The sequence below is a fragment of the Rosa rugosa genome, chromosome 6, assembly GCF_958449725.1.
Source record: "Rosa rugosa chromosome 6, drRosRugo1.1, whole genome shotgun sequence".
NCBI lineage: Eukaryota > Viridiplantae > Streptophyta > Magnoliopsida > Rosales > Rosaceae > Rosa > Rosa rugosa.
The window spans coordinates 8,913,755-8,985,165 of record NC_084825.1 but is presented as its reverse complement, the minus strand read 5'-3'; the positions used below and the strand labels follow the sequence as shown (position 1 = coordinate 8,985,165).

The following is a 71,411-nucleotide window of genomic DNA, read 5'->3' as shown; positions in this document are numbered from 1 at the left end:
GTAATTATTTTATACAGTAAACGACACCCAAAAATCACCAAATTTTGTGTACTGGACCGTCTGTGTGTTTAGTATATTTCTGTATATTATCATATTTTTATGAATAGTGTAGGTTAGTTTTTTAGTTAGATTTTCAACTGCTGTTCGCTAGGAACAGTGGTCACTTTTGTGACATTGTTTTTAGTAGTTAGAACTATAGTCTTCTGCGGGAAAGACCCTTGTTTACCCTCGCTACAATTGACCATCTTAAGTGTGAATAAGGAAAATCAATAGCTTATAAATTTAGCTATCATGTGTGTGTGTATACGTGAAATATATTTATTGGTACAGTTTTGTGTAATGAGGTAGAATTAGTATGTTTTGTGATTTCGATCATGCTATTGTTGTGATTTCATTTTTTTAAGAAAATGAATGAGTCTTGAATGGAAATAATTTTATTATTGACTTTTCTTATTTGAGAGTTGTATGTGTCATTTTGCGCTAGGTATTAAGGTGTGAAAACAATATTATGAAATTGATTTCTATATTGTTTTTGAGATTGGATTTGAGTTATGAAAACAATATTTTGTTGCAATCAATTATATTGTTTTGATTTGGTTTTAAATTGAGAGACTGATTATTATTGTAAAGAGTACTTTGAATTGTGGGGCAACATACACGTTTTTAAAAGAGAGTTTCGAGTGTGTATTCTTTCTGTTATTGTCCAAAAGGGACATGGGTTTTGTATTTAAAAAGTGTGTGTTCACTAGAGTTGAAAGGGTGATTTCTTGGCTTTAGCGTGAGTTGTTTGGTTGTCTTCTTTGATTCTTGTTTTATTGAATTGTTTGATTTTAATGTAATGTCCTGAACTGAACTATACGCAGGGATTATTGTGATTTTTATTTATTGATTTTAATGTAGTCTCTTGAACTAAACTAAACTATATGCAGGGATTATTGTGATTTATATTTAATGATTTTAATGTAGTTTCCTGAACTAAACTATATGCAGGGATTACTATGATTTTGGATTGTGTGTTTTTTGGTGATCTCCTAGACTAATTTTCTATGCAGGGATTATTGGTTTTATTTAGTTTAAATTGTGGGTTCAATTGTGGTTGAGACTTGTAGTGAGTTGAGAAATGTTTTATCATGTTATTGTAGTGATAAATGCTTCCTGTAGAAAGGGAAAAAAAAAGTGATTTCTTGGATTTGTTGTTTGTTAGGTGCTGACTTGTATTTTCCTTAAAAAGAAAAAGATTTTGATTTGGGAAATAATCATTGTGTTGATTTGTGAGTCGAAAAGGTCATTTTGTGGTTGTTTGAGTTTACTCACACGAGCTTGCAAAAGCTTACCGGATTTGTTATTTCAACCCGGTGCACTATTATAGGAGTTATTGTGCAGGTCTGTGTAACCGTCGTCGAAGCCGAGGCTTTGTTGCTGTTGTAGCTTGGACATAGAAGTGTACTTATGGTTTTAGTCTTCCGCTGTGTAGTGAGTTTGGTGGGTGTGTTTACTTATTGAATTGTTGATCAGTTTAATTTGTAAACTCATTGTAATTTAATATGTGACTCTAAAGAATGAGTCTATATTGACATTTGGGGTTCAGGGCATCTTGCATACTTGTTTTAAAAAGAAAAATGTTCACCGGTATTTAGTGTTGATGTCTGAACCATCACACCTAGTGTATTTGTGTTTTGCTAATTGTTTATTAGTGTACTTGAAAATCGGGGCGTGACACACTCTCTCTCCAATCTTAAAATTTGGTTCAATTCTATTTCGACTGCGGCCTCGTCCGCCTTACAAACCATGGTTGTCCAAGGGGTTTTGTGTTGTAATTTCATTTTCTCTTAAAAATAAAAAAATTACATGCCTGCACCAAGTTTGTTTTCTTTTGCTGAAATTGCTTCATCATGAATTCTCCTCGCCCAGATTCATCTTTAGGAAATTTTTAGGGGTGGGCGTCCGGACCCGAAAGACTGAAGACCCGACCCGGACCGAGTAAAAAAGCCTGATTCGGTTCGGTTTTAGTATGGAAAATCTCGGTTCGGTGCAAAGCCCGACCTGAATGTGTATTTTCAGTTCGGTCTCGGGCTTCAAATATTCAGAGACCGAAAGCCCGACCCGACCCGATTTCTCCTCCATCTCAGTGAAACCATCTCCTCCCAAGCTAGCTCCTCCTCCTCCTAAACCTTTCCCCTCCATCTCAGCCTCTCGAAACCATCTCAACCTCTCAAAACTCTCCTCCCAAGCCAACTCCGATCCTCCTCCTCCTCCATACTCAAATTTGCAGTGGCTCCTAAAGCAACCAAAGCAATACCGGAGTCCCTAGTCTCCACATATGAAGAAGCAGAATTTCAGTAAACACCCATAAACCAAGTGAAACAAAGAAATCAAATTTGGGCTTTTGTTGGAAAGCAGAATTTCAGAAGAAACCCATAATTTTTTTTGCCAGAAGGAATTCCAGATCCAACACAGACCTCATGCTTCCCAGACGCAAGATGTTGATTTGATGAATATATGGTAATTGCCTACTAATTGGTAAACAGAGAACTGCATAATGGGGATTGGGAAGGAAGAAAAAAGGAAAAAAAAAAGAAAAAAAAGATATGAAGTAGAATTGCAGAAGAAGAAGAAGAAGAACTGAAGAAGAAGTGTTGAACTGTCGAAGAAAACAACTAGAAAAGAAAGAGAGTATAGAAAGTAAAAGAGGGTTCTAGGTTCTATTTTGTTTTACTTCTACAGCCTAGGATGAAATAAATATAAGCTTTGTACATAATATATTGAGAGCGTCTCGTGCTCTAGTGGTTGGGAGCAAGGGTTTCGTGTCAAAGGTCGGGGGTTCAAACCTCGCCTCTTACCGAATTTTATGTATTTTGCATATTGGGCCCAAAAAGCCCGAAGCCCGAACCGGCCCGTTTGGGATCGGTTTCTGTCGGTTTCCATTTTCGAAAAAGCCCGAACCGATTGTTTCGGGCTCAGTCTCGGTTTTACCAAATTCCGGGCCCGGCCCGACCCGAGCCCAAGCCTAGAAATTTTCACCTAAATTTCACTCCTTACTCGGATTTCTCTAGAAGGGAATACTCCTCACCCATGACGTAGGACGCCCGAAAAATCTAAAACCAAATCTTCTTGAATATTCCAGCGGCTAGTAACCTCATTACGTGTGAGTCACCTATTTTCCAGTCACTCTTCTTGATTCTCCGCCACTTCTTTACTTTTATGGTTTTCCAGCTAAACCGGGCCCATTCTCGTCCTACATCAACCCAGATTCTCTTTGAGAAGATTTCTCCCCACCGATATATATTCGACTTGAGGAGATCTCTTCTCACATATATTTGAATTTAGAGAATTACTTCTCACCCAGAATCACCTTGAGGGTATTTCTCTTCACCCATATTGGCCTTAAGGGAATTTCTCCTCAGCTAGATTCGCAATGAGGAGATCTCTACTCACACAGATTTGCATTTAATGAATTACTTCTCACCTAGAATAGCCTTGAAGGGATTTTTTTTTTTTAAAGGGGTTTGGAACCCAGCCTAGCTGGGAGGCTCACCCAACCCAGGCTTGAAGGGATTTTTCCTCACTCAGATTCACCTTGAAAGAATTTCGCTACACCCAAATCTGCCTTCAAAGGTTTCACTTTGAGATATTTTTCCCAAACATGTTAATTTTCCTCATTATTAGGCCATATCCTAACTAGAAATCGTTGTTAAAATTTTACACTCTGACATAACCTCCATATTCATAATATATGTTTCTGTTTGAATAATTGAGTTTCTTTTCTATTTTTTTTTCCATCAGATTTTACATGTATTTTATTTTATTTTATTCGGAATATATCCCAAATAGAAATTTCGAGAATATTTGATGATATCAGAGAAATTTCATAAAAACAATGGGAAAATTCTACAAAATGTTAACGTATGACATGCATACAATTGCCTTAAAAGTGGTAATTTGAGTCCTCAAAATAGTAATATTAGTCCTCAAAGTGGTAACATGAGTCCTTAAAGTGATAAATTTTCTTAGTTACCACATGAGTCCTCAAAATAGTAATATTAGTCCTCAAAGTGATAACATGAGTCCTTAAATTGGTAAATTTTCTTAGTTTACCATATGAGTCCTCAAAATAGTAATATTAGTCCTTAAAGTGGTAACATGAGTCCTTAAAGTGGTAAAAATAGTTGATGTATGAGAAATGTTAACATACTATAGCTTTACCCAAAACAATGAAAGATAAAAAAAAAATTTCCTACAATATATCGGTCTCCAAAAATAATAGATATTTGAGAATATGTCAAAAATATCACAGATATTACAATCTTTAGATTGCATAACTAGGTAGCAGATACTTATCCAATAAATTAGTCACCGATTGTTTTTTTTTTTTTTTTTGGCAAGGGAAACAACTTCATTAAACAACCAACAAGATTACAGAGAGAGGGCAGCAGATGACAGGACCTGCCCCGAATTTCACCCTGAAATCCGAGGTGACCCTGTGGGGCCCACCTTAGGAATAACTCTACCAAAAATTTGGCATAGTCACCCCTAAAATGGACTACCCAAAACCTGTAGAATTACAATCACACTTCTAACAAATCATCCATAATCTTCTGGAGCCACCCTGCTCCCCAAAATCCAACAACTTCACAATAAGTAACTAAAATCCGAAAATAACATATTCTTAATTACATCAAAGTAACTTCCAACCTTTACATTATTTATCCCTCACAGGTTATCAGAGCAATCTATAAGAGGAAGAAGAAAATAACAATACAGGTAGGTCCAACAGTTAACCTACAATGAAACAACAGCAGCAGATGCTATGCCCCGAATCGTACTATGCCGAACCAGCTACTCTGCAGACTGGGCATTTGAAAACGAAGGGCCCAGGGGAAAAGTATATAAAAACGTTAGCGTGAGTGGACAAAAATAAGCAATTGCAAAATAAAGAGTTTATACTTTCCCGCATTTAATCACTTAAAACCCGATGCATGCAACGATTAGAAAACACATTTAGCTTTAAATCTAAGAATCTCAAAACGGTAAACCGACTAGCCTCACTAGCCACAAGATTCGAAAAACAAATATATTGTAAAATCGAAATATCATTTCTCAAGAAGGTAAGACCAGCCCCGCTGGCTATAATGAAAATCAGACTAGCTCCGCTAGTCAAGCAACGATAAAATATGGGGAAGAAATTTCACCATACGAAAGAATGGAGCCTCCCAGGCTCGGGTCGGAGTGTCCCACACTCTGGAGCATCCCATGCTCTGCTCTTACTCACCCACAAACACATAGTAAGCAGGGAGGAGTACTAATAGGCTAGCTAGCAATAAATATGACGACCCAGGTATGGCGGGTAAAAACCATACGAAAAATCGAAAATCAGTAAGGCTTCCCCATAAGTCCCGCGAATAAAGAAAACACGGGTACGATTCCCAATCGTACCCCGAAATTCTCGTAAAAGTCGTATAAAGCAACAGCGTGTCCCACACGCTAAAAGAATAACTAGATTAACAATAAGGCATTCCCAATGCCAAAATCAAAAGTCAATAAATAACAAGAAATATAATTCCATCGAAATCCCATTTCGAAAAATATTCCAGAAATCTCAATATCGACGAATAAAATATATTAATAGATTCCGGAAATCACCTCGGAAAAATAATTCGTCGAAAATCACTTAAATCACAAGTTCAAATCCGAGCGAATAAAACTCACATTCCAAAAATCATGATGGAAAATCCAAGCAATATTCCAAAACCGAAATCATATCCGAAACTAAAATAATATGATAATTAATAAAACATTAATTCGAAAAATAAATGCATGCATCAATATTCAAAAACAAACGTTCACTCACAGTATACGGCTAGCGTGGTATCCAAGCGTAAGGATCCTCGTCGAGCGATGAGTCAGTATCTCGTCCTGTACACAATTGTATTCTGTAAACAACAATTCAATAAAACAATACGATTCTATATTGAATCCCGAAAACCCCACGTAAACTAGCAACTCCAACTCCTTTCGAATTCAAGCCAAACTTCACCATTTATATCAATCCGTCGATTAAGGTATTCCATGACGGAATAAGGGAAATCCGAAGGTCGGATTCCCACAAATTAACAACCGAAACTCCACACTTTGAAAATTCACAAACAATTCCAAATTCCTCCAAAAATTACCAAACTTCATAAACAAGCTCTACTCAAATTATAGGATTTAATGGGCTAAAAAATTGGAATTAAATGTCAGCCCTACGCGCCACCCACAGTGGCGGCGAGTGGGGCCCACGCGCCGGCGGCCACCACCTCCGATGGCCACCAAATTTGGACAGTAGCTTCTACTCAACAAACCCAACCATTCATTCAACCACAACAAGTTCCAATTTTACCTTTAAGAGCTCGAATTAAGCCGATGAAGAAAACCCAGAAATCAAGCTTCGGACCCAAGGATGTTCTTCGTCGATTCGGCCTCCACGATGCAAATCGGAGCAAGAGGCCTTAGGGGAAACGTTCGCCGGCTCAAGGCGCTCCTTCAATCCAAGTTTGGTGGTCGGAGACGGCCGGAAACGGCGGAATCGCCGGAAAAACCAAAATTGCACCCGGAGGAGAATTTGCTTCGAATCGAGGTTTTTCGGCCAAATTGTCGAAAGCCCAGGGTACCAGCGTGTAGGGAAGGAAGAGGCGGTCCCAGAATGACCAGTGGCATGCCGTCAGGTGGCCGGAATCGGAAATTAGGCCGGAAATTCAAAAATCCCCCGAACCGGAGGAGAAGGGATCGGGGGAGAAGAGAGAGAGAGAGCCCGGTAAGTTTCCAAAATTGGAAACTTACCACAGTGATTTTCCCTTTATATAGAAACTTACCTTGAACAGTAACTTTCTTTTTTTCGCCTATAACTTTCGCATAAGAGCTCCGATTTTTACGAACCACATATGCACGCGCTCGGTTTAACATCCTCTACAACTTTTGTGAAGAAACTTTTCTCAAATTCTGACCCGAACTAAAAGTCAACTTTTAGGGCCACTAAAAGTGCTGAAACGACAGTAAAAGTGAAAGTAAATGTCATTTACCGTCCTAATGACCAGTAAACGGATGAATTTGGGTTCGGGACGTAACAGCAGAGGCCCGTCCGAACTAAACCAAATAAAACTGAGAAAAACGAACACAAACAACACAGGAGCTCCAATACAATAGCATACCCAGATCCAACATCCACAATGCGGAAAAGGCATTGAACAAGGACACAAACAAACCCAAGAAACCAGCAACCAAAACATGCCATAGAGACCCAAAGCTCCCGCCGAGCTGTACCAAAAGCATCCCTCCAATTGTCACCGAATAGCCGGAGATAAGGGTGTGCAAAACACGGAACAAACCGGCCAAACCGATCAAAACCGACCGGTAAATATGGTTTGGTTAAGGTTTTTAACTTTAAAAATTGAAAGTCGGTTCAATACCGAACCAAACCATTTATGAATTGGGTTGGTTTGGTTTCTCTTTTGCTTAAACCGCGGAACCTGAACCGATCAGTATGTTTGAAATGTAATAAGAAAAAGTTTTAAATTTATATATATATATATTCATTTGTCCAGTTATTCTCAGTAAGTTCTAAATATCCAATTATAACTTTATTCTCAAATGATATACTACCATATCGAATCCAATGCCCAAAGGCCTAGAAGTCTCATATATAATCGCTACGATTAATTTGATCCTCTCATATCACATATCTCAATCTCTCATTCTCCAACCTTTAATACTACCATATTAACTTATTAAGCTAGTATTTATAGCTCAGCCATCAAAGAGTGACTTATGAATCTATTCTAGATTTTGGTTTTTGAATATTGGTTTTGGATTTGATTATTGTATTTTAAATTTAGATTACGCTTATTTAATATAATTTTTATTATTTAGATTGAATTTTACTAGAATTTTTTTCATAAATAGTATGTTAATATAATATAGGTTAAAACCGCCTAACCGACCAAACCAGACCATCTTTAACTGGATTGGATTGGATCGGGTTAAACTTTTTTTTTTAATGACCGGTTGTCCAAAATGCTTAAACCGCTTACTTTAGTATAGAAACGGTTTAGAGTCAAAACCGATCCAACCCAATCCGTGTGCAGCCCTAGCCGGAGATAAGCAACCACCGAGAAAGTACCAAGGAACCATGGGATGATGAGATCCGCAAATACCATAAGTAATTGCGCGGTGAACTCCTTCGTGTATCGAAGGTAAACGCTCCGAAGAGCAAGGGAAACGCTCCGAAGAGCCGGGATAGTGGCTGTAGATGAGAAAGGTAAATCGACAGAGGCAACAGGACAAAAAGACATATTTGGATGATGTTCAAGGAACAACAACAACACAGAGAGGGTGAAGAGATGAGAAAAGAAACGAAAGAGGGCAAGGAGGGAGAGGAAAGAGCATGGTGGGAGTGGAGATGGGAGGCTGGATGGAGCAGATTTGAAAGGGAAAGTGTGTTTGTCCACAACCCACTGCATCATTTTTTACTTGATTAATTTTTCTTTTGGTCAGGCAATGTCAGCATTGCTTAATTATATTATTTTAATCATCTACCTAGTACTGTAACCGTAAACAAAGTCGGCTTGACATTTCTGTATAATTGTCATTAGAAAATTGTCAATCATTCTAGCAGCTTGCCTGGTCAATGTGGCAGAACGGAAACCTTAAATAATGATTGCCAGTCAGCTCGAGTGTCTGCATCCATCGAAAAAGACAATTTTGACTATTTGTAAATATAATATAGATTGCGTTTGAAAAAGGTTATAAGCAGTTTAAATTAAAAGCAATACAGAGTAAATATAATATAAAACTTGCATGAAGCCATGCCATGAAGAATGATTATGATCGAACCCAGTTGTTGTTCCTACAATCCTACCAAAGGACTTCTAATTCGCCTTTTTACTCATCAATCGTCACCGTTATGATTGATCTATCACGAGAGATTATTCAGAGCACCGCCGTGCACTTGCACCAACATAAATGAATGGTTAGATTGCATGCATAGAATAATTTCCAATCTATCACGAGAGATTATTCAGAGCACCGCCGTGCACTTGCACCAACATAAATGAATGGTTAGATTGCATTAAATACACTTTTTGTTTATTAAAAATAAAGTTGATAATAAATATCAAGGGTTGAGATTATTTTATAAGGGTTGGGTCATTTACACCGTCGGTACATAGAATAATTTCCAATCTATCACAGACCAAAAGAGTACGAATTATACCTGTTACCCTCGCTATTGTAGTAATTAATTTTGTTTCATTACATTAATTATAGTAATTACTAGCTAGGTTAGTGCAGTCTTCAGTTTATTGGAGTTGTTGAGCCAGGACTGTTAGCTCCCCTAGTTACCCGATCTCTTCTATATGTGTAAACGTGTGTGGCAGACTGAACACGTATCTGTAATTTGTATTCAGTTTCACAGTTTGTTTGGTTTGGTTGACCGCACTAATTATAAGCACTAAGATTATATATTGTGAGTATATAATATGTGCAGTGTGTTAAGTGTGATTAATTAAGTATTGGAGTGGCCAAATTTCATGTGGGATCAGTACTTGATAATTATTATAGTCAACTCAGACCAGCTAGCTAGGGAGTACTAGATAGAGGGAGCTAGCTATAGTCTATAAGATTAGATCTGTAAATGGATCGGATTTGGAATTGATTGATTTAAATATGAATTTGTTTAATAATAAAAAATTTCAACCTGACTTGATCTATTAACCTAATGGATTGTTGATAGTTCATTAAAATCCATTGATTAACAGATACTCAATCCGCTAATCTGATTCATTTATAATAACGAATATTTTTAGATTTTAAATAATAATATTAAATTGTTATTATGATACTTTAACAAATATTAATAAAATATTAAAACAAAATGAAGAGTATCACCAAAAATTAAATTATATAACCAAAATATTCCTTAAATGATAAACTAAAGTAACCAAAATACTAAATTTTCAAAGCAATACTTCATTGATAAGAGAAGAAAAAAAAAAAAAAAACATAGGCTTTAAGCTTCAACTTCATATTCCCATATTCTCAATATTGACAATATATATCCTTAATTATCCTATATTCCCATATTGGAAACTTAATTAAGAATACTACGTCCTTTAGGTTTTCGCAAAAATTTTGCCATAAATATGTATATTTATTTTTTATATAAAACTAATAAGTATTCATAATATTTTATATATAGTATTTTGAAAAATAATATTTTATTGATATAAAAATAATATTTAATTATTACAAAAGGGATCGGATTATTAACAAATCAGACCTAAATCCATATTTGATCCGTTAAATAAACGGATAAACGGATTTGTTCCATTAACAGATCAACGAGTTTAGATTGAATCTGGATCCGATCCGGATTGGATATGGATCAAAATCCGGTTCATTACAAGTCTATATATATATATAAGATAATATGAAACCTGAATGAATCAGCTTGCATGCTTGCCTTGACCTGAACAAGTCCTCTATCCTACTCGATTAGATCTATAGGCCATGGAAACTACTACGTTCTTCATTTCCCTGCTAGTTCTCTTTTTTGCTTCTCTCTACTATATCTTCTGTAAAATTATTCCAAGCCCTAGGCAACAAGTAACAGTTTATCAACTGCCACCAGGAAGCACAGGTTGGCCCATCATTGGCGAAACCTTCGAGTATCTACGCACAGCCAGAAACGGTGTCCCTGAAAAGTTTGTAGCAGACCGAAGGAAAAAGTACTCCAATGTCTCATTATCATCAGCTGCAGCAACAGCAGGCTCGTGCAAGGTGTTCAAGACATCGTTGCTTGGCGAAACTATGGCCATGCTGTGCACCGCTGCTGGAAACAAATTCCTGTTTTCAAATGAGAACAATCTGGTCAAGTCCTGGTGGCCTGCTAACTTCAAAAAGATGTTTCCAAACACCGACAAAGCAGACTTCTCCAAAGAGACCATCCGAATGCGCGCAGGTCTACATTTCTCAAGCCTGACGCTGTCCGAAAGCATATAGGCATCATGGATCAGGTCACCAAACACCATTTCGATAAGCATTGGTCCTCGCTGGATCAAAAACAAGTGATCATGTTTCACGCACTAGCAAAGAAGTATACCTTAGCATTATCTTGTAGACTCTTCTTAAACATCGAGGATCCACAAGTGATTGCCAAGCTAGAGAAACCCATTCGGCATATAAATGCGGGGCTCGTTTCATTGCCAGTGGATCTGCCGGGCACCGACTTCAACAGAGCCATCAGAGCATCTAAGAAAATGAAGGAGGAAATTGAGAGTATGGTTGTGCAGAGGAAGATAGATCTCATGAATCTGACTTTGATTGATCGTGAACAATTAGCGAATGCACCACAAGATCTAATGGCTAGCTGGCTCATGGAGACATATAGCGATGGACAAGAGATGACGGAAGCGGACATTGCCGAAAAGTTGTGGGGTATAATACTTGCCGGTTATGACTCTATAATTAACACACTCTGTTCCACTGTCATCTTTCTGTCACAGCTTCCTCCAGTGAAAATACAAGGACAGAATACGTTTTCTGGAAAATGGGGATTGCAGTATACGAATCAATCCCTACTGGGCAGAAATCAGAGATCACGAACCAAACTCCAGATTTTTGGTTACGCAGTGAAAATCTCAAATATTAGATTAAAAACACTGCGGGGCTCTTACTCTTGAGAACCCAAAATAAGAACAATTGAATTATGATGAAGGATATGTTCTTTACAACTTCAAATAGCACTAGCGCGGCTACAATGAATAGACAAAACTAATATGCAGTTTGTCTTCAATCTCGAACTCCTTCTTCACTTGATTGTTCTTCGATTTTTCTTTTTCTTGCTTCACAACAACTCTTCATATCACAAGTAACTCCATACGCATGAGCACTTGACCTATAACACTTAACCAAGGAACAAGTGTTTAGGATTTTTATCACTACACAATATCAAGCAAGACTCTCAATTATTCTTGCATTCCTTGATCGGCTGCCAGTGTAGTCTGCATCCTATATATCTGTCAAAAAGCAACGCCAACCCTAATAGACTTCTATTAGGAAAGAATCATGGTGATTAAATAAAATAACAAACCCTAGAAGACTTAGGATTACATTACACCACGTTACAAGCCATGGGAATACCTTTCCTAAACAAATAAGCATTGAGTCCAAAAGATATTTTCCCTTAACAGCATTTTTTAAAACAACATATCAGTTTGTATAGGAATGCCAATATGACAAAAAAACTTGTACCAACAATCTCCCCCTTTGGCATTCCTATACAAAACAACTTTACCGTATGTAAACTCCCCCTCAACAAGTACTTGAGAAACATCACAACTCTTCATTCATTCATTCCTGAAACTTTATCACACATTAGTTAAAATGCATAAGATTGAATATCGTTATCACAGTTATGAATCTGCTTTCTCCCCCTTTTTGAATAGGAATGACAAAGGTAACTTATGTAGCGGAAGCCATGTAGAAGGAGGATCACACATAGATGAGGCACAGTAGACACTAGCCCAAGTCGAATCAATCAGAGGAAGATAGGCAAAGTATTAATACTCCCCCTAAGTGTGATCATGTTATGAAAGATGCAAGAATGAAATGCAAACACACAATGAGTGGGTTTGTATCCAAATGCTAAGAACAGATTTAATTCGCATAGCTTTTCCAACAAGAGCAATACCACTTAACCATAAACAAGAGTGCAACAAAATAAGTTCACACGAGTGAATTTATTCCGACAATCACAAAGTAAGATAGAGGATGATCGAGTATTCTATATCTCTTGTTGTGAAGAGTGAACATATCTCAAGATGGGGTATGTAATATTTGTGGAAACCTGAAAAGCAAGGCTCACATACGAAACACATTTAAGCACATAAACTTTATTCCCCCTTATAACACCGTGTGGGCAAGATTTTGAATTTTTCTTTTGGCCTTTCACACAAAGTAACATTTTTGCTCAAGAAGACTACGACCCTTGTAACGAGTATTATGCTAGCAGCTCCCAAGTCAGATGACTTTAGGGTACTAGATGTAACAAGGACATCCCAAAGAGCACATCTACTCGAGTCAATAGTTTCACAATCCACCGGGGTGACCAAACCATTCCCGTTTCTTCCCAATCCTCATATCGTTCGTCACGACCGAGGCCTGTTTACTTTGGGAATAACCTGGCCATGCTCCATTAACCAACTACATTTTTTTTTTGCTTTTATATCAAGGAGCAACCAACAAGAGTAATTTCGTACATGAGCAATGAGAACAAGCCAACAATCAAATAAGACTTACCACCACTTAGAGTATGTGTGCATGTGAGGTTTTAAGATTGTAGAGAATATGTTACAGAGTGAGTGACGTAAGTACAAGTTCACAACGTGCTAGGCACCTTATTGCACACAGATTTAAAGAAAAGAGTATGGCCCTTGTCAATCTAAGTTCAAAATAATCTGTCAGACACTCGGGGATACAAACCACTATTTTTCAATCCTAAATTTCCAGAAACTGAACCTAACAATGCAGAAACGTAAAGAAAATGCACCTATACTATCATGAAGACATACACCATGAATGCATGCAAAATGGATCAAATGAAGTGAGAGTATCAATACTTAGAGCATCCACCACGGTGCTTCTAAGTGATTCAAATTGAGTTATGTCTAAAGGCCTAGTAAACGAATTAGCCAATTTGTGATCAGTAGGAACAAAAGCATGCTCAACCATATTATCACGATTATCCATATGAGTAGAAAAACGATTATTTGAACATTTTTTAATCCAGATTTGCTTCTGCTTTGTTTTTGTTTCCAGATCCACGGGGATTGAAGCCAGCTTTGCAATCCTGGCGATCAGATTCAGACCCTCTTTCAACTCAGCTTGCAACGAGGCATGTGACTTAATTCTCAACGTTTTCCTCTGATTTTGAGCAGCCCTGCGAAGCATATTGCACCTAGGACGTATGTGTCCTAATTTTCCACAATAATGACAAGTAGGAACAAAGTTTTTGGAGTTGTGAACATACCTGGGCTGACAAAGTTTGTCAGGACTTACCTGAGCAACCTTTTTATAGGTTTGAAGGTCCAATTTACGTTCTGGTCTTTTGGGCAATTTGGGACCAGAATCAATGTCTTCTGAAGCATGTGATTGACCCAACGAATTTTCACCTTCCACACCTTTTACAAAGGTCAAAGGCTTGCACAACTCACCTTCAAACCCTAACCCTTCTTTGTTGCCGTGAGTTTTACCAAATCCTATCATCTTGGAGACCTTTTCAGACCCTATGGAGAACTTGTTGAAGCTTTCCTTGACTTTAAGCAACTCATCCTGCAATTTCTCATTTTCAAGGGTTAGTGAAACATTTAAAGTGGATTGAGCCTTGACTTCAACCTGCAAAACTTTAATTTTATTAATGAGATCACCATGTTCCTTGTTCCCAACTTCAGACTTAACCTCATCCTGCAAAACTTTTATCTTATCAACAAGGTTAGTACGCTCAACATTCCATTCTTTTACAGAAGTTTCAAATTGTAGCTCAATTTTCTCTTTTTCTTCTCTTAAAGAATCAATTTCTTTTTCAAGTGTATAATTTTTCCGAAGAACAATCCTAGAGGCATTATACAATTTCTTGCATTTTTCATTTGTTTCTTCATCAAGGGTATCACCTTCAAAGTCAGAATCATCAGATAAATTAATATCAATAAAGGAAGTAAGAGCAAGATTTACCTCTTCACCATCAGATTGAGAGCCTTCATCACTATCACTCCATGTGGATTTTAAAGCCTTGTTCCCATGTGAGTTATACTTCTTGTTGCCACAATTGGCAGCAAGATGTCCAATTCCACCACACTCAAAGCATTTAGGTTTGTTAGGAAATTTTTTTGAAGAGTTTCCAAAGGAGTTTTTGTTTTTCAGAAAATTTTTGAACTCTTTTGTCAACAACGATAAATCCACATAATCATCATCAACATCATCTTTCTTTTTAACAGAAGAGAAATCAATATTTTTTACCTTTTTCTCGGGCTTGATCCTCATCTCAAAGGTTTTGAGATTACCTATCAGTTCGTCAAGAGAATAGGTGTCCAGGTCTTGAGTTTCCTCTATGGCAATTTGCTTGGCTTGAAATTTTGAAGGAAGAGCCCTGAGAAATTTCTTGACTATTCGATGCTCCTCAAATGGATCATCAAGGCTACGACATTGGTTTGTCACATTGAGAAGTGGAGTGTGAAAATCATCAATTGATTCATCTTCCCCCATGGTCATGTTCTCAAATTCCAATACGAGTCTTTGAAGCTTCTGACCTCTAACCTTCTTGTTTCTCTCATAAGTAACCTGAAGTAGATCCCAAGCTTGTTTGGCTGTGTCACAGTGGCTAATTCTCATTCTCTCCTTCTTGGACAAAGCTGTGAATAGTGAATTCCTTGCCTTAAAGTCACAAGTTCTATCACGAACTTCCTCTTCTGTCCATTCCTTCCTAGGTTTGAGAACCCTTGCAGAGGACCCTTCTACTTTCTTTGATTCTTCTGCCTTGGTTGGGCGTTCCCATCCATTCTCAACTATATTCCACATGTTTTCATCTTGAGAGTAGAGAAAAGCCCTCATCATGATCTTCCATTGTGAGTAATCTTCACCATCAAACAAAGGAGGGCAATTTATCGAACTGGAGGCTCTGTTATATTCACGTTCCATCCTTGACCACGGATCAACTAAAAAGCTTTAGAACCTGCTCTGATGCCAAGTGAAAATACAAGGACAGAATACGTTTTCTGGAAAATGGGGATTGCAGTATACGAATCAATCCCTACTGGGCAGAAATCAGAGATCACGAACCAAACTCCAGATTTTTGGTTACGCAGTGAAAATCTCAAATATTAGATTAAAAACACTGCGGGGCTCTTACTCTTGAGAACCCAAAATAAGAACAATTGAATTATGATGAAGGATATGTTCTTTACAACTTCAAATAGCACTAGCGCGGCTACAATGAATAGACAAAACTAATATGCAGTTTGTCTTCAATCTCGAACTCCTTCTTCACTTGATTGTTCTTCGATTTTTCTTTTTCTTGCTTCACAACAACTCTTCATATCACAAGTAACTCCATACGCATGAGCACCTGACCTATAACACTTAACCAAGGAACAAGTGTTTAGGATTTTTATCACTACACAATATCAAGCAAGACTCTCAATTATTCTTGCATTCCTTGATCGGCTGCCAGTGTAGTCTGCATCCTATATATCTGTCAAAAAGCAACGCCAACCCTAATAGACTTCTATTAGGAAAGAATCATGGTGATTAAATAAAATAACAAACCCTAGAAGACTTAGGATTACATTACACCACGTTACAAGCCATGGGAATACCTTTCCTAAACAAATAAGCATTGAGTCCAAAAGATATTTTCCCTTAACAGCATTTTTTAAAACAACATATCAGTTTGTATAGGAATGCCAATATGACAAAAAAACTTGTACCAACATCCAGTTTATGATGCCGTCCTTAAAGGTACATTATATACATAAGCAAATTCTACCTAGCTAACTAGCTGCATTAACTAGCTACTAATCTACTAATATATGCTCATACCAATGATCATTACTATCAAACAAGAATTGAATTAGGTACATATTTGATTTCAACTATGCTTCCATCTTCTATTAATATTTCATGATTTCTCTGGATCACATCTCTACGCCTCCGTATTTGTAGGCTTAGCATGTTCTCACATATATAGCTAGAGGACATATATATAATCAATATATTAATGCCATATCAAGTGGTCATTCACAGTAAAATGTGCTAAATTTAATAATCTCTATTAAATAATATTTTAGCTGGTTCTGACTTCGGCACAACGTGCTAAATTAATAAATAATTCGCTAAATTTATAGGATAATACATTTTTAAATATTCATATAGACCCATGCATGTAATATATAAATTAATAATTCCTTGATACATAGTGTTTATGATTCAATTATATATGCATAAGGCCTTCATAAAGAATGACTCAATCGTTGTTTGTTTCTTCTTGAAATTGATGTCACCTTTGATCTCAACTCTAACTTTTCTTAACATGGTAAGAAGTTCTGATATGGTTTTCTCATGCTGCAACAAAAAATTATTCTATGTCATCACTGCTTTGAGAGCTTCTTTTCACGAAACGGGCTCCATAGTAGAAGTAGAACTATCATCTTCAACTTCATCATCTTGATCATTTCTCATGACGCTCTCTATTATCTGTTCGTCACTTAACATAGCACATTCAACAGAATACAACAATATTTAAGAAAAGGAAAAAATTCTGTTTACTACCCTGTACTTTCAAGGTTTCGTCAGTTCAGTCCATGTACTTCTAATTTAATCAGAAAAGTCCTCGCACTCTCCAATTTCATCAAATTGATCCATTTCCTCACCATTCCGTCAATTTCCTCTGTTTGGATGCTGACGTGTCCGAACGCCGCCTGATCTGTCAGATTTGTGGGACCTTCTCACATGCAAAATTCCCAAGCTACCCTCCTTTTCATTCCTTCCCTCATTCAATTCTCAACCAACTTCCCAAGATCGATCCGATTCATTCAGCCTAACCATCGCTGATTCCATCATTCACATATTCAAGCTCGATCCGATTTAAGAACCACCTCTCTCTCATCGCCGATTCACATGATCGATGACCCCAGCAACCATCCTCATCCTCCTCAGGCCTCCTCAACTAGATGCCCCACCTCTCCGACCCCAAAGCCATCGTCGCCATGACCCGCGCCGTCTCCGACGTCGCCCTGACCCGCTTCGTCCTCAACGCCCTCGACGACCGTCCTGACCACGAGACCGTCGACACCGCCAAGGCCAAGCTCGCCCACATCGAGTCCACTCTCACTAAGAAGCTCGAGGACCTCGTCCTCGCCTATATTGTTAACGGCGACTCGCATAACAAAACCAATAAGAAGAAGAAGAACAAGAAATCCAAAACCGACACAGCCGCCGTACTTCCCACCGTCACCGTAGCCATCGCCGGTTCAATCATTCACAACGCTCAGTCCCTCGAACTCGCCACTCGGGTACTTCTCTATTCCTCTAATCCCTCCCTACCCAACAAGATTTAGCTTCAATCTTTTTTCTAATTCATTTATTTCTTCTTTTAATCTCAGCTGGCCGTCAGATAACTCGTGCCGTCACGAGTTTCCGAGTTGATGAGGTGGTGGTATTTAACAACAACAGTGAGTCTGGCTCTCCGGAAGCTAATAATTCCGATGTGGTTGGTAATGAGCTTCTGTCGTTCTTATTCCCAGGCGTGGGTCTGGTTGATAGTGGGCTGGGTGGGTGTGGTTGGTAATGAAATTTTGATTTGGGAAGAGATCTGTATCTTTGGTTTTGATTTTCATGTTGGGTTTACATGCATCTTGATTTGAATTTTGTTCAGATTTGGTTTTTCTGCATCTTAGTTGAATCTAGAGGACTCATCTCAACCAAATTGGATTAATTCGTACACCCAAATACTTAAACTTTTTGGGTTTGTTGTGAGCATGATCTTGGCCCCATTAATGATCTCAGACTCCCTCATCTTCTTCCGGCCATGTTGATCGGTGGAGGAAGTGAGGAACCATAACCAAGAGCTGAGAAGAAGAAGAGAAGACGGGGTTCTGGGGAATTAGGCTGCTCGGGTGGGAAAGGGGAGGGAGATATATTAGAGGGGTAGCTTGGGAATTTTGCATGTGAGAAGGTCCCACAAATCTGACAGATCAGACGGCGTTCGGACACATCAGCACCCAAACAGAGGAAATTGACGGAATGGTGAGGAAATGGATCAATTTGATGAAATTGGAGAGTGCGGGGACTTTTCTGATTAAATTAGAAGTACATGGACTGAACTGACGAAACCTTGAAAGTACAGGGTAGTAAACAGAATTTTTTCCTTAAGAAAATATAGAACACTTCGATAAATTAATAGGATTTCCTTGATTCCAAGGCTATTAATTTATAGAGGTTTAACTATATATGTAATATATACGTACAGCAATATTTTGTAGTACCTCCTGGCCAAGTTCTCCTATATATAGAGAAAATTAATGAAAACTGCGGCTGGGGACTTATTAATTAAGTAGCAAGTAGTGAAATGGATCCATGTACAAATATGTCTTGCAGAGCAAATGGAGATTGCAGAATCAAAAGATGAAGGAGAGTTGCTCAACTGGGGGGACATACAAAAGATGAAATATACATGGAACGTGGTATGTGAAGTATTGCGATTGCAGCCCCCAGCTAGTGGAACTTTTAGGGAGGCCATCACCGACTTCGTCTATGAGGGATATCTAATTCCAAAAGGAATGAAGGCACATACATTACATTACATATACGTACTAGCTAATTTTATTTCAATATATCTAGCTTCGTGAAAATCTATATTGTCTTCATTTCTCATTTTCATACCTCCTGCGTGCAGTTACATTGGAATGCGTTTGCCACACATAAGAACCCGGAATACTTTCCAGATCCACACAAGTTTGAGCCGTCAAGGTTTGAAGGACAAGGACCACCTCCTTTCTCGTATGTTCCTTTTGGAGGAGGACCTCGAATGTGTCCCGGAAAAGAAAATGCTCGATTCCAGATATTGGTTTTCATGTATAACCTGGTCACCAGATTCAAGTGGGAGATGGTTTTTCCTGATGAGAAGATGGTCGTGGACCCTGTTCCTTTTCCTACCCAAGGACTTCCTATTCATCTATTTTCTCATAAATCATAAACGTGATAAGTATTGTAATTGTTATTTGTTTTGAATATAGGATCTACTAGGACTTTGTTAGTGTTTATCAAGTCATCAACTTGAGAGTTGTTAGTCAATGGGTAGTTTGTTCCCAATTTTCTGCTTAGTTTGTTTTGTACAGAGCTTGTTTTCAATCAATGAAAATCATTCAGTTCCAATATTTCTCTTGCTTTCATATTATTTAGTTTCTTTGACAAAACGATCGAGAACAACTGCGTCCTTGGACTCAAACCCATAGATTAGAGTTTTGACTCGCTGAATGTTCAAGTGTTCCTTCCATATATTTTGAAGGGTGATTCTATTTGGACTTAACTTATTAAACCTCTAATGCACTTTTTTTAATAGGGATAATTACCAATAAGATAAATTGGCATGGCTTAGTCCAAGTACCATGCGGACTGCCGGACACATTAATGCTGACGCAAGCAAACTTTGACAAAAAAAAAAAAAAAAATTATATAATTGCCACCGCTTAAATCCAATTCATATGCCAGATAATTTGTATCTTTTCTCCATCTTTTGAATATAACTTATTATATTTTTTTTTTTTTAGGGGAATGGAATCAGGTTCCAAATATATTACGACGTCACTGTGTCAAGCTAGAGGGTTCGAAGAAACCACTCATGGTACAAGAATAAGCACAATACAGACTGCACAAAGCAGCCAAAAATCTCCTAACCAAACTGCCGAAAGCAGCCAACTTATTACTAACCAAAAAGAGCGAAAAAACCTAAAGGAACTGCAGAAAAGAAAAGCAACAAAAATAAAATTTCCTTAACCCTACCCTATCTGAAAATGGAGCCACTGTCTTGAAGCATCTTGACGCCTAAGACCTCAAATGGTGTACGTCGCGACAGATCAACACAGCCTCACGGTGCCATCTAGAAGACAGAAATAGGACTAGAGAAGAAAACTAAAACATGCGAAAAAAGAAAAAAAAAAAACAAACAAACCTACACAACCCGAAACAAAGCAACTATAATGAAGCATTAACGCCTAAGACCCAATGGTGTACGTCTCCGCAAGCTTCATCGAGTCAATGTAGGTCTGTACCCCTAGCCCTCTTGAGGTAGGACGTTCGGCTCCTCCGAAGATGGCCCCCCAACCTTCACCACTAAAGTGGATACAGACTTGGGTTTATTCCGACTACCGCATGGTCGGCCCTTCTTCTTTGGAACTTTCCCATCAATGACTGGGACATCGGCTAAGCCTTCAGAAAACTTCAGGCGCTTCCCATCCTCAAGCCAGTCCTCCTCCCGACCACGCGGTAGCAACGATACTACTGACCCTCAATATATTAACTTATTATATTAATCTCTCACTCTTATCATTTAGGAGCATAGACCCCACTTTTCACTGTTTATCATCTGTCACTTAAATTATTCTACTCTAACAAATAATATATATAGTACAGTATCAACCCATTCTATAAATAAAAAGTAATATAAAACTCCAAATTATTATTCTGACCCCTGAAAGAAAAAAAAAAAAAAAAAGAGAAACGGTATAAAATAGACTATGAACTAGAAGTTTAGAGCAAATAAATCTACTAACCCTCAATAGTTATTTGTTACTTATCCCAAATAGTAAGTGACTATATGCCTTCAATAATAAAATCATTGACCCTCACTAACTAGTTCAATAACAAATACTGAAAGACATAGATCATAAAGAACTATAAAAGCATGTAAGATCATCAACTGTACGTAAATAAGGCTATTGACCTGCAATAGCTTCAATGCTACTGACCCTCAATACCAAATAATGTTACTAAACCTCAATAATTTAGAATGCTATTGACTATATGCCTTAGCAATAAAGTCATTGACCCTCACTAACAAGTAATTCTAGTTCAATAACAAATATTGAAAGAAATGAATAAGAAAAGCCTTATTTGTACAATGAAATAGAAAAGTCTATAAGACCCTCAGTAGCAACGATACTACTGACCCTCAATACCAAATAATGTTACTGAACCTCAATAGTTTAGAATGCTATTGACTCCAAAATGAACTATAAGGGTGTAGCGTGTCACATTAACACAATTGAAAGTGATATCAAAGCAAAAGCAAACAGATCATTGACCTTTAGGGTTGTTGTATCTCTTAGCGAGATCTTGATGGATTGAGACACATGCTAACAATAAATAAACTCACTGATCCTTAACAGTAAATAATGATACGTACTAACCAACAATAAGAAATACTAAGAAATAATAAGATTTACAGAGGAGCAAAGAAAACTCCAATTATTACCAAACTAAAGCCTCTATAATATTGACCGCATCAATATTTCATCGTAAAAAGTAAATTGTGTACCACAATCAACCAAATCATAAAATATAGGGAAAATTTCGCAAACAGTACACCAAGTAAAGGCCACTAATAATTCTTATACACAAAGTTTCAAACCAAACATTTTGGTACACGAAATCTGAAACTCAACCCACTATTAGTACACGACGTCAATTTTTGACACCAAAATATCCATTATGCCCTCAATTCTTTTTTTTTTTTAATATATTTTTTTTTCCTTCGTTTTTATCTCTTTCTTCTTCCTTCTTCCGGGCTCACTCCCTCGCTTCCAACGCCGCCTTCCTCACCTCCACGCTCACTCCCTCGCTTCCAACGCCGCCCTTGCGAGGTGAGCTTCTCCCGCCGCTGCCGCTCCGCCTCCACGTGGTTGAGCGGCGTGTCTCGGCCCAGCCCGGGTTTCCTGCCCCGTTTCTTCGGCGCTCTTTTCATCTGGCAGTCGGAATCTGCGAAGTCCGGGTTTGGGTTCGGAGCTCTGTTCTTCTTCTTGCTAGAACCAAAAACATGTTTCTTGTCGTCGTTGTACGAGCTGTGATCCTCTTCCTGCACGCCGGCAATGATGCCGATGTCAAAAATGGAGAAGTTCCGGTTGATGAACTCGAGCGGTCTTGTGTCCGGGTCGGGCTGATCCGACCCGAACAACGACTTGGTTTGCTGGATCAACCCCCAGTTCTCTCTGATCAAATCGGAGGAACCCATTTCAAGAACACCGTCGGAAGTTGGGATGCAGATCAAGGTCTCGATCCCGTGGATTTGGGCCTCTTTGGCTCTCTCGCAATTGTTGAACTGAAGCTCGTGGGCCCCGCTCAGCCAGATTGAGGTCCCGGAGCCGAAGGCCTTGCCTGGAACAGAGCGGTCCCCGACGGCGAAAGATCGAGTGAGGGAGTGAGCTTGGAAGAAGGAAGAAGGAAGAGATAAAAACGAAGGAAAAAAAAAATAACAGAAAAAAAAATTATTAAAAAAAAAAATAACTGAGGGAATAATTGACATTTTGGTGTTAAAAATTGACGTCGTGTACTGATAGTGGGTCGAGTTTCAGATTTTGTGTACCGAAATGTTTGGTTTGAAACTTTGTGTATAAAAATTATTAGTGGCCTTTACTTAATGTACTGTTTGCGAAATTTTCCCTAAAATATATGTAATTAAGTGTAGCCAAATATCAAAACCCAATACAAGGGTTTATTGAAGCTTTCAATTACTTAACACCGCCTAACAATTGTGTCCTATGACAATTCATAGTGGGTTGATTAATTCATAAATTGATCTTTAAAGCAAGCAAACCTTGTTGGATTATAAGAGATAACTTTTTTTTTTCTTTTTTTCATTAGAAGGGACATGACTAATGATTGAAAAAGCCATAATTGTTTAAGTATATTGGTATTGAGAGAGATTGATGAGAGAAGTGTATTTCATTATAGAGAATAGAAGCCCTATATATAGGGATTACAAAGTGCATAATCTAAGAGTACAAGGATTCCTATTCTAACTTGGAGTAGGAAACCTCTCCTATTACAACTATAGAACTTATCCTAGTTTGACTAGGCACACTAAGTGTCAATATCCTTCAACACTCCCCCTTGTGCCGCTCAAACTTGGTGGCGACGCTTCATCTGTTGCCTCGTTAAAAACCTTGCTCGAGTGAAAAACCCTGTGGGATAAAAATGAACTCGAGGAGGAGAAAAGAGTGCAACACGTCCTTGATCCTTCGAGACTGAGTAACTCCCCCTGATGTCGATATCTCCCCCTGATTGCTACAATCATGGGAGTTCGGATAACCTTCTTAATCCGATATTCTTCACATGTTTCTCGAAGGTGGATTTAGGTAACGACTTAGTGAATAAGTCCGCTACATTATCCTCTGATCGGATTTGGTTTACTTCAATCTTTAGAAGTGATTGTTGTTGCTGATTATAAAAGAACTTAGGCAATATATGCTTGGTGTTGTCGCCTTTGATGAAACCTAACTTCATTTGTTCAATACAAGCTGCATTATCCTCATAAATGCATGTAGGTTCATCCGTGGTAGAGTTCAAACCACAACTTCCTTGAATGTGTCGAATGACAGACCTTAGCCATACACATTCACATACAGCTTCATGTAGAGCAATAATCTCTGCATGATTTGAGGAACTAGCAACAAGAGTCTGTTTTGTAGACCTCCAAGATATCGCAGTGCTTCCCATGGTAAAGACATAACCTGTTTGGGAGCGACCTTTGTGAGGGTCAGAGAGGTACCCTGCATCAGCAAAACCCATCAAGACATCATTGTCGTTTTGATGGAGGGAAATAGGAGGACGCCGGCCACCATGAACGGCGGCGGCAACATGGACGGGGGCGTTTTGCCTTTTGGGGTCCGATCCCAACTTTCCGTCATTCCTTTTCTCTCTGTAGGGATAGAATAGGCCCATATCAATCGTACCTCTTAGGTATCGAAAGATGGTCTTTACACCAATCCAATGGCGGCGTGTTGGCGCAGAGCTATGTCGAGCTAACAAGTTCACTGCGAATGAGATATCCGGTCTTGTGCATTGAGCTAAGTACAATAATGCGCCTATTGCACTCAAATAGGGCACTTCGGCCTCTAATGGTTCTTCGTCCTCATCCCTTGGACGAAACGGATCTTTTCCGGGCTCAAGACTACGGCCGATCATGGGAGTACTCGCAGGCTTTGCTTTATCTTCATTAAAGCGCCTTAGGACATTCTGAGTATATGCAGACTGATGGATCAAAATCCCATCACTACGGTGCTCGAGTTCTAAACCGAGACAAAATCATGTTTTCCCAAGATCTTTCATCTCAAATTTGGATTTCAAGTATTTAGCAGTTTCCTTCAACTCATCTAGAGTTCCAATTAGGTTCATGTCATCGACATAAACTGCTACGATTGCAAATCCGGAACTTGTTCTTTTAATGAACACGCATGGGCATATTTCATTGTTAATATATCCCTTCCCAATCAAGTAGTCACTTAGACGGTTATACCACATCCGTCCGGATTGTTTTAATCCATATAGTGAGCGTTTTAATCTTATTGAAAGCGCGCTCCGTGGTTTAAAGCCACTTGATTTGGGTAATTGAAGTCCATCTGGAACCTTCATATATATCTCTGAATCTAGATCCCCATAGAGATATGCTGTAACCACATCCATAAGCTGCATGTCAAGTTTTTCGGAAACTACCAAACTGACAAGGTAGCGGAACGTTATAACGTCCATTACGGGAGAATATGTCTCCTCGTAGTCGATTCCAGGGCGTTGTGAGAAACCTTGCGCCACAAGGCGGGCTTTATATCTTACCACCTCATTTTTCTCATTACGCTTTCTAACAAAGGCCCATTTATGGCCAACAGGCTTTACACTTGGGGGTGTCTGCGTTACAGGCCCAAATACCTGTCTCTTTGTTAGTGAATCCAATTCAACCTGGATCGCATCTTTCCATTTAGGCCAATCTGGTCTTCGTTGACATTCTTCAACAGAGCGAGGTTCGATATCATCATATTCTATAATTCCTTTTGCAATATGATATGCAAATGCATCATCAATCGCCATAGAATTTCTATCCATCATCTTTATGGAGATCTCTCTATTCTCTGGAGTTGGTTCTGACATTGGAGCGTCCCCCAATGATGTCTCTTGGACATAACCATAATCCGGAATATTCTCATGAGATGGATTATTCACATCGATGATTAATGGATTATTTTGTGCCAAACTCGCTTTCTTTCTTGGGAGAGAATCCATCGAACCTATGGGCCTCCCGCGCTTCCTGGCAGGAGCCGTGGGCCTAGCCATAACGTCACCATCATTGAGAGATGGGACGTTGGCGCCATGCTCATGCATTCTTGAGTTGGCCTCATGTCCTCTACTTTTAGGGACTTCAATCCTTGCAGGCACGTTTGCAGCAGGTATATGTGATCTCGTCACTTTAGCGATATCAGAAAATGCATCAGGCCTCGATTCTGCTACGTTCTGAAGATCAAGAATTCTCCGCACTTCAATTTTGGACTGTGCGGTTCGGGGATCAAGATGAGACAGAGTGGGGACAGACCACGACAATTCCTATCGTTCCTGTTGAACATTGATGTTCTTATCTCCCCCTAACGACTGGAAGACTGTCTCATCGAAGTGACAATCCGCGAATCTAGCGGTAAAGAGATCACCTGTCAAGGGTTCTATGTAGCGGATAATCGTTGGAGAATCATATCTAACATAAATGCCTAATCGTCGTTGAGGACCCATTTTGGTGCGCTGTGGAGGCGCAATAGGCACATAAACTGCACACCCAAATATGCGTAAGTGTGAGACATCAGGCTCATACCCAGTAACCATCTGGGACGCAGAGAAGGGTTGAATGGCAGTGGGCCTCAGACGAATAAGCACAGTTGCATGCAATATTGCATAGCCCCAAGCAGAAATAGGGAGATTGGTGCGCATCACCAATGCTCGAGCAACCATTTGTAGTCGTTTAATGGCGGCTTCTGCGAGACCATTTTGGGTGTGAACATGAGGAACTGGATGTTCTACATCAATCCCAATGGACATGCAATATTCATCAAAAGTTTTTGATGTAAACTCCCCAGCATTGTCTAATCTTATAGACTTAATAGGATGATCAGGGTGGTGAGCCCGTAACTTAATGATTTGTGCTAGGAGTTTAGCAAATGCAGCGTTCCGTGTGGACAATAGCATGACATGTGACCAGCGTGTCGATGCATCAACCAATACCATAAAATATCAAAATGGTCCGCATGATGGTTGAATAGGTCCACAAATATCACCTTGGATTCTTTGCAAGAATGATATATTTTCTTTGGTGTCATTTGCATAGGATGGTCTCGATCCTAACTTTGCTAAAGAGAAGGCTTTGCAGAACGAATGATGGGCTTTAGAAGCAACCAATGAAGATTTTGGTTGAGCCACAAAATCACAAGTGACTTTAGAAGTAAAAGTTGGAGACAAAGGAGCCTTGGTGGCGTCAATGACACCCTGAGGCCGCAGGGGGAAGGCGGCACCGGCCAAGGATGGCCGGATTTGGGGGTGAACGGCGCCGTGAGGCGCAGGGGCTCCTTCGGTGTCCAAAAACCGAGTTTTACTTCTTTTCGTTCTGAAAAAGGGATGTCCGTGTGAAGTCTTTAATATACGGATCATCATGTCACGACCTGGGTGTCCCAAACGGTCGTGCCAAAGCCTATATGTGTCGGAATCCCATAAATCATCTCTCATGACATGGTTGGATTCAATGACTCGAATAGTGGTTGCATACAACCCACTAGAGCGACACATAAGTTTCTCTAAGACTCGTTTATGTCCGTAGTCATTAGAGGTGATGCAAAGGAACTCTTGTTCATTCTCACAATGTGTTTCCACATGAAAACCATTGGCTCTTATATCTTTGAAGCTTAATAGGGTTCTTCCTGCCCTAGGAGCATAAAGAGCTTCAGTGACATTTAAAGTCGTGCCATTTGGCAACATAAATTGGGCTGGTCCTCGACCATGGATCAATCGAGATGATCCAGCCATCGTAGTCACGGAAGATCGAGATGGTGTCATCCATAGAAATAGCTGCCTATTTCGAAGTATGGTTTGTGTAGTAGCACTATCCACGAGGCATTCTAGCTCTCCGGGAAACATACTTGAATGAATAAAATTCGAATCAAAAACGACACTTTATTTTAATGAAAGCCAATGATTACGTCAAAGTTTCTAAATTTAATCCAAAAAGGATAATCAAGCTTTAGACAAGTAGTAATTACTCAATCCGTTTGGTAATTCCAATTTGGTTGTGACCAGGTAAGGTAAGGCGAGATTTTGGGTGGAGCGTTGCTCACTTTTAAGACCGTTCTCTCAGTTCAAACCTTTCCTAGACATCACAATTACTCTTGAGTACGCCTAGTGAGAAAGAGTAATAACCACTGTCTTTGTTGATAGTTTCCAAAAAAAATTTTGGATATGGATTGAAACCAATGACGCTTATATGGTCAGATTTTTATGCTTACGAACGCTCTTAGTCCGTAGCCTACGAACGCTCTTAGTTCGTAAAAATCGATGCTCACGGACGCTCTTAGTCCGAAGATTACGAACACTCTTAGTTCGTATGTAGCGTGAATCCCCACGATTCCGCTTTTAGCAAATCGAACCCACGTTACAGAAAGGTGGGATGTAGAAGAAAGGATTTACGAACACTCTTATCTGAGAGCCCTATGAAATATTCATGTACAATGATGGGTATTTATGTCAATTCACCATAACGTTAAAACTAAAAAATTAAAATATAATTGGCCGAATGGATTTTAATGGTCCGCATGGGCCTTTAGGGCTTACCGCATGGAAAGTTGCGAAATGAGCTCTGCTCATGGGAAAAACTTTGCTGATATTGTAGTTTTTGGTAATTTGTTATTTTTAATACTTAAAAATCTAAGTACACCTCCTTAAGTTTACCAAAGTACCCTTGAATAATAAAATCTGTGTCTTTAACAAATTGTTTTCTTTTTTATCTCTATCAATTCAACCACGAAAATTTTTGTTAGGGAGGTGCTTACATTTTTAGTGTACTTTTAGTTACGGAACCAAAAAGGGATTCTTGGAGGGCCAAACAAGTACTAAACAATTATAAATATTGTTTTGTTAATCCAGATCATAGTTTTTTTGTTTGTTTTGCAATATGGATTGTTCTAGAAAATACTTTTGGTTATCAAATAAATAATATATATCAATTACATCTAATTAAAAGAAGTTTATTGACTTTGGATCTTAGTTATAACTAACTAAACCAAAATATTCAATGAATTTAGCTTCTTCATTTTTTTTTAGTCAAGCCATCGGGGCGAAATAATATATTCATCACAAGCCAGAATAGGTCGTTACATACCATTCCGCTGCCATTTAAGGACATAAGCAGACAAGAAGATAGTGGTAGTACCCACAGTGGTACATAGAAATAGACCTACTCATTATACAATCAAATACGTAGAGCTAGCAGTGATCCTCCATTAGTACTACGTCGGAGGCGCTAGAGATCTAGGTTCTTAATACAAGGAAACATTATTGTAATTAGACAAAGCTAAAAACATAGGGTTAGGCCAAAGGCCTAAACCCAAGCCCAAAATAGCAATGGACTAGGGTAGAACCCCAGTCCAACAGTTTGCGGCCCAATAGGTAGTCCACCAATGAAAATTGCTCCAGGCCCATCACTCTGGTTCGGGCCAGTCCACCTTCTCCTCTCATCACCCTGTCGTACATCACCGTCCGGCCGACATCCGTTCGACCCACGTCGCCCTACCTGTGTCTCCACGATCTGCCCCGCCACGTCATCTCATCCCGGCGATCCAAGCCATCCCGAGCCACACCGCCGCAACTTGCATTAGCACAGAAAACCCATCCCTGATCCAGGCCTTGCAACCCCACACCTCCATCGATTGAGATCCATGGCACCGTCGATCCAAGAACCCAGCAGCGGGGATCGACTACCGGACCGTAAAGCTTGATCACCGCCTTCACCACCATCCCAGCCGAACCTTCTGACAAAACCCGAGCAAATCCCTCCAACAATCCCATGGCAGTAGATCTCTCGTCCAACAGCAACCCCATGAAGGCGGTGAGGCCAGCCCCGACGTCCGGGCGCAGCCGGACAAGAACAAAATTGCAACCGGAGTAAGTCTTAGGGTTTCGTGAGGTGAGAGAGAAACTTTTCAATGAATTTAGTTTAAGAAAATTTCAAATCAAATTATGTTTAATTTACTATTGTATAAATGATGGACCATGTATATAATTTAATTATTTTTACATAATTGCTTTAGGTAAATTAAAATTATATAAATAATATAAGGAAATTACTGGAAAAAAAAATTAATTGAATCTTACATTAATGCGAGAGGTAAGAAGAGTATTTATTTATATTTCTTTTTCTTTTTCTCTCTTTATCCTTATTTGTCTTTTCATATGAGTTGGCAAAGTCTATTAACAATTGAAGAAAGATAGAAGTCTAAATATCAAATTTGGATATCCAACTAGAACCACCATTTTCTGAATTGATATTCTTGTCATGTAGCTAGTAGCTACCTCAATTTGGGGGTGGTAGGCAAATTCCTAGTCTTTAACTTTGGGCTTCAATGTACGTTTTAATCTGGTCATTCATATGATAGATGAGCAACCAATCAGAACTGCGAGCCGAATTCATAAGTAATTATGAGCCCAAATTCAAGGTCCAAAAGATAATTGTAGAAAAGTCTGGACCAACCTCAAGCATTTGAACTATGACCATACACGTATTGCATAGCGGCTCATATATAAATAAAGAGTTAATTACTGTTTACTCCCTATACTTATAGGGTTTCATCGTTTCAGTCCCTGACCTTCGAATTTCACCTAAAAAGTCCCTGAACTCTCAATTTCCTCCTAATTCGTCCTTATCGTCAGTTTTCTGTCAAATTCTCCGTTAAATTGCTGACATGACATTTTGTACACACCGAAATGTCTATTATACCCTCACTACTTTTTTTTTTTTTTTTTTTTTTTTTTTTCATTTGACCTTATCTGCTTCCAGCTCTCTCTCCTCCTCTGGGTTATCTCCGTCTTCCACTCTTCCTCGTCCAAAAACAAACTCAGTTCTCTCTTCATCTCCAAATCTTCGACGACGCCAACGCCACCCACCACCACCATCACAACCCTCATTCCTCCCCTAACCTATGCCCTCCCTTCTCTCCTTATCCCACACCCCAATATCCTCCTCAAGTCCCCGCCGCCGTGCTGGATCGACAACGAGGCCGAAGCCCTCATCTCCATCTTCAAGGACAAGTGGTCCTCTCTCGACCGCACCAATCTCAAAGCCACCAACTGGGATGACGTCGCCACCACCCTCGCCGCTCAATTCCCACTGGAAGTTCCGAAGAGAAGTGGAGATGGGTTCGAAGGTCGAACATCTTTGGGACGAGATCGAAGCCGCCATTAGCTGTCTCTCTCTCTCCTCCCTTCCATTAGCTGTCTCTCTCTCTCCTCCCTTCCCCCCCTCCCCGATCTCTATCTCTTCTTCTTATTCTCTGGAAAAGTCTCTGCCTTTCTCTCTCAAATTTGCATCCCTATTCACACAATCCAAGTTCCTCACTGCCTCGAATTCGACAGAGACAGATACCAGCGAGTTCCCAAAATTATCCGGCAGATTGAACCTAAGCCGATTGTGGTTGATGAAAATAGCACCCAAGTCCAGTCGGAGTTGACCTCGAACATGCCGGTCTTCAACGCGAGCTTCAACCGATCGAGCCGGGTGTCATCGTTTCGGGCTTTGGAGGCTGAGGGATTGGCGGAGATGGTGGTGGTAGCGGCGGCGTTAGGGCTCGGGGCTCTCAACATGAAGGCAGATTAGGTGAGGTTCGATTCGAGTCTGGATGTGTCAGTTTTGTCGCTCATGGCTCTGAACCGATTGTTGTTGAATTAGGGTGTGAATGATTGTGTGATGGTGTGAAGAGTTGGGGGGTTTTTGTGAGATTGGAGGTGGCCTGGTTTTGAAAGTTTCAAGGTTGGATTCGGAGGTCTCTCCTGGTAGTAGGAAGAGTGTGTCTAGCTTGCAGAAATCATTGAAAGGGTTTGTGGGTGTTACCAAATGTGGCCAATAATAGAGCTTGCAGATCTTGAAGGTCTGTGGATTAGAACCACGATGAGGAGATGAAAAGAAGGAGGAGAGAGCCGGAAGAAGAAGAGGGTAAAAAGAAAAAAAAAGAAAAAGAAAAAAAAAACAGAGAAAAAGAAAAAAAAAATTGAAAAAAAAAATTAATTGAGGGTATAATAGACTTTTTAGGGGGGAAACAACTGCCACGTCAGCAAGATAACAGAGTCTTTGACGGATATTTGACGGCAGGGACCAATTGGGAGGAAATTGGGAGTTCAGGGACTTTTTAGGTGAAATTCGAAGGTCAGGGACTGAAACGATGAAACCCTATAAGTATAGGGAGTAAGCAGTATTTAATTCATAAATAAATATCTCTTGTTTTGATAAGCCTCACAAATATTTGTGTTCACATCAATACATTTTTTTTCTCACTCCAAAAAATCCACTCCCCATTTTACAATTGATACATCATGTTTTCTTTTTTAGTAATTTAAATTTTATCTTTACAATAAGGTTCGGCCCGACCCGTCACTATATGAAATGTTGTAAGGCTCAACCCGACCCGGTCCAAGCCTGCTACGGATGGGCTGGGCTTGGCCTGTTGACGACCCCTAAACTAGTTGTTCTAAAGCATGACACAGCTCACTGAGTCACTGAGAATGAGATCACCATAAGAGGGGTAATGACAGCATTGAAGAAACTGGATGTTTATTGATGTCTGGAGTGTGGATTATTCAAGAGTTAAACACATTCCAAAATTTCAGTCACTACCGCAAAAAGAACAAAGGACATTGGGAGAATGGAAGTACTCATTAATCATTTTGTGTCAGGTCCCAGTCATCACTAATAGATGAGGCCTACTGACAACAAGCTTTACTTCACATCCTCATACCAGCACAAATTAACATATTCTGAATGGTTGTCAAGTTAATGCTAAAAACCGAATAATTTCATGAAATAGATGAGCATTACTCTTAATTGAGTTAATTCGACAAAATTATCTTGCTTGTTTCATGAGCAATATGGGTGGTTTGGCCTGGGAAACAACCTTCATAAGCTACCTGATGGGAGCGCCCTCTGTTTCCACAAATGCTAGGACGAGTCTGTTGTCGATACCAGAATACTTGCATAATATTGCAATTCATTGAATCAGTTTATTCCAGGGATCCTAGCACTGTGGTATTCAATCATTTCAGCTTATGCCATTAAACTTTTACCATACAGCTCTTCCCAAGAGTGCATCTCTTCTATATCTTGTGTCTTAATATGTGTTGCATGCTACTCACAAATTGAATGGGCATATATATATATATATATATATATAGACCACATAAACTGGACTGAACCACATCTACATGACATCTGAAGATGCAAGACAACTATAGAGAGCTACAACTGAGTATGAAATTATGGCAAGTAAAATATAGAAGTAAGCCACAACTCAACATAAATAATGGTATTCCTCAATTAATCATGTGGTGCCATAAGCTATCTCCTGCTAGGAGTCGGTGCAGCAGTCACAATTTACAAAGGGCCTAGAAACTGTCATAATCTAATAACTGCACAATATTACGATTTAAATGTATAAACACACATACCACACCCAGAATACCAGTTTCCCTTGATAAACAATCAATAACTGAATTCAATGCTTACTTGAGAAGTTGACATACTTGGTGCTCCAATCATCGGCAAAAGAGATGTGAGGTTTCTACATAGAAGCCAGTCCCTTCTACAGCAAATATTGAATAAATGAACAATAGTCCAACACAGGCCTACAGATTGGTGGAAGATGCACCACAGATGCTCCTTGCTCTCCCATAAGAAGAACTTTAGGCTACGGAAGGACCCATGACGAAGTAAAGTAGGGCTATACATAACCTGAATACAGTGACAGTCCAACAAAGGCATTGCAGTTGGAATATGGATGCACATACATTAGCCAGGCCTTGTAGTCCCTTCTGATATTGAATGTTAATCAAACTATAATTTTTACCATTGAAAGAAAAAGAAACAAGACCATCTAGCATTGTTCTCCAACAAGTTATAAATGAAGACCACGGAACCCTGCTAGTAAATAAGTAGTGCAGCATCAGGGGACTAAAACTTTTGCATCTTGGATATCCACATTCCCTTGGTACACACTCAGCAATTGAGGTACTCGGTCAATGTATTTAGTCACGAATTTCTCCAAGAATTCTTTCTCCGCAGGCTGTAAAACATAATTCAAATTCAAATTTTTGTTTTTCAACCCTCGCAACATCAAAACCTTAACAACAGAACACCTTGGGATTATCCTCTTCTCAAAACTGAATGACAAAACCAGAGGGTGTTTGGCAATCATTCGCGAAGCCCATCCCATCTTGTTCACCAAAAAATCCATTACTTGCATTAACTTTTTCACCGAGATAATCATACAGGGAGGGTGCATCCTGAAGGCAGAGAGAACATCATCCTCAGACCAACCCCACCTCATCATATAAACTTGGCGACAATGATCCAGCTTATTCTTTCTACACAATGCACGTATTGCCCACAACGATCTCGAGTTTTCCATATCAAATCCCATTTCCTTGGCCTCATGCACAGCTTTCGCAAACTTTTCATGGTTTACAATCACATCATTAGTACAATGAGTAAGCAACCGAGAAATGCATGATTGCGGCATACCCAATTCTATCAAAAGCTTAATATTTGGCACCAGAATATTACACTGGTTAGCCGAAAAAATCCGAGAGCCACGCTTCAAAACTGCAATAACATCTTGCTCAGAAAGCAAACTCCTAATAAATTTATGTACCGGTATAATCTGTTTCTCCAAGCTGTGTCCCAAAAAATTTGGATTCGAAGACACAACTCTGGCAAGGTCCTGCCTTGAAAGTCCAACAGAGCTGAAATACTCGAGCTTTGGCAAAAGGGTTTTCTCAAAATCGGCAGTAAGGAATTTTGGGCATGACCTCATAACCTGTGCGATCTGGGTTCCAGAGAAGCCATGGTTTCTGAAATGGGCCAGAACGGAGTCTGCTCTTGCTGCGGAACCCAACTTGACGCGCTTGGATGCTGAAACTGCTCCTTCCGGTGACAACCCACATGAGTTTATCAAGTAATTCACCGTAAAACTGTGCTCTAGTTTTGGAGAGACAATGGTGTGTGTGCAGAGGAAGTGATGAGTTTGAAGAGAAAAGAGTGAGGGTTTTAGATCTCCAGCAACATACCTTTTGGTTTTGGAAGCGAAAGTAGTGAAAGAAATCAATCTGACCATGGCTGTGGTACTGATATGCAGAACCACTATCTGGGTTGTTCAGTCGTATTCCACGGCGGTCGAGAGACAGGGTTTTGGGTTTTACTGGATGCGTAAAAGTCCTCGTTCACTTGCCCACTTGACCATTTCTTTTTAACTTTTTTTTTTTTTTTTTCAATTGTAGTAAAATTTATCGCCATAATCGGAATATCCGAATCAACGGCTCGGCTTCATCCCCATGATCGCCAAAGGGCAACATCCTCACATCGCAAGATCCTCTCGTTTTAGGATCAGTGATCGACCATCTTACTCAAACATACACCAGTCCACAAACGGCTTCTGCTTTGGACCATGTCATTTTTAGGCTAAACATTAGACTTGTTGTGAGTTGTTGTTCGGTTTTTTCCAGATGACATACAAGCGTTCAAAGAAAACTTGAGATAAAGCTGAGAAAGTAGAAAAGAGACAACCGAGAAGGAAAGTATATAGAGAAAATGGTAAAACATTTGATTGCTCAAAGTCATACATCAAGACATTAAATCATAAATCTTCAAAGAGCAACCCTTCCGCTGAGCTGTAATTGCTAGCAGAAACCATAACTCAACATGCTGGTATGAGCATTGGAATACACGATAATGATAACCAGATTGAATACATCAAAGCCTACTGAACTTGAGCACCGGAATGCTGGTACGAGCTTGCAGCATTAATCATTTGTAGAATTCAAAGTCAGTGTCAGGCTTCTTCACGTTGGTTTGGTAACCCTTCTCAAAGTCCTTTGGCAGTATGACATATCGGTTCTTTCGAACTGCATGCATTCCTGCTTCTTGACATATAGCTGTAATCTGTAAAAAAAAATTGGTACCCATCCAGTTATGAATTATGATAGTTACCACATAATCAAAATTAATTAGGATAATAAAGATATGAGACCACCATAAAAGCCTTCAGCATGTTTAGAGTTCCTAGAGGTGAAGCCAAACGACACAAAGCTCAAATGCATCACCGTAAAATTTAAGGTGATCTACCATGGGTTCCTAAGTTCTTAAACAATGTTGCAGTATTCAAGGCAGCACTATCTACAGGTCAATCCCAGGATTTTGTTCAAACGGTGTTGTTATACCATTCACATGTGGCAATTTTTGCGAAATCCGCAAATCTGCCTCAGAACTGTTGTGTTATATATGTGTGCATATGTTATATCAAAACTCAACTCATACAGCTGAGTTCCCCACCCCAACATCACACTCACAATAAAGGGGAAAAATGACAGCACACAATACTTTTTAACAGAAATCCATGTCTCACCTCAGCAGCGCTGATTTTATCTGGCCGTGAGACATAATCTTCCAAGTCTACCTCATCACTCAAGTTCATTTTAGCAGTGCAAACCTGCACAACAAATAAGCAACTTGGCATCATATTGCCTACAAGATACAAACTTTTGATAAAGAGGAAAGATAAAAGGAAAATGTGCATCTACGAAACATAAGTCACAATACCCAGAGACTCTATGGGCAAGAATGTGGCGACATGGGATAAACATATGGACATTGGGTGCAGCTCTACTTTGAGGTGTGCAATTACTTTGCAACTAAATATGAGGGGATGATGTCAAGTTTTGAAAATAATGGGGGCATTGGGGGGAGTAGCATGTCTATCAACATGGATGAGAAAGAATGGACAAAGTTATGAATCCTATTCTGATGAGAAGGAAGAACTACCTCACAAAACAAAATACTCGTGGAAAGATACACTGATACATATATGGATATTACTTACCTGAAAAACAAGTCTTTTTTGCCGCCTATCAGGCAAAGGGAATTCAATTTTCCGATCAAGCCTTCCAGGACGCAGAAGTGCAGGATCCAAAGTGTCAGCACGATTAGTCGCCATTATGACCTTAACATTCACAGTCTGGTCAAACCCATCCATCTGCAAAAGATATAAATTCCAAATCGACTTAGAAAACTGGCAAGAAATAGAGTGTAGGGTCAAATTTTCATTTGTCATTTAGAGAATATATATACTCCAAACGATGCATTTGCATGTCCCAGTTCAAATATATTTGCAGATTTAAACAATCAAAATGTTTATTCTTTCTTTAGCAGAAATATTTCTGTTCTCCAAGATAAAATCTTCCTGGAACTACCTGATTGAGGAGCTCCATAAGAATTCGCTGAACTTCTCTATCAGCTCCAGTTTGAGCATCAAACCTTGCAGTAGCAATAGCATCCACCTCATCAATAAAGATGATGGCAGGTGCATTCTCCTTGGCGAGACGGAAAACATCACGGACCATTCGTGGACCCTGACAAAGAAACCAAATCATCAAAACAAATTGCATTGCTTCTAATATCAGTCAAACTGAGGCGAATGTAAAATTACAATCTCCTTGCAGCACTTGCTAAAGAGCACTTGTTCCAAAATAGTGAAAAGGACATGTGGACTGTAAATAAAACACAAAAAGATAGCCTACAACAATATTTTTAGAAGTTCTTACCTCACCCAAATACTTCTGAACAAATTCTGAACCAACAACTCTAATGAAGGCAGCAGTTGTATGATTGGCAACAGCCTTAGCTAGCATGGTTTTACCAGTTCCAGGTGGGCCATACAGCAATACACCACGTGGAGGATCTATTCCAATCTGTTTGTATAAGTCATGGTGTGTAAGTGGAAGTTCCACTGCTTCACGGATTTCTTGCTTTTGAATGTCGCATCCCCCGATATCCTAAATACCAGTTGAAACAAATAAACTACAATCAGTATGATTGTATCACATGATGATAACAGAGTCTTCCGTATGGGCATTTGGCCAAAGGAGGCGAAGGACAAAAAGATGAACCACACAAAATAACATCTTGCCATACAACCAACATTGATACTGCAATTGTTTTAACGAAACTGATGAAAATTGCCTCTAATATAGTGATCAGCTTGGGTTGGTTTGGTTACTACTATTTATTATCTGAACTCAACCAAACAGACTTATAATGAGTTATGTGGCAGTTGTTTGTTTAATGAAGATATAATTTTGTAGAATTCTTATCTAATAATATATTGAAAAAAGTATATGCATATTGTATAGCATCCCAGTTGGGTTGGATTCATAACCAAGCCCTAATGCAAGAACTGTATGAAATTCTTAGACCATGCTGTAGCCATGACCGGTCCAGACAACAACAGTGAACATGTTTCCAGTAGTGCAAAAGTTCTAAAAGAAAAGGAAAAGAGTCCTAGTTAAAAGGCTTGATAGCAATCAGATAGGTTCCATCATATGATAGCCATTCCAGCCACAAAACTAGAAAACTCACCAAAGGTAAAAACACCCACAATCAAAATTTGTTTGAACACCCCAATATCTAAACCTAAACATGTGGAGTCAGGCATAATTGAGCCTGTACAGAAGGTTGACAAAACAGGTAGACTTCAGAGAAAAACTCAATGAACAATAAACTCTCCTCGAAGTGCTTTTAAGAAGAGCTCAGTTATAGCTAACTTCCACAAATCCAAAGCCCCAACAACATTCTATTCAATTCAATCAACCCTTTCCTTCCGAGTGCACAAATTTACATTATATACCCTAAATTGAACCTTTCCATCACTCACTAAACTGAACTATGCAACCTTTACATATGGGTACAGTTTTGGGCAAAAATCAATCAACTTTTAGAGCTATTCTTTCATGTGTCAATAAGCAAAATTCTTCAGAAAAGCTCAATTATCGCTAATTTCCCCAACCCCAAACCCCCCCAGCAACGTTCTATTCATTCCAATTATCCCTTTCAATTCAAAGCGCACAAAATTTTACAGCAGAAACCCTAAATTTCATTCATAAGCCTAATTAAATTCCAATCAAATCTTCCAACAAAAAAAGAATAACAGAGGCGTGGCTTACGTTATAGGTGACGTCGGGCTTCTCGCTCTGGCTGAGCAGCGAAATACTGGAGTCGGCCTCCGGCGGCAGAACGTCGACGAGGGCGTTGGAGTGGCGGTGCAACGCGACGGAGGCGGAGGGCTTCAGATGCTCCCGATTAATAGTGCTGAGAATCCTGACATAGTAATTCGAGCCGGTGGTGGACCCGACGATGCCGTTGTTCTGATCCACCATCTCCATGAACTGTCCGATCACCAGAGGCACCGACTGGATCCTCTTCACCTCCTCCTGGGCGCGGAGGAGCTCGCGCTTCAGGTTCTTCTGCTCGTCTTTGACGTACTCCTCTTGGATGTCGATGAACTCCAGCTGGCGCTGCAGGGACTTGAGGCGGCTGTAGAGGTCGTCCTCGTCGGAGGATTGGTGCTGGTCGGTGAGCTTTAGGTTGGATCTTGTGGATGGGAACGAAGCGGGTGGCTCCGCCGCGGGTTTTGGGTCCAACACCATCGCGGACGCTGCCATTGTTACTGGCACTCTTTGCTTTCGATTCGATTCTTCGAGAAAAGAAAAGGGGAGAGAAAACTGGAGCTCCTGGCCTATCTATCTCATCTATATATATATGTTAGTTACAAAATAAAAGTGATTTGTCAAATTTTCAAAGAAAAAAAAATTACCATTTACAAGAAGTAATTAGAAAGTTTTATTTTATTTTATTTTTATTTATTTTTTATTCTAGAAAGACTATATGATGTATTTATTATTAAGTAAACATAGTTAGTTGAAACGCGTATTAAAGCACCACAATCGAGAATATTCTCATGAGACGGATTTTGAGTATCAATGATTAATGGATCAAGTTGTGCCAAATTCGCTCTCAACCTAGGGCGAGAATCCATCGAACCTATGGGTCTCCTACACTCTCTAGCAAAACCCACGGCCTGTGACGCCATTATGTCACCTTGTGGCGTCACCATGTCACCATCCATGGCGGCGGCGCCGTGCCCAGCTCCTCTGGGTGGCGCCATGTCCTCTTGATGGGACATCAATCCTTGCAGGCATGTTTGCAGAAAATATATGTGATCTCGTCACTTTTATGGGATCGAGATGAGACATAGTGGGGACAGACCACGACAATCCATGTCTTTCCTGTTGAACGTTGACGTTCTAATCTCCTATTAACGATAGGAAGATTGTCTTATCAAAGTAACAATCCGCAAATCTAGCGGTAAAGAGATCGCCTATCAAGGGTTCTACATAGCGGACTTACAGCTAGAGATTTATATCCAACACAAATATGGATGCATGCGTTGCTAATGACCTATTTTGATGCGTTGTGGCGGCGCGATTGGCACAGAAACCGCACACTCAAATATGCGTAAGTACGAGATATCAAACTCGCACCCAGTCACAAGCTGTAACGCAAAGAAAGGTGAATGGCAGTGGGTCGTAGAAGAATTAGTATAGCTGCATGTGATATTGCATAACCCCAAGCAGAAAATATTGGTGCGCATTACCAATGTCCGGGCCACCATCGTAGTCATTTAATGGTGGCTATCCACGAGACCATTTGAGTGTGTACATGGAGATATGATGCCCAACATTAATCCCCAATGATATGCAATAGTCATCGAAAGTCTTCGATGGAAACTCTCTAGTATTATCAAGTCGAATTAACTGAATGAGATGATCCGGGTAGTGATCCCTTAGCCATATGATCTGGGCCAAGAGTTTATCATAAGCAGCATTATGAGTGGACGATAGCGCGACATGTGATTAGCATGTCTGCGCGTCAAACAACACCATAAAACATCTAAACAGTCTGCAACTTGGTTAAACAGGTCCACAGAATCCCCTTGGATTCTATGAGAACACATGTGCCCTTTGCATAGGATAGTCTCGATCCTTATTTAGCTAAAGAGCAAGCTTTGCAGAATTAAAGATAGGCTTTAGAAGCAACTAATGAGGATTTTGGTTGAACCACAAAGCCACAATTGACCTGAGAAGTGGAGAGAGGAGACAAATCACCATGTATGGCATCAATGCCATTTCTACGCCGTAGGGGAGGATGACAACGCCGGTGTTAGTCGGTCGGTGGTGGGTGGCGGCGGCGCCGTGAGGCTCGGCGACGGTCCATTTCCCTCTTTGAATAGATCTTTGATTCTTACTTCTCTTCGTTCTGAAGAAATGATGTCCATGTGAAGTCTTTAATATACGGATCATCATGTCACGAATCTGGGTGTCCCAAAAGGTCATTCCAAAGCCTATATGTGTCGGAACCCTAAAAGGTCATCTCTTATGATGTTGTTGTATTAATGTTCGCTCAAAAATCGTCTCGGCCGCGTGTCACTGGGCCGAGGGCTTCTTTGGCTTACACGCGTCCTTCTGGAGTGGTGACGTGTGCGCGGGCGTGCCAACTCGCGGCTGGTAAGCCAAGCGAGGTTTTGTTATAGATTGTAGATCTTGCGCCGATCTGACTTCTAATCAGTTGATTGTGGGCCGAGGAAGGATCGATCTCGACCACGGGGTTCTCTTTGCCTTGAATGCAAGGACTTTAGCACTGATCCGGGCTTATCTAGCCGCAGTGCTGTGTAACTCGGTGATTGAGGTGAAAGTGAAGTGATGATGATTCTTTTTGTGATTTTGTATTTTGTATAAAGTAAATGACGTAAAGTAAACAACATAAAATAAATAGCATAAACGAAAGTGCAGGTAAAGAAAGTGCAGGAATGTAAAAGTGCAACAAATAAAATGCAGAAAGATAAAGAACAAGAATGTAAACCAACCGCGGGAAATAAAGTGCAGCAAAGTAACAAGCAAAAAGATAAATTGCTGGAATGTAAAGAACAACAATAAAAAGTGCAGAAAAGATAAATACCAGTAAAGAAAGCAATAAGATAAACACGTAAAGATTGATAAGTGTTGCTGAATTGTTGAAATATATTGAGATAAAATTTGTGTAATCGCGTAGAGCGTTTGGTCGAGGACCTCTAACAATGAATCATATGGTCCTTTTTATAGTGAAGCTAAACTATTGAATGAAGGAAAAGAAACAATCCAGTCTTTACAACTAAGACCACATTGATTACAAATAGAACAGTATTCATGTTTGTGATATTTTTGACGTTATCAATGATTGATTCTTTCATGAGCAATCAATCAGGTCTTGTAACTGATGATTGACAATAACACCTCCTGATGCTCATTCAAGTACGTTAATTGCCCCCAAACTTTGGTAACGTCTCTCCTGACAATCAATCTCTTTGATGTGCCGCGGCTAATTAGCCGCGGTTATTCATTACGCCTTGTGATTCATTTGGTCTCTTCTGATCTAATAATGGCTCTCTGCACATGTTATCTTCGGTCATAAATTTGACAATAAACATTTAATGTGCCGCGGCTAATTGAGAATCAACTTTGTAAATCTTTAATGTGCCGCGGCTAATTGGCCGCGGTCTTTATTAGCCGCGGTCCTTCATTAGGCCTTGCGGGCCGGGCCTACCTATCTGCTACGTGGGCCTTGCCAAATATAGGTTCAAACAATTAATTACTCAAATAGTGGTTACCTATAACCCACTAGAGTGACACATAAGCTTCTCTAATGCTCGTTTTCGTTCGTAGTCATTAAAGGTAATGCAAAGAAACTTATGTCCATTCTCACTAGGTGTTTCCACATGGAAACTGTTGGCTCTAATATCTTTTAAATAATAAAGTTGGAATTAAGATATGTCCAAGACATGAAATAAAAGGATCGACACTTTACTAATGATAGCCAACGATTACATCAAAATTTCTGACCAAAATATAATCCAAAATAACTATAACCAAATCTAGACAAATAGTTGTTACTCAATCCTTTCGGTAACTCCAATCTAATAGTGATTAGGTAAGGTAAGGCGAGATTTTGGTGGAGCACTGCTCACTTGTAAATCATTCTTTAAACCTTTCCTAGACATTGCATTCAATTGGATAAGCCTAGTTGTGAAAGAGTTATGACTATTGTCATTTATTGATAATGTTCAAGGCAAAATGCCATTACATTTATTCTTGTAAAATAAAGACTATTAATCAAAATTTGTGACATCAACATTGTTTCCCTCGCCAGATTTAGAGTCTGCAATAGTGAGATTGACGTCATTCTCAACTCCATCTTCTTCTTCAGCTGCGAGATAAGCCTCATGCTCTCTCATATCTTAATATATCTTGTATTGTACAGCTTGTTTTTCACTCGCATTAGAGCACTTAAACCAATGCTCTGAAGATCTACATTTATAGCATCCTCACCCTTTAATTGAGATGCATCTTGTGCATTTAGACGTCCCCTAGGGACGTTGGTGGCGTCCACCCGCCACGGCCGGTGGTGCTGGCTCTACCTCTCCCACGCTGGCCAATGTTGCCACGTGTCCGCACATCAATCTGGTGGTTTTTCTTCTTTTGTAGGGCAGTTGTAGGACCCATATGTCCATTTTGTGGTCCCTTAACTTTAGGGTTCCGCTCCTTGCGCCCTCCTTTAGGTGCGCTATTATAATTCACCTCATGTACGCTCTTAGTTCCAACGGGCCTTGAATTATAGTTTTTCACGAGTATATTATCATGTTTTCTCAACAACTAACATAGCAATGATAAGCTGATGAAACCTCGTAATTCATCTAGCATTGCACTCAAGCCTATATTGCTTTGCAACCATTAATGCTAAAACGGGGATGGTTGAGAGGTTTTTCTCAATTAATTCCTATTCCGTGAGCTCTACTCCATAGAATCCCATTAGTAGTGAGGTGATTCTTGACGTTATTCACCCATTGGTGATAACCAATGTCATTCGAATCTAGTTTAGTGAAGTCGAGTTTTTGCAGGTTTGCATTCGTCATTCAAAAAAGAAGGAGAATAAATTAATTTCGGAGTATAATACTTCCACAACAACTAATTAAGGATTTCTGAGCCTCTTTGCTACCAAGAAATCGATTTTCAAGAAGTTTGGATTAGACTGAAACAATGATGTTTGAATAGTCAATTTTTTATGCTCACGAACGCTCTTAGTTCATAGTTTAGCGTGAACTCTTCACGATTCCTCTTTTATGAATCGAACCCACATTACAAGAAAGGTGGGATGTAGAAGAAGGGATTTTGAAAGTCCCCGAGTACAAGAAAACAAAAATTAAAAGAAAGCAGGAACTTTTATAAAAACTTACTCGGTGTTTTCTTGTTACCTTATCCTGCTTAGCGAGGCTGATGCATGCGCGTGTTGATGCAGGCGTGCGAGGCTAATCCGATTTTGCGTAGGTGTGCAAGAGGTGCGCAGGTAAGCACGGGCAGTGGCGCACTAGGTAATCCTAGGGTAGGGTTCTAGGGTTTCAGAGCTTAGAGAAGAAGAAATAATGATTTTTGGCTTCTGATCAGGGTTAGGGCTCGTGCTGATAACATGTTTAAAGAAAATAGAATTGGGCGAATAGTTGTGTCTTTCATTGATAATACTAGCCCCTATATATAGGGAGTACAAGTACATAATCTTGGAGTACAAAGAATCATATTCTAATTAGAACTAGGAATTTAGAACGTTCTCTCCTATTACAACTATAAAAGTAATCTTAGTTTGACAAGGCACACTAAAGTCAAATATCCTTCAACAGGTATGATTTTCATAATAATAGTTACACTATTATGAAGTATGAAGAGAACGACAGTATGCGATATGAGAACAAGATATGAATACACTCAGCAATTTTGAAGCTGAATTGCAATTTTTGAAATGACACCATCCTTATACATACAAGGCGAGTAGGCAACTCTTGTAGGTAGACCTAGTTCAAGCGAAGATATAACATGGTAAAACCCTTCAAAGCGAGTTTAGTGCTAAACAGGTAAAAGAATTTCCAAAAAGAGAAACACATAATGCAACCTACATGATACATGCTCGGAAGAAAATGAAGAATACTAATAGTACGAGATTGATAGAAGACAAGCCCTCCGCCCTCCATTTCTGAAGGGAATCAAACTCTTTTCTTCTGTGTCAAGTGTTAACCGATCTCTGTGGCTCTGTACAGTAATGTTTTTTTTTTTTTTTGAAATGCTGTGCAGTAATGTTATAAAATGGCAAATTGGCAACTAATATTTTTTGTTTTTGTGTTTGTTTATGGTCATAAAGGCCCAGTGGTTGGTTGGGTTGTAGTTTATTTGGGATCTGTAAGTTGGTTGGTAACGGCTGGGCTGGGCTGGGTTGGGTTGGGCCCTCCGGAGGGACGGTGGATGACTTTGGTGCCAACGTCGACTGAGTCTGAAGTGTGACCACATTTTTCGATAGCAAAGTCGAAATGGAGTATCTGTATACCAGTCTGCCAGCGATACCCATAACTGGAATGTGTAACCAGTGCCGGCCTTGAGGGCTGCCCAGTGAGGCGGCCGTCTCAGGCCACGGATTACCGGAGGCTCCAATTTAAATAATTGCCTCAGCTATGTTTCTAACTTTCTATATATATAATATTTGTGGCAATACAACTTACATATGCAACTGGCATAGCGGAAAAGTGGCTTTGACATATGCAAATGCGCTCAACCTTCCTATGTTTGAATCTCCAGAGCGCGATTCCTAGCCCGTTTATTTTTCTTTCTTTTATCCTTCTCCTTGTCTTTCTTTTCTTATTTTATTTTCTGCTTTTTTTTTTTCCTCTCCTTTCTTCACTTTCTTTAATTCTTCTTTCTAGATACCAGGTTTTATATTTTTTTCTTTTGAGAATATACCAGGTTTTATATTTAAACATATACATATATAAGAATAATAAAGCACTAAAAAAAATATGCCCAAAAGCACTCAAATTGAGACTTAAAAGGAATAAAAAATTGTTTAATTGCTAAAATGTGAAATTCAGATGAGGCCACATTTTTTTCTTGCCTCAACCCTCTACAATCTCAAAACCGGAGCCCTGTGTGTAACCATTCTGTCTTTTATCCATTTCTTTCCCTATAAATACAGTTGACTACGCACACGTACCAACAGCAACACAACCAAAGCTTTATCAGAAAAAAACAGCAACAACAAAAGCTTGCAATTTGATCACAACCTATGTAGTTTGTACTTTGTACCATCTCGATCTGAAGAGCAACGTACTAGCTTAATGGCGACTCCCTCTGAAGTGATCAGCAACAAGCAGGTGATACTCAAAGACTATGTCACCGGCTTCCCCAAAGAATCCGACATGGAATTGCGCACGGCCACAACCACACTGAAGCTCCCACAAGGTTCCACCGGGGTTCTCGTCAAAATCTCTAGTACTTGTCCTGCGATCCTTACATGAGAGACCGCATGACCAAACGTGAAACTGCCTCTTATGTCGAAACTTTCCACCCCGGTTCCGTCGACAGTACTCTCTAGCTCTCCCTCTCTCTCTCTTAATTTTCATTTCAGAACCGATCGTATCCGGCATTTTGATATTCAAATTTTATTTATATTTATATTTATGCATGTGCAGCCTATAACCGAATTTGGAGTGGCTAAAGTTTTGGAGTCTGGGGATGCAACGTTTGAGCAGGGCGACTTGATTTGGAGGATTACTGGCTGGGAAGAGTACAGTCTCATCACTGCAACACACTCTCTCTTTAAGATTCACCACGACCCCAATATTCCTCTCTCTTATCATACCGGAATTCTCGGTATATGCCCTCCCTTCCCCTATTATTATTGTACCTATTTCAAATTTTCAATTCAGTTGTATCATTCAAAAATAGATCTTTTTACATAATTGTGTCACTGATTGCATGTATTGGATAATTGTTGTATGTTTAGTTTTGAGAGTCAACTTTAATGGTCAGAATGCATGAGTCAAAATCTTCTTCTTTCCTTTTTCTGATCAATGATATTCCCTCTAAAACGAATTCTGCTCATTTTAATTTCCAGATGCCTACAAGTAACAACTAGTGTGATGCTTAAGTAGATGTGAATCCTCACACATCTTTCAGTGACCGCATTCCTGTTTATATTCAAGTTAGGTAATTAAAGGAAATTGCTTCAGCATCAAAGAATTCATTTTGATCCTATTGGTCATGCTGCAATTTACTCACCTGGATGTATATCATATATTCTTCTCTGCTTGAGTGCACTTGTTGCTGTAATGCATCCAACTAAATATAGTGAAAAGTGTATTCAACATGGTATCTGCCTGCTTCAGGCTTGAGGCTTAAGGGTCATCTGTTGTATTCCATCTGTTATGTAGGTATGCCTGGAATTACTGCTTATGCTGGTCTTTATGAGCTTTGCTCACCTAAGAAAGGAGAGACGGTCTATGTTTCAGCAGCATCTGGAGCAGTAGCCAGTAGGTCAACTAGTTGGCCAGTTTGCCAAACTCATGGGTTGCTATGTTGTCAGAAGTGCTGGAAGTAAAGAAAAGGTGATCCGTCAGTCATTGATTTTTGTTTATCAATGCCAACTACAATATTAGTTTTCATATTACAGTTTTACTCTTTTCAGTCAACTTGTTTTCCTGCTTGAACACTATATATCATTTCTCTGAATTAGGTTGCTTTGCTGAAGAACAAGTTTGGGTTTGACGAGGCTTTCAATTATAAAGAAGAATCTAACTTGGATGCAGCTTTGAAAAGGTTAATATTCTTTAAAGATACACATACTGGACTTCCCACATTGTCGGTGTTTTCTTACAACTAGCCCTAGTCAGATATGTATCATTTGCTTTAAAAACCAGGTACTTTCCTGAAGGTATCGATATATACTTTGAGAATGTTGGGGGAAAGATGCTTGATGCGGTGCTACTAAACATGAGATTCCGTGGCCGAGTTGCAGTTTGCGGGATGATCTCACAGTACAACCTTGAGAAGCCTGAAGGTGTACATAACTTAATGTCTCTGATCTCCAAAGAGGTCCGGATGCAAGGTTTTGTTGCTTTTAATTACTATCATCTGTATGGCAAGTTTCTTGAAATGGTCCTGCCTTACATAAAAGAAGGGAAGGTTATGTACGTGGAACTGTGGAAGATGTAGTTGAAGGCCTTGAGAGCGCTCCCTCGGCTCTGGTTGGACTCTTTGCAGGTCGCAATGTAGGAAAGCAAGTTGTTGTTGTCTCCTGGGAATGATCAAATCCAATTCCTAACCTGTACGTGACCCTTGATTAATTTTCTGTACTATTAGCAGTTATCATATTGTGAAGGAGTGTGAGAGCTGTATCATTATCATAATTATAGATGTAAAAGTATACATCTCCACCTCGTATGTATATTTGGAAAGTTACTTCTACAGGTTTTGTGAGAACTATGTTCCCTTTGATCATGATACAATGTGTCTGGCCTTTGCAATTGGGGAAGGGGTGACTCTTTTAGAAATGCAGTTTTAATGGGGGAAATCTGATGATCATCCCGATTAATGATCAAGTATCGATGAACTGGTGTTCCAGTATAAATAATAGAGACTTCAAGGTAAAACAAACAAACAAACAAAGGAACTCAAAACATGATTTTCATTTCATACCCAGCAAAAGGGGAGGAGCGTACAATTTAAAGTTCATGAAAAAGGATCCTAATCGATAGATCTGGTGAGTCCTTATCCCAATAGTACTATAGCTGGCTGGCAAAAGTAACCGTTGCATACTGGTTTGGCTTCATACATGGGTCAAGATGAGGAAAGGTGTAGTAACAGATGGGTGTCCTTAACACAGTAGCTTAGCAAGCTGAATGGTCATAACAATCTCTATGTTAAACAGTTTAATATACTCTGTAATTTAGAAACTACAACTATTAAGTGAACAATCAAATGTCGCAAATTGCCGATCACGTGCACGTGTAAGAGGAATAAAGGAAAGAGAGCACCTAGTATCAGGTTAGAACTTCATCCAAAAGGCATGAATGCAAAATCTGGGGAGGGAGGGAGGTACCTAGTTTTGTAGTCATCAGCAATGGATGGATGACATAGGCGACTACCTCATCTCTATTAGAGTGTGTGCTTTGACCATTCTAATATGGTAATTGCTGATGACATAGGCGACTACCTCATCTCTATTAGACTGTGTGCTTTGACCATTCTAATTGTTTACCATAATTCGATCCCTGTCTCTTATTACTGTATATAAATAGACGAATTGAACTAGGTTTTGAGAAACAGAGAGAAGAAAATAGCAATGGCGAGCGGTGTAGAGAGAAAGCAAGTAGTGAGGAACAAGCAGGTGTTATTCAAAGACTATGTCACCGGCTTCCCCAAAGAATCTAACATGCAATTGACCACTAGTACAGCCACACTGAAGCTCCCACAAGGTTCCACTGGTGTTCTGGTCAAGAACCTCTACTTGTCCTGCGATCCTTATATTAAAATCCAGATGACCAAGCCTAGCTCTGATACTGATCCTTATACCAAAACCTTGACTCCTGGTTCGGTCAGTCACTGACTCTAGCTTCTATTCTGTTCCACATTTGATATTGATGTACAAAGAACATAGTGCATATTTAAATTTAAATGTAGGATTGAATCCGATTGATTACTTACATGTGATATATATTTGCAGCCTATGACTGGATATGGAGTGGCTAAAGTCTTGGAATCTGGGGATGCAAACTTTAAGCGAGGCGACTTGGTTTGGGGAATCACTGATTGGGAAGAATATAGTCTCATAAATGCAACAGAATCTCTGCGCAAGATTCACAACACTGATGTGCCTCTCTCTTACTATACTGGAATTCTTGGTATGCCTGGACTGACTGCTTATGTAGGTTTTTATGAAGTTTGCTCACCTAAGAAAGGGGAGACAGTCTACATCTCAGCAGCATCTGGAGCAGTAGGTCAACTTGTTGGCCAATTTGCCAAACTCGTGGGTTGCTATGTCGTTGGAAGTGCTGGAAGTAAAGAAAAGGTCTTTCATGACTCTTTGCTGTTCAATGATCAATCAATCCACTGTCGTTTTACTGTTTTCATCATTGCAATCAACTTCTTTTAATGTTCTAAATGTTGTATATTTCATTCTGTGAGTTAAGGTTGATTTGCTGAAGAACAAGTTTGGGTTTGACGAGGCTTTCAATTATAAAGAAGAACCTAACTTGGATGCAGCTCTAAAAAGGTCAGTATCATTTGTATTGGCAAATAGTGCTTATCTGAACTTCCCTTACCCTTGGTGTTCATTTAGAACTGGTCCTTATAATTTGATGTTTCGAAGTGGTCCTTATAATTTGACGTTTCATCAAAACAAATGCCAGGTACTTTCCTGAAGGTATTGATATTTACTTTGAAAATGTTGGGGGAAAGATGCTGGATGCAGTGCTACCAAACATGAAGTTCCGCGGGCGAATTGCAGTTTGTGGGATGATATCCCAATATAACCTTGAGAAGCCTGAAGGTGTACACAATCTAATGTTCCTTCTTTCTAGAGAGGTCCGGATGCAAGGTTTTATTGTTACGAATTACTATCATCTTTACGAGAAGTTTCTTGAAACGGTTCTGCTTGACATAAAAAAAGGGAAGATTACATATGTGGAAGATGTAGTTGAAGGCCTTGAAAGTGCTCCATCGGCCCTGATTGGACTCTTTACAGGTCACAATGTCGGAAAGCAGGTTGTTGTTGTTTCCCGAGAATGATCAAACTCCATTATTTCCTTACTTTGCCTGCATGAACCAGCTTAATATGGTGTATCATCAATAGTTATCACATACTATATGGTAAAATTATCTATTGTAAAAGGGGTGCAAGAGCTAGCTAGCTTTATCATTATCATACATGGATGTAAAAGTATACTTGTCCACCTTATACTCCCTTCATTAATACATTAATAAGGCCTGGAAGCTGATTATTAATTCTAGAGAAGTTGATGCATATAGCTGCCTAGCTGGTGTTTCTATGGTCTAAATTAGCTATTACTATCTTCATGTCCAAACACAGAAACATTTACATTACTTTCAATATGCTGAACTAGATTTCTAATGTATGAAAAGAATCTATCAAGGCCATGTCAATATGTGTTCGATCTCTTTCACCAAAGAGTATAAATAGCAAAATGTAATGGTGATGTCTGTTGTTAAAATAAGAAAGGAAAATGCAATGATTTTGGTGATTCTGATCCATGTTCTAAGGTGTTGTCCATTTGGCTTTTGATCGAGAGTATTTAATTAAAGTGGAAACGCGTGGTAGTAGCTTCTAGCATTACGGATGAAAACTGGCTCCATCTGAACTCCTCTCTTCTGATCTGATCCCATGCATATAGCTAGGCATTAGCTTCATTTCTTTCTCAGTTTGCACAAGAGAAAACTGAGAATTGATGCATCACTCCTCATTAGCCTCAGCATTTCCATTGTCACTTGCAATTGGGGAAGTGGTGACTCTTTTAGAAATGCAGTTTTAAGAAGGAAATCTGATGATCATCCCGATTAATGATCAAGTATCGATAACTACTGGTGTGCCAGTAGCTTAGCAACCTGAATGGTCATAACAATCTTTATGTTTGATACAAAAAGTTTTACTATGACAGTTTTACTATAGCCTGTAATTTAGAAAACTACAACTATTAAGAGAAAAATCAATGTAGCAAATTGCCGATCACACGTGTACGTGAAATAAAGGTAAGAGAACACCTAATTATCAGGTTAGAACTTGACCCAAAAAATAGTTATTAGTTTAGAAAATGTAAGAGAGTTTACTAGAAAATTCAACAGGAAATAAAAGAAGGAGAATGAAGATCTGCACCAGCTGTTGAAGATTTGGAGGATCCACTGAACTGAATCAAGAACAAACCAATTATCCAAATCTTGCTCACTTACTAGAAACTATTGAAGCACGTCTAACCAAAATTAGGTTAAAAGGCTAGCTACTCATTTTTGGTTAATAGGAGGAAGAAGAATTCAGAATAAAAAGCATGCATGCAAAAGGAAGTAAAGCTGAAACCTGGCCGGGGAGGGAGCTAGGTAGTTCTGTAGCAGTAGCCATCAGCAATTGATGGATGACATAAGAGACTACATCATCTCTATGAGAGGATGCATTCAAAAAGGATGGATGGCTGAGACCTGGGGAGGGAGGGAGGTAGCTAGTTTTGTAGTCATCAGCAATTGATGGATGACATAGGCGACTGCGTCATCTCTACTAGACTACTCTCGTTAGTCTCGTAAGTACGTTCTAATTGTTTGACGGTTCTAATTGTTTACCATAATTCGATCTCTACGTCTCCCTATATAAATATACGAATTGAACTGAGTTTTGAGAAACAGAGAGAAAAGAAAATAGCAATGGCGAGTGGTGTAGAAAGAGAGCAAGTAGTGAGGAACAAGCAGGTGATATTCAAAGACTATGTCACCGGTTTCCCCAAAGAATCTAACATGCAATTGACCACTAGTACAACCACACTGAAGCTCCCACAAGGTTCCACTGGTAGTGTTCTGGTCAAGAATCTCTACTTGTCCTGCGATCCTTATACTAGAGCCCATATGACCAAGGCTAGCTCTGAAGTCTCATGTCCTCCACCCTCACCCACAACTGAACGAACTTCAGCCCAACAAACTAAACAGAAAACCCTCCCAGATGACAGAAGTTGAGAGCTTTCGCCGTTGTACTAGGAAATCTGCCAATCCAGGAATTGAGGGAGTGTTCTGCTTTAGCGTGACAATGAGCTGTGAAATTTGCTTCTCTGAGGATGCGAAATAACAACCTCACTTCTTCTACCATCACTCCTTCTACATACCAATCAGTTTGGTACCACCCGAGCCATAAACGACTCCCAAAACTTTTAGTTTCAAACTTTGTGTGTGCTAATTGAAAGCCTGCTTGTTTAATGGTTTGAATGTCCAAAGATACGGCACAAAGCTCTAGCATCGACACTAAATGCACCATACATCGCTTTTGAAACAACCAACAACAATCCACCTCATTCATTCTTGTGTCCCACACACATTCCTCTCCGACCAGTAATGACATCCACCACGCCATTTCCATTTGATTATAGAAAGGGAGAATAAGGCCTCACCTTATGCGCCACAACCTATTACGGTCTTTTCGTATAAGAGGAAGAAAAAAAAAAAAAAAAAATCGAGGACACATTGAGAGTTTGAGACAATAAAAATTATCTCACTCCGTTTAAGAATTCGTATGACATATTTGAATAATTCAGTAAAAGTCTCTTGCTTCTAGGGCTGGGAATTGAATACCGGAAAACCGAGACCGAATCCGACCGATCCGGGCCGATACCGATCGGCTCGGTCTGCAACTTCAATTCCACAGAATACCGACCCGACCCGAACCGAATAGCAGCTAAACGGGTCGGCCTCGGTATGGGTCAAATACATACCGTTTTGACCGACCCGACCCGATTTTCTTATGCGACGCACGACTTGTCGTTGATTTCAGCCCTAAAAGGCTAAACGCGTTCTACTTCTGGTCTTCTGTCGTTCTCAAACTCACCCAAACCCTAAAATCCTAAATCGAGCCTCTCTCCTCCATCGAAGACTCCCAGCCTCTCAGCCTCTCACTCTCGCAGTCTCACGCCTCTCTGCTCTCCTCCATCGAAGACTCTCAGCCTGTCAGCCTCTCACTCTCACAGTCTCACTCCTCTCTGCTTACCTCCATCGAAGACTCTCAGCCTCTCTAAGAACCGAGACCGAAACAACAGCTCTACCTACTCGATCCAAGTCTCCTCCATCGAAGACTCGAAGGCTCTCGCTCTTCTCTCACTCCTCTACTCCATCGAAGATCGGAAGCTGTGGCTCTTCTCTCACTCCTCTCTGCCCTCCTCGAAGATTCGAAGGCTCTCACTCCTCTCTGCCCTCCATCAAGGAATCGATTCTTCAACTCGTTTCTTCAACTCGATTCTTCAAGCCTCCCACTCCGAATCGATGGGAAAACTGGGAGTAAGTCTCTCACTTTCTCAGATTTTTTTTTTGATTTGCATTTTGGACAGAAATGTGCATGAAGTTCATTGGAGAACTAATTAGAGATGTTTGAAAATTTACAATGCTGCATTTTTTCAGGTTTCTGGAAATTTTACTATTCAAAGCAGGTGGTACCGAACCGATCGGTATCGGGCCTAATCGGTATTGCAGCTGAGTTTCCGGCGTCCCGAACCGAACCGAGCCGAGTATAAACTCGGTATCGGTATCGGTATAGGCATGTTCCCGAGCCGAGCCAAACCGATCCCAGGCCTACTTGCTTCCAATCATCCGCAACAGTTCGAAAAGAAGTAAGCGACCAACATTCCTTAGCCATTGCACAAGACCCAAGAGCTTGAATTGTATTTTTCAGTAGAGCCACACCGTGAACAAATCAGAGACGAGAGAAAATGTCTATGATGTAGAGTTGTAGCACAAAGGTTGTATAGCATACAAAGCACGCCAAATGAACTTTCCAAACAGAATCTAGCTGCACAATTGAACTAGAAGCATCGGAAGACAGTTTTCCAAATGTTAGTTGCCATCTGCTACTCTTTTTTTTTTAAATTTTAAATTTGTTAGCACTCGTGCGAGTGAAGTTATTCACTAAGTGACTATTTCTGTCATGACCCTATGTGGATAGGTGATTATGGAATAAACAACAACAAAAAAAATACAACCATTCCCTGTCAAATAAAATGAAATAAAAAAAAGAGAGAAAATGAGGAAATAAGTACAGATAAACAGCTGATTTTTATTATGTTTCAACTTCCATAATTTATTCACATCCCCATTCAGTTCTATTTACACTGCAAATTCCACACTTCAAGATATAATTTATTATTGGGAAAAATTTGCAGACTGCCAGAATTGACAGTTGAGGAGTTGCATAAAGCAAGATGAAATTCAGAGCTTCAAACAGATGAGCGCACAAAGGATCGGCCACTACATCTTTGACCATAAACGGCTTAGGGTAGCTTGGATTGATCCATGTGGTTCATCTGTTGGTACGTAAACATCATCTTCAAACTGCCAAAAATAAACAAAGAAGCAAAGCTTTCATGAGCCGGTAGAACTGTCATTAAATTGTAACCAAAATAACAGTATATCTCGTCGTCATATAAATCAACATATAACACCACAGCAAACAGTCTTTGCTATTAAACTTGGGCTTTCTATTTCACCCAGATCTCCAATAAACTAAATTCCTAGGTTTAAAAATGGCCCCATTCGTGATTTTCAACCAATCCAGATTGGGGTTATCATTTATCATCGCTTATTAAATCACAGTTATTGTCAAAGCATGCTAGTCAGCTTCCTATCAAGACTCTGCTTTACAGGGATAAATTTTCTTCTTCTTTTTTTTTTTTTTTTTCAGCAACAATTGTTTCCTAGTCATCATACAAGGAGATAAACATATAATATAAAAACAAACCGAATTGAAAATCAATCAATTGGTTAATAGTTGTTTGACATACTGAATGACTGGTTCCACAACTTGGGGGATATACATGCAAAGAAAGAGCCTTACCTTGACTATAGTACCATCCTTGTTTGAGAGGTTAACAGGTAAGAAATGGAGATTTGGCATTTTCAGTTGAACAGCTGCTATGTCGGGAAAACTGAAAACAAGAACATTAATAGTTACTTTAATTCAGCAAAATGGAACATGTATAGAGGCAAGCATGCATGCTTTTGTTAGATTTGTTTGAGGAGAGAGACCTTTTGAGTACAGTCTTTGCCATGTCATATAGAGTGCTTTGCACAGACGGGCTGTATATTCCTTCTTTTGGAGGACCATAGAAAGTGTCTGTCAGAACTTTTTTCACATTCAAGTATCTTTCTGTGAAGTATAGTGGCTTTTGAGGGATGCTAAAAATAGATTCATATAGATACCTGCATTCAATTGATCTCATAAAATGATGACTTTGAAAATTATTGTACAGAGGAAATCAAGAATAACAGAAGGTCTTTAAGAACCTACTTAACACCCACTATATCGTGTTGCTAGAAAGAAAAAATGCATACCTCCATGATGCAGTGATTTCTGTAGCCAGAATCCTCTCTCGCGTGTCAGGAAGAGCTGTGTATTTGTCCCTAATAAACCCCTCAAAACCTGACTGTTAACATAGACCCAATTTAGAATTTTGAGCCAACAAGTATAATAAGCAGCAGTAAAATAAAACCATACATATACATATACGCCAGTATAAAGTGAGGATCAGTTAATCAAAACCATATCAAAAACCTAAGAACTTCCCCCAAAAAAAATCAAAACCATATCGTTTACATTAGTAATAGTTGAGCTTGATAGTGCAGACTATTTGTTGATGACATCATAGTAGTCTCTTTCCACAAGGGCAGATTCAAAGAGCACAAAGGCAAACTATTCCTGTAGACAGCAACACATCTGCACTTAGACCTTGTTATGGCTAAACTATTGAGGCAACACTACTGTTCAATGTAGAACTATACGGATTAAATCTCCTGTGAGCATATCCTTTAATCAGTCCTGCCCGTGTCAATTTGGGTCTCCCTCTAACCTCCTTGAAAGATGGGATTACAATGCTTGGTGGAAGTGTGAAAAAGATATTGTTCAATACAGGAGAGAATTCAACTATACAACCTTAAGGCAGTGATGGAGAAGATGGGTGTTGAGGATCATGGATCTAATTCTTCTGGGCATGTTAAAGGGTAAAGGGAAGACTAATAATATCTGTATCCTTGCACATAATGATGTTCCTTTTGGTGACTTCTTTTTGGGCCTGTTTGCTGGGATGTATAAATGTATTAGCGTGAGTGATAAAATAGATTATAGTGGTCTGGTGCAGTTTGTTGCAAAGAGAGAATCAGCGAATGATCTTTTCTGTGGGAGTATGAACCTTCAATAAAACCCACTGATACCAAGTGTTGTGTTGTTATTAAAATCCCACAAACTTGCAGTTTGGACTTTAGTGAGTATACACTATACAGTAGATAGTACCGGTCCCTTTCTTAGAAGTAGTTCAGAGAGCTGAAGCTCAGACTAGTACTGGTGAAACTGGAACAGAGAGGACATCACAGAAACTGAAAGACATACATCAATGACCTAACACTACTGCACTAAAGGGCATCTTAAAATTTTCATTAATTCTGCTCCGTTCATTGAATTGCCCATGAAGGGGTTTTGTGTAACCATTTTGAAACCCTATGGGAGTTTGCTTAAACTTTGAAAATGCAGGGTGCTTTGTGAAAACGCGCTAAACCTTGTGGGGTCTCACCCTTTCAATTATGATTACAATATATGATATACAAAGAAATGCACTATGTAATTGATTATAATATGAACTCACACCTTACCCTTTTTGCTTTTGAAACATAAATATTAACTGTGGAATGGATGAAATTACCTTTGTTGTCTTCAGTACAGCCAGTCCTTCAATACCAGAAGTCATCCTTAATGCACCAGACTTCTCTAAAATTACTTCTGTTGTGTGCCTCTCCGATCCTAATTTGAAACCTTTTAACAAAGAACAAAAATTAAATAAAAACAGGTACTCCGTTTCTAGACTGGAGGTCAAGTATTTTGGAATAGTTGCAAAATAAATGGAAATATAAGGAATACTACTCAAATTTTATTTTTCTGGCTTTTACTCAACTTTAGAAAAGTAGAAAGCTGGCATAATCACATTTGTGGTTGAGACTACAAGACATGGACAAGTCATCCAATATTTCATTTCTTGACCATCTTTTTTATTTTTTATTTTTTTTCATCTTTTTACTATGAGGCAGGACAAATAGAAGAAATCTAAAGGAAGCCTTCCTTTGTAGATTCTAGGGCTTTATTTGCTTAACTGATTAGAATTGTATGGTTTGTGAGGAGAACCAAGATGATAAACTACTAGCATCTCACCAGTAGGGTTCTAGGACTCATACCTAGGGCTGGGCTGCATAAGAAAAATCTAAAGAAAACATAATACGCACTTTATCAATGTCAAGTCCGAAAAACAAAGATTACAATAACTCACTCAAATAAGATGATACTAATAAATTTAGGTCTAGAAATTAAAAAAAAAAAAAATGACAACAAATTGCAGCCAAGTAACTATGAACTATCACTGTTTGATTTCAAAGTTAAACTATTTTTTGAGGCAACACAATATATGTTTTCTTTAGTTTCATATGCTAAAATCTGTAGAGTTACAAATACCTGGAGGCTCAGATCTCCATTTCTTAATTTTTGTGCTAACAGAAAATGATGGAGAGCTTCCAGTGTCCATAAAGGACAAAGGCCCCATCAGAGTAATCAAAATAAGACATATAAAATTTTTTTTGCAGTACATAATAAGAAAAGAGTGAGACCACCAATAAGGTAATAAGAATCATCTCAGGATGCAAACCACTTATTGGTTGAAGACAAGGTTTCCTATTCATTCAAGAAAATGATGAGAAGCAACTTTCTGAATACCCACTTTTACATGATAAACAGAAAATAAACTGGATTATGTCAATGTAAGTGTTATGAAATTAAGGTTTCCTTGAATTATCAATTCCGAAGTGTTTGGTTTGGAAGTCATAACACCAGGAAGTGATTAGATATGATATACAATTGTTCTCTTGTTTCCCCACTAGCCACTTATATCCAAGAGTAAATAAACTAACCATGTTCATGTGTTTCACCATCTACAGATACACGCTCCCATGGCTTCTCGACAATGTTTACAATGGCACAGGTGACCTGCAAAAATAAGAACAAGAATGAGATTTCTTTGACAAACTAATGCAATATTAGTTACAATAAGAAATCGAATTCTGACTTCAAAGTATTCAACTAATCAATAGAAATAAGCTAATAACACTATCCATTACATCAAGAATGACCTACATATTGCATAAGCTTTATCAGCTATAGAAGCACGCAGTGTCATTTATTATTGCATAACTGAAAACACGGAAATAATGGCTGGTCCTAAGAGAGAACGGAATACCCTATCTTAGATTGGCTACCCAGTACAACAGAGTCACCACACCTTGATTTGAAACTCCAATCCAGATTAAAGCACCACACATTTCAAGTGGAATAAATCTTTCACTGTAAAAGTAGGAAACTACTCTAATTAAGTATAAAAGTTGTAACAAGCAGCAAAATTTTCTCCAATTCTTTGGTTTTAAGAAAGAAGAGAACATTTTACTCCCTCGGTACGTCAATAGAAAGAACAAATCCATAAGGAGCTGCTGCAACGCTCCCTAGGCAGTATACAAAGTGTGAGACTCTGTGCTTAAGTGAGGGTGAGTGGGTGCGCGTGTGCCAACATTTGAGAAAATGAACCAAATTTAAAATACTAAGACCAACAAATGAAAGATTAATCAAGAGCCATCAGAATGATGCCTATAGGATTAGACTCACAGATGAAAACCCAATTATATAGCACTAGAAACCAAAAAAATATTCGGGATAAATAAATGCATTGAATAAATAGTTTGAGTTCATCTATTAGTGACAATGAATCAGGTTTAGGAATAGACAAAGACAACATAAACCATCAGGTGCACATGTACGGCTGTAACAGTATAACCAAAGAAAGACTAGTTAAGAGTATAAAACAGAGGACCAAGAGACAGGGAACAAGTAAGACAAACAGATTCTAATACATATATTTATCAAGAGATGTTGAATGAGGTGAAAAACAACAGAAGACAATTCATATGACTAGCATATAACCCGGTTAAAGGCAATGATCCTAACCAAAGCTCCAACATATTTGACTCCAACAAAGTAAGAGCCAAGAATATAACCCAAAACAACATGAAAAAGTTGAAAAACATAAAACAGAAAAACTGGAAGTATTCACCTGCTGGTAAAGAGATGTGAAGTGTTTCGCAAGTAGAACTGCGAAATCTTCAACCGAAACTTGTTCCACACATTCCTTCGCCTTGGCATACACCTGTAACGCAAACCCACATCAAATCCCAAACCCAAATTCTTCATACGATCACCTCAGTTTCCATTTTCGATCAAATTTTCACAATCAAACCAAACGCCAAATGAATCCAAGACACGGATGGAGAAGGGTCGTCACTCACGGTGTTCTTCATGGTGTCAGTGGCGACGATATCGGAGTTGTCGCCGCGGGTATAAGCGGTGAGGCAATCAGAGAGGAGGCTGATGCTGACGCACCATTCGACGACGACATGTCGTCCGTCGGGTTTGTTCCGCCAAACCCGGGCGACCCTGACCCGAGCCTTGCCGTGCCTCTGCTCCAACTTGAACCCACCCTCTGTTTGCTTCTCCATATGATGATGATCTGTCCTCTGATTTAGACTTTACACGCTATATAATTGGCCGTCACGAGTCTTATCAAAGCAGCAGCACTAGATGACGAAAGTTTTGTTAGACTAATAATATTCCTCGTTACATTCTGGTTGGACAAGAGGGACGGTACCTCTGAGTCTGATTCACTGATCTCGTCAGGTACTAAAACTGTGCCATTGCCCACGGTTTAAGTACTAAACCGTGTACTCATTTCCCTGTTTGGTAAGGACTAAAGAGGAGTATTTTTCTAATGAATATTATTGAGTAATTTTATCTAAACGTAACACGTCTTTTAGTCTCTTAATACACATTAGCGTCAATACCCGTGCGATGACAAAAAATTTGATATTGCTTAAGTAAATCCAGATTTTATGTCTGGCTTAAACTTTAGGTTGGACAAGACATCTGACTCACTGATCTCATCAGATACTAAAACTGTGTTATTGCCCACAGTTTAAGTATTAAACCAGTGTACTTTGGTTAAATATTATTGAGTAATTTTATCTGCACATCTCTTAATAGTTAATACACAAGTACTAGTGCGATGTCTAAAGTAATAACAAAAAATTTGATGTGTTTTGGTCTCAAATTTCAGCGACTAAAGAGAATGGAAGTTAAGAAACTACCTGCAATAATTTTTGGATTGAAATTGTGTTTCTAACCCATTCTTTTCTTTTTTGATGATTTTCTTTTGTTTGATTTTGTTATTTTACCATAATGACATTTTTGATGTGTTTTATATAAATTAAGGTTTATTTTATTCAAATGTCAATTTGTGATCGGCTTGGCTGCGAGCAAGCCAGCAAGGGTGTAGCTAGCCTAGGGCTTGAAGGGTCACTAGGGTCAATTGACCCTTCTCACTATTTGAAAAATCTCTAATTAGTCTTAATTTTTAAAACTTTGATACTGTTTTAGGAAAAATGGATGCAGAGAATAGCAAAGAGAATTGGGAGAATGAAAACACATTGAAGCAGGGAGTCACAGACGTTGCCAAAGCGTTCTTCGAGTGAGACCCACAGCCTTCTGGGGTCTTCTTCATTCATATGCTCATACTGAAACAAATCATCCATATGATGAGTCATTAGGATGATGGCCTTCGCCTTATTTGCCTCCAAGGTTGCTCTATTTGCTTCCAAAGCTTGAGCTTGCTCAACAGTTAGCACGTCTTGGCTAGGATCAAGAATCATATACAGGATTCCTTGGGCCTTGAGATGCTGACGGACATCACGAACCCACTTGTGATATCTAGAGCCAGTTGTTCCCAATGGAGCAAAGTCCAGTTTGTTCAGATTACTCATCCTTGAAAAGGAACAAGAAAAATGGTTAGTTTCGGAGCAAAAAGGCTACCACGAAAACAAAAAAAAATTCTTAGCATAGTCGCTCCTACGAAATTAGGAATTTCTGATCGTAATCGCTCCCAAGAAATTAAGAATTTCTAAGCGTAATGGCTCCAAAAAAAATTCGATTCCAAGAGGTATTGGATTAGATAAAAACAATGATGTGTTTGTGGTCAATCGTATCTTCTCAACAAACTCTAAGTTTGGACGTCTCAACAAGCTCCAAGCTTGTTGAGATAACACGAACCCCCACAGTTCGGCTTAGGTCTCCCCTTTGAAGAAGAAATTGAGGTAGAAGAAGGGAGATTGCAAGTCCCCGAAGAAAAGAAAAGAATTGAAATCTTAAAGAAAAGTACACAAAAGTGGGAACTTTAATGAAAAATTACCTTGAAAAGGACAAACGGGGGTTGCCGAAACTTTTGGCTGGAAGTTGGCCGGAAAAATTTGCTTCTGGCCGGTGGTTGGCCCATGGTGGCCGGAATTGGCCGGAACTGCCCTAAATGACTTCTATCTGATTTTCTGCTTGCGGTTTAGTCACTTAGGAGGCCGGTTTGGTGACTTTTAAACCGGTTCTTGAGGTTCTGCTTCCGGTTCCTGAATTCTGGGATCGAAGTGCTACTATTGACAAAATTTGGTGGCAATCGGAGGTCAGGAAGACGGTGAACTGGTGAAGAATCTAATTCTGCTTCCGGGGGTCGGTTCGGTATTTTTCTGGCCGGTTCTTGGGATTCCGCCGCTGATTCTGGACTCCTGGGATCAAGGTCTTTAAGGTGTGTGGCGGAGGAAGAAAGGGTTTCAAGGTTTTGTATTCAGATTTAGGTTTTGGCTATTTGTTTCAGGGTTTGTCTATTTGTTTCAGGGTTAGGGCTTCGCGCTAATAACGTGTTTTAGGAAAAAGGGATGCAGAGAACATCAGAGAGAATTGAGAGAATGAGTTGTGTTTTCATTGATAATAGGGGCCTCTTTATATATAGGATTACAAGCATAGAATCAGAGTCTTACAAGGAAACATAATCGTACAATGATTTGGATATCTTTGAAGATATCTCCGAGAATATTTGTGAGACTAACCCTATTAGGCTATTACAACTCAGACAAGTAACTAGAGTTTGGGCCAGAAACACAATCTAGGTGTCCTTATTCTTAATTATTTTTAATTTTCTTTGAACTTTGATGGAATGAAATAAAAACTTGCATTACTAATTCGCTTACCTATTGATACATATCCTTAAAAGGTTTTGTTACCTTATTGATATATATCCATAATGTCATTTATAATAGGCTGGTGTTATTGACACACCCATTTTCTCTATTCACACACCCCCTCTACTTTTCTGTTACTTTAATTCAATTTTTTTTTACAAATCACCCTAAATACCCTCCCTTGCAATTCTTTTATTTTTCTTTTTCTTTTTCTAGTTTTTTTTTTTTTTTTTGCTTTTTACTCTCTCCAGCGTCAATGGCAGTCTGGAACTGTTCTGTAGTATGTGTGAAATTTCCAGTAATTTCGACGAGAAGCTATGCTTTGAATAAATCATAACAAGTATTTTGCACGAAACTAACCTGAATAATTTGAAATTATTCAAAATCGAATTCGCTAATCATTTCATAATTTGGTTGAAGTTAGAGTGTGAGTTTCTACATTGATGTTAGAGGAGAGGATGGTCCTAAATTTTAGGTTGGGCAATCTAATTTGTCTTCTCTTAAAATATAGTTAAATGGAGTATCCTAGTAGTCTCTTACTTCTCTACGCCATAACTGATCTGGTCTTGCGGGAATAGGAAAATAGAATAATCAAAGAAACTACTCGTATGCATTTGACCAATTGGCCTATAGAGGAGCTTTGGAAGTCTGGAAGGTCCAGGCCAGGAATTTAGTGTTTCAATTGATATTTGTTGAAAAGTCTAAATGAATAATGTTGTGCTTCATGAAATTGTCCTCCATCTATTTTAGGGCAATTGTGTGACGTTGCAGAGGAAAACGGTGTATATAGGATTGATGCCATGGGATACTATCGGAACTGTATAGGCTGAACTTTGTTGTCGAGTCGAGATTTTAGCTTAGATCAACAGAGCCTTGTATCCAATGATTTAGTCTAATTTTCCATTTGTTGTTTGTGTTTTTCTAAAATTTTCTCACCATTTGATACAGGAAAGGTTCTGCATCCTAAAATTCATTTTTAGTGTGTGCTTTCCCTCATTGAACAACATCAACTGAGGCTTTTGATCTCATGATCTACACCTAGAAATATAAAGCACTTTGTTTATAATTTTCGGTACAAATTCATAAGACTTCTTGTAGCCTGATTGATTTGGTTTGAGTTTCAGCCTAGTAGTTTCTTCTCCAATGCTTCAAGAATAACCATTTTGGTGTGTTCATTGGATTCAAGTTCACCGGAGAATTATTTCGTCTGGCTGCGTATGTATTGGCAAATCACAATTGTTGGTTAATTTGAGAGCAAACAAAATGTTTTGGATTATTGATCCTTGGCTATCTACTTTGTGGATTCGTTCTCACATTGGCCTTGTGCATTTCTGGCATTGCAAAATTGGATGCGTCACAACAACGTCTTGGATGCGTTGCAAAATTGCAGGGTTGGATATAATCAACGCTGTAATCCAAATTGCAAAACTTGCATATGCACCGACTTTTTCCCTACAATCCAAGTGAAAACCCAAAATCTTTATTCAAAACAAAGAGACATTAGTTTCAGATCTGAGTTTTGTGTACATCTATTCCTATGAAGCTAAACTTGAATAAGAATTTTTCCTCTACATATCAGCATTTATATCTTGAATGCAGCAGATACCTATTGTGTGTCCCAATTAGGAAGATTAGCAGTAGCTTCGTTCACCATCTTTACAAGGGTGGCCTGCAAACAAAATGAGCTAGTTATAAATGAGAGATAGTTTACCATTGTCATTCATAAAACTAAACCACATGAACAGTTGAAAAGACATCGTCAAGTGAATAAGTTTTAAACAATGCAAACAGTTAAGAAATGTTGTCAAGTGTTTATAAATGACTAAAGTACCTCCACATTTCTAACATTACTCCAACAAACGTAATCCAAATTTTAGTAAGCAAAAAATTTCAGATATTTTGTTGGAAGGCATAAGCAATATAACCCCAAGCCTTATACATAATAAATAGTCTGTCTGATAATTTAATTCGTCAGTAAAATTCCTCCCAGCACCGAGACAAAGCCATGGCCTGACCATAGCTTTACAGGGAAAGAGAAATTGGTTAAAGATACCAAGGACAACCACCGGTTTGATACCATAGTCTAGGTAGCCCATTTATTCTTCCGTGGATAGTACATGTAGCTACCGTGAACATAGCCATAGAACTCACCCTCCCACCCAGCGATGCCATTAGCAGTAAATACAGGCAAGGTACAAACTCCCCACCCACACACAAGAAAACCAAAATATAAACAAAAAAATAAATAAATAACCGATGCATAAACATTCAAAGGAAGAAATTTGGTGTACTTCAGCTTCTCAGAGCTATAACAATAAGAAATCACATAGGCAGTATGAGCATTTAAAGCCTGAATTATGGAGCAATGATATTTCGAATTGTCACAAATGAAAACAAGCAATGCAGAGTTGCAGACATTTATTTGAAAGTCACACCAAACATAAAAATTAGAAGATGCAAATGTAACACGTCTTTGACATACCACACTCTCAGGAACCCCAGGAGGGGGTAAAGGAAGGTTTCTTGGCGGAGGTCCACGCAGATATGATCTCTTATCGAATCTCCACTCCCCAATTTTTCCATATGTGAGCTCACCCTAAACAGTTGGCAAGTTCAGACAACACTAGCAGTAATAGTGGGATATACGGTTATGTTTGAATGTCAAGAAATAAAAAAATTTGGCTCAAGTCGAGCAGTTTAGTGAGGAAACAAGAAACAGAGAGGATGAAGAAGGTGGCTCTTAGTCATGAGTAACCCAAAAACATGTCCAGTCTTTATCACAATACTTGAATCACAAAACCATAACAGAAAATAGCCAAATAGGGGAAATGAATGCATACCTTTAAGTTGTAGTCACACCCATAAGTATAGTGAATAATAAACTTTTTACCAATTTCCAAATCCCAAGGGGGCTGAAAATTTAAGACAATAGAATTTTATTCAATGAACTTGTACATATCGTTGCAGTATCCTGAACATTAATAACACAATATGAAAATTGCTTCACAGGGTAAGACACCAAACCTGCAGCATGAAGTCCTTCCGAAGAACATGCTGCACACCATGCAAAGCAGATGCTACAGCATAAGCATACCTTAGCTCATAGAAATCAGAAGCAGAAAGATACGTCAATGCTGATACTTTAAAGTGCTAGAAGTGAACTGAGCGGAGATTTAAAGTCACAGAAACTTACATTTCTAGCACCCATCCAAAAGCTTTATCAGTCTCTGTGTCTTCTTTCATGCTCAAAGAAATATTCATCCATGTCGGAGCAATCTTTTCCAGCATATCCTGAAAGATTATATCTATTAATTCATCATTTCCAGAAACAAAATATTATACATACAAATCATTAAGAGTCACTGAGAAGTCCCTGTATAATGACAATGGCAACTGGTAAAGAGGATGATCACAGAAAACAGGGAATACTATCAATATCAAGATAAAAAAGGAAAACACCACATCAACAGTAAAGCAACTTAAACATACAAATGCCATCACATAAACTAGATAAAGCCAAACGAACTACAACAGTGGAAAAGAAAAACTACCTTCTTGATAATTACTGGAGAATTTCCAATTGGATCAATATTTGTGACCGGGCCATTCTCTTTGGGGTAAAACTTTCTTATGATCTTCTCATTCTGTGTAGGTTTAATGTAGAAAAAGGGGAAGGCAGCAGGATATCCTCCATGGGCCAAATTAGGAAGAGGATTTATAAATATATGATCAGGCTCTGCCATCAACACATATCTGGAACAACACAAGAACTAAAAGGTTTTAATGCTTAAGTAGAAGGTTTTAATGCTCAAGATTATCAGATATGCAGAAACTCACTCTTCCTCAATTGTAGCCTTTTCCAGCCATTGCACAAAAGCCCATGGCCTATTTAAGACAATATATCCCTGTATACATAAATTTACTATCGCATCAGGAAAAGTAAAGGTATACACATAAAATAAAAAAGACAAATATAAATCATCAGAAGAAAACAAATACACAAACAAAATTCTTTAGTAATTAAATAAACATTATTTTCTAATTGCCCTACCCTTAAACATATTTGACTGATAAATAAAGCAGTAGAGCCAATCAACAACATTAGGTATGAGTCATACAGCAATAGGGGATAGTAGAGATATAAACTCTGACTCTGGAAAAAGCTTCCACCACTATACTGATCTTCAACTATTGCCAGGCAAGCTTTGGGCTTTGAGCATGAAGTAACTTACAGTTACACCCATTTGTTCAGTCCAAAAAGGAAGAACTTATGTGTGATTATTAAGAAAAGACAGAAAAATCTAGAATAGTTGGGTATCTGCATATACTTCAAAAATTAACCAAAACATCAGAAACTTTACACTGATGAGCTAGTACTTAGTGGAAAGTTTTGTTCAATAGTCTCCCATGTCAACCAATACATAGCAAGTCCATAAAATGCACATAACATGCATCAGTTTAAATCCTGCAAATCAAAATACTTGTTAATCTTGTCTAAAATGCATTGCTTTTCCTCCAGTCTTGACATCGCTCTTAGCTTTTTTAAAACTTTGCTCTTTGTTTGGACTTTTCATCTATTTCTGTCTTTTATTTTTATCAGTTCTAATAACTCCCAACTTCTGACTCAGTCCAGATACCTAATATTACCTAGACCCCGTAGTTTGACTAGTACATGAAGACTTCATATAGTGAAAAACACACAATGCAATGAACATGAACCTTGGAGAAAAAAGAAATCCTAACTAAAAAGTAGAAAAAGAAAGAAAGAATTAACAAATGAATGAAATATAAAGAGGAGAGATGGATTATAAGTAACTAATAAGTGAAAGACCAAGAAGCCTAACCCGATCAAGACCGGCAGGCAGAGGATCAACCACCATAGTGGGAATCTCATCCATCAAGTTGTCAGGTCTTCCCGAATGCAAAATTCGAGTAAATCCTCCCATTTCTGATCCAGGCATGTCCTTCTTCTTCTTATACCAATAATACATAATGCGACACTGCCATTTACTATAAGGAGCATCCGTTGCTGTTAAGGCAACATGGAATGGTGCTTTGGAACCTTTGACTTTCACATTCTCAGGCATCTCGACAATGGGGTCAGCCAGCAAACGACTGTTACTATTACCACCTACCCACTTCCCAACAGATCTATAGTGGAGTATCATCGTCAAAAGATTGTAAGTGGCAAAGAAAAACCCAAAAGCCAAGAGAACCAGAAGTAATGGTGAAGCACGCCCCATGTTCTTCCTCCCAATCATTGTTTATCAAAAGAAAATAAAATCACAGGTTTCCTATTCTGTAACAGCTGGAATGAATATTTGATGATTTTTCATTCAGCTGTTCAAAACATAATGTAGCAGCGACATTAAACCCTTCCCTTGTCTTGTACAACTTCCAGAAAAGTTGTTGGAGTAGCCTACAATTTGCAAGCTCCAATAAGTAAAGAAAACAAATCCAATGAATTTAACCCAGATAAACTTAAGAACTGAAATAACTCAAAATCTATCAAGCCCATGTAAGTTCATTCTTATAGGTTCGCTGCGTGATAGAATCGCAATTAACACTTAACATTTTCTAGCTTAGAACTTGAAGAGAACTCTTCAGGTTGCAACAAAGTATAAGCACTAACAAGCAATTTTGTATCTTTTAGAGATGTAATGTTTACGTTTTGGGTCCACATCGAATCAAATTTTGAAACAAGTATAACAACAACACTCAAAGTGATTCCGTAAACACATGTAACACATGTCAATTCCTCCTTTCAGATTCCAGAGCACAATTCAGTGGCCACATTGGTTACCAGAATCAAGAAAAGAATATTCATAATCACAGATCAAACTCTAAACTACATCAAAATTCATATTACAACAAAAGTTAATCACACTCTTAATATGTCCATGTAGAACATGAAATTTAGATATTCAAATGTGCATGGAATTAAAAAAACCAAACACAAAGTTCATACCTTTAAACAAGAAGAACCCAAGTGAGAAACCCAGAAAAGAACAAATGCAAAGACCGAGATTGAGGTGATGAGCAGAGAAAATGGGGGTTGCGAGACGACCTTGACGGACGTGCGCGGAGGTCGAGGAGGTCGAGGGGAGAGAGAGAGAGAGAGACAAGCAAACGGGTTTTCGGATCAGACAATAAAGAATGAGACTTGAACGGTTTGACAAAGTGGGTGTTGTACTGTTGTGCTTCCAATTCTGTCTTATTCGGCTACGCACTGTGAGTCTCTGACTGACCTTTTCTAGGACGAGGCTACCATAATCGAGAAGCCTAATCCATCTATATTTTTCTTTTTCTTTTCCTTTTTTTTTTTACACGTTCTTCTTTTCTTTTTTAAGATAAGAGATAAAGGCAAACGTAAAGCTAAGCCTTGCTAACAAAAACTTAAAAAGTAAAGAGGAAGCAGTCGCCATCCACCTCCACCGCGAATCCCACTCCCTAATTGAAAGAAAACTTGCTCCGATAGAATTAAGAGAAAATAAATTATCCGTTTTTTGTTATTTATAAATTTTAGTACCTCACGTTTCGAAAATATCATAACGGTAACAGAGGTTCTGACTTCTATCGAATATTGGTACCTATAGCCGTTAGCTCAATTACGGAGGTTGCCAGCTGGGAATTTTAAAAGGGTATTTTCATTCTTTCATGGCTTAATACATTATTCTTTTCTCTAAATATTTTTTTTTTCCTCTCTCTGCAATAATATATTTTACTTGTTCTCTCTTCTTCTTCTTTTAGGACAAACCAGAAAAAACTTTGACAAAAACTTCATAGCAAAATTGCAAACCCAAAGAAGGGAATGAACGAATAATGTAGAGAAATGTGAGAATGGATGAAAATCTAATCCGGTCAACTTTTTTTAATGAAAAACCTAGTAAAAATTCCAATTTTTTCTGGTTCAAGATATTAGTCCCACTTCTTCTTCTTCTTCTTCTTCTTCCCAATATAACATTAATCTCCGCAGCTCTCTCTCTCTCTCTCTCTACACTAAACCCTTTGCAACATTTTCTCTATCTACATTGAAGCTTTATCTACTAAGAAGTCAACTCTTGACACCTCGAAAATAAAATATTTTGAATAATAATTCATTCGAAACACTTTCACTTCACCCAGAACAACCTATCGTACAAACCAACAACTTAATAATTTTCACAAATCACACGAAAATTAATAAGGAAATTCCAGGGTACTATTTGTGGAATTGTAAGGTGTTTTTGGTTTCTTTCTCTTATTAGAAACCAAAAATACCATGCTAGAAAGCATTTCTCACTTTGTTTTGCATCTAGGAGGGTGGGAAGTGTTCTTAGAGGTATGATTTGGTTCTTTTTGGAACCAAACCGATGGGTATTCCTTCCTTTCTCCACTCTTTTCTCTCTTGACTTGATGCTTTACAAGTTTATGGCTTTAATTTATGTAACTATGAGTAGTGAGTAGTGGAATTCATAATGTATGAGCATGCTTTTGTATTTTCATGTTGCTAGTTTAATTTTTCTTCATTTATGCCATTAGAAGTCACGATCTATGTGTATATATGGATATTGAAATATTATGAAATGGTAGCTAGAAGTCATAAACTCAGCTTACTAAAAGCATGTGCAACATAGAAATGGTGATTAGAAGATAACCAAGTGAATTACTTGATTTCCTTAAGAATGAATCATAATGCATGTATGTGTGAACTTTGGTAAACCGATAACCAAGGAACCTAGGTTTGCATTTACGTAGATTTTACTTTTAGCCGATAACTAAGGAATGGGTAAAAAAGAATGAGCATATGGAATAGCTATTTCTAATAACCAAAGGTAGTTTAGAACACATGTAAAAGCATAATACTTCTCTGTATCTACTTGTTGGAGCTGAGGGGCATTTCATCAAAAGCATGTACATTTTGCATCTTGTCATAAAGTTTGGCACAAGGGAGGCTGGGTGCGATGCATTGGCACCCTTTTATCTCATTTGATCAAAACTTTATGCTTGTTAATTTAGTTTAGTTTAATTTGTAGCACTTTAGTTTAATTTAGTTTTAAATTAATCAACACAAATTGAACCACTACTATCATTGTTAATATCATCATTTGGTGGTGTTGGCTTCCAGATGGCCTAGACCATTAATTTGTAAAAATATAGACTTGCATATGTTTTCTAGATTTTGTTTTTGTGGTAATCTTTTTTTTTTTAAAGGGGCTGGTCCGGCTGCTCTCAAGCCTTGATTAATAAAATTGCATAATACAAGGGGGAGACGTAGAGCCTATACCCCAGATTACAATAAGCATAAAGAGAGCATCTTGAAATAATACCAAATATCTCCACAGAAACAATGTATTCTAACAAGCACCAATTAGCAAAGAGTGCACGAATTGTTACTCCATTTTCTTTAAGATAGCAGTGACATACCAAAAAGATAACTCTATTACGAAGAAGCATCATTACAAATAGCACATCTTTCCCACTATGTTGCCGCACATAAATAAATCCAGCAACACTCAATTTCATCCTGCCACTAGGAAATTGTGTCAATTTGATCAAGCAAATAGCTCGTCGCCTCGCTAGGCCAGACAAGGCACACAGAGTATGCATTCCAGGACCATGCCCACGTCACCCTATCATAGAGTGATAGGAATTTATTACAAGCATAAAGTCACAATCTACTAAAAAACAATAATAAAAGAAAGCAATAAAAATAATAGTAGGCCAATAAAGGCCCAAAGACCTATTCCAGGCCCAATCTCCGTCCCAGCCAACAGAAAAATTACGGCAGCCCATTAGCCCAACCCAGTATCGCCCATGACCTTCTGCCACCGTCACATCGTCATCACCTTTGCACCACCACCGCCGTCTCACCTTCACGTTCTCACCACCACCCTCCTCACTCCAAGCAGAATCGCCCCCCACAGTCCTGCCTAGCCTTA

General features: G+C 38.9%; 6 protein-coding genes and 1 pseudogene across 6 annotated transcripts; 3 read left to right on the top strand and 4 right to left on the bottom strand.

Moving 5' to 3' along the window:
- Positions 1 to 16,525: 16,525 nt before the first annotated feature.
- On the top strand, positions 16,526 to 19,780 carry LOC133716174 (beta-amyrin 28-monooxygenase-like). The gene is made up of 3 exons (XM_062142898.1): positions 16,526 to 16,545; positions 19,183 to 19,370; positions 19,481 to 19,780. Exons 2-3 carry the CDS (start codon positions 19,188 to 19,190, stop codon positions 19,778 to 19,780), a joined length of 483 nt encoding a protein of 160 aa, XP_061998882.1. The 5' UTR covers positions 16,526 to 16,545; positions 19,183 to 19,187.
- A 13,375-nt stretch (positions 19,781 to 33,155) lies between these two features.
- On the bottom strand, positions 33,156 to 35,102 carry LOC133715612 (transcription termination factor MTERF15, mitochondrial-like). The gene has a single exon (XM_062142158.1). The coding sequence runs from the start codon at positions 34,974 to 34,976 to the stop codon at positions 33,807 to 33,809; it is 1,170 nt and encodes a 389-aa protein (XP_061998142.1). The 5' UTR covers positions 34,977 to 35,102; the 3' UTR covers positions 33,156 to 33,806.
- A 337-nt stretch (positions 35,103 to 35,439) lies between these two features.
- On the bottom strand, positions 35,440 to 39,433 carry LOC133717129 (26S proteasome regulatory subunit 6B homolog). The gene is made up of 6 exons (XM_062143784.1): positions 38,857 to 39,433; positions 37,459 to 37,689; positions 37,108 to 37,266; positions 36,738 to 36,890; positions 36,264 to 36,347; positions 35,440 to 35,800 (listed from the first exon to the last, which is right to left on the bottom strand). Exons 1-6 carry the CDS (start codon positions 39,352 to 39,354, stop codon positions 35,666 to 35,668), a joined length of 1,260 nt encoding a protein of 419 aa, XP_061999768.1. The 5' UTR covers positions 39,355 to 39,433; the 3' UTR covers positions 35,440 to 35,665.
- Positions 39,434 to 45,954: 6,521 nt separating this feature from the next.
- Positions 45,955 to 48,099, top strand: LOC133715535 (2-alkenal reductase (NADP(+)-dependent)-like; annotated as a pseudogene).
- An 801-nt stretch (positions 48,100 to 48,900) lies between these two features.
- LOC133715216 (2-alkenal reductase (NADP(+)-dependent)-like) lies at positions 48,901 to 50,623 on the top strand. The gene is made up of 4 exons (XM_062141624.1): positions 48,901 to 49,195; positions 49,325 to 49,669; positions 49,791 to 49,873; positions 50,010 to 50,623. Exons 1-4 carry the CDS (start codon positions 48,944 to 48,946, stop codon positions 50,386 to 50,388), a joined length of 1,059 nt encoding a protein of 352 aa, XP_061997608.1. The 5' UTR covers positions 48,901 to 48,943; the 3' UTR covers positions 50,389 to 50,623.
- Positions 50,624 to 54,388: 3,765 nt separating this feature from the next.
- On the bottom strand, positions 54,389 to 60,103 carry LOC133717463 (uricase-2 isozyme 2). The gene is made up of 8 exons (XM_062144174.1): positions 59,722 to 60,103; positions 59,490 to 59,582; positions 58,300 to 58,375; positions 57,048 to 57,157; positions 55,687 to 55,778; positions 55,381 to 55,554; positions 55,190 to 55,280; positions 54,389 to 54,687 (listed from the first exon to the last, which is right to left on the bottom strand). The coding sequence occupies exons 1-8, from the start codon at positions 59,929 to 59,931 to the stop codon at positions 54,604 to 54,606; spliced, it is 930 nt and encodes a 309-aa protein (XP_062000158.1). The 5' UTR covers positions 59,932 to 60,103; the 3' UTR covers positions 54,389 to 54,603.
- A 3,398-nt stretch (positions 60,104 to 63,501) lies between these two features.
- On the bottom strand, positions 63,502 to 68,752 carry LOC133717927 (hydroxyproline O-arabinosyltransferase RDN2). The gene is made up of 10 exons (XM_062144688.1): positions 68,459 to 68,752; positions 67,335 to 67,909; positions 66,328 to 66,395; positions 66,042 to 66,243; positions 65,684 to 65,781; positions 65,515 to 65,584; positions 65,331 to 65,402; positions 64,973 to 65,086; positions 64,097 to 64,159; positions 63,502 to 63,942 (listed from the first exon to the last, which is right to left on the bottom strand). The coding sequence occupies exons 2-9, from the start codon at positions 67,749 to 67,751 to the stop codon at positions 64,097 to 64,099; spliced, it is 1,104 nt and encodes a 367-aa protein (XP_062000672.1). The 5' UTR covers positions 67,752 to 67,909; positions 68,459 to 68,752; the 3' UTR covers positions 63,502 to 63,942.
- Positions 68,753 to 71,411: the final 2,659 nt, after the last annotated feature.

Coding starts and splice junctions, on each gene's coding strand:
- LOC133716174 (XM_062142898.1), top strand. CDS start 19,188: ATGGAGATTGCAGAATCAAAAGATGAAGGAGAGTTGCTCAACTGGGGG. Junction 19,371..19,480: donor TAATTCCAAAAGGAATGAAG/GCACATACATTA, acceptor TCCTGCGTGCAG/TTACATTGGAATGCGTTTGC.
- LOC133715612 (XM_062142158.1), bottom strand. CDS start 34,976: ATGGTCAGATTGATTTCTTTCACTACTTTCGCTTCCAAAACCAAAAGG.
- LOC133717129 (XM_062143784.1), bottom strand. CDS start 39,354: ATGGCAGCGTCCGCGATGGTGTTGGACCCAAAACCCGCGGCGGAGCCA. Junction 36,891..37,107: donor TTATGGAGCTCCTCAATCAG/GTAGTTCCAGGA, acceptor TATCTTTTGCAG/ATGGATGGGTTTGACCAGAC. Junction 36,348..36,737: donor AAAAAAGACTTGTTTTTCAG/GTAAGTAATATC, acceptor TTTGTTGTGCAG/GTTTGCACTGCTAAAATGAA.
- LOC133715216 (XM_062141624.1), top strand. CDS start 48,944: ATGGCGAGCGGTGTAGAGAGAAAGCAAGTAGTGAGGAACAAGCAGGTG. Junction 49,196..49,324: donor AAACCTTGACTCCTGGTTCG/GTCAGTCACTGA, acceptor ATATATTTGCAG/CCTATGACTGGATATGGAGT. Junction 49,874..50,009: donor TTGGATGCAGCTCTAAAAAG/GTCAGTATCATT, acceptor AACAAATGCCAG/GTACTTTCCTGAAGGTATTG.
- LOC133717463 (XM_062144174.1), bottom strand. CDS start 59,931: ATGGAGAAGCAAACAGAGGGTGGGTTCAAGTTGGAGCAGAGGCACGGC. Junction 59,583..59,721: donor CTGACACCATGAAGAACACC/GTGAGTGACGAC, acceptor TTTGCGTTACAG/GTGTATGCCAAGGCGAAGGA. Junction 54,688..55,189: donor AGGATGGTACTATAGTCAAG/GTAAGGCTCTTT, acceptor TATTTTTGGCAG/TTTGAAGATGATGTTTACGT.
- LOC133717927 (XM_062144688.1), bottom strand. CDS start 67,751: ATGATTGGGAGGAAGAACATGGGGCGTGCTTCACCATTACTTCTGGTT. Junction 66,396..67,334: donor TGCCTGCCGGTCTTGATCGG/GTTAGGCTTCTT, acceptor TTATGTATACAG/GGATATATTGTCTTAAATAG. Junction 65,782..66,041: donor CTCCAGTAATTATCAAGAAG/GTAGTTTTTCTT, acceptor ATAATCTTTCAG/GATATGCTGGAAAAGATTGC.